Source organism: Hordeum vulgare, chromosome 5H (assembly GCF_904849725.1).
Source record: "Hordeum vulgare subsp. vulgare chromosome 5H, MorexV3_pseudomolecules_assembly, whole genome shotgun sequence".
NCBI lineage: Eukaryota > Viridiplantae > Streptophyta > Magnoliopsida > Poales > Poaceae > Hordeum > Hordeum vulgare.
The window spans coordinates 11,093,373-11,165,461 of record NC_058522.1 but is presented as its reverse complement, the minus strand read 5'-3'; the positions used below and the strand labels follow the sequence as shown (position 1 = coordinate 11,165,461).

General features: G+C 45.9%; 2 protein-coding genes across 2 annotated transcripts; one reads left to right on the top strand and one right to left on the bottom strand.

Annotated features, from left to right (window-relative positions):
* Nucleotides 1–13,157: 13,157 nt before the first annotated feature.
* On the bottom strand, nucleotides 13,158–14,042 carry LOC123396175 (putative peroxisomal acyl-coenzyme A oxidase 1.2). The gene is made up of 4 exons (XM_045091216.1): nucleotides 13,932–14,042; nucleotides 13,704–13,791; nucleotides 13,459–13,621; nucleotides 13,158–13,352 (listed from the first exon to the last, which is right to left on the bottom strand). The coding sequence occupies exons 1-4, from the start codon at nucleotides 14,040–14,042 to the stop codon at nucleotides 13,199–13,201; spliced, it is 516 nt and encodes a 171-aa protein (XP_044947151.1). The 3' UTR covers nucleotides 13,158–13,198.
* A 30,734-nt stretch (nucleotides 14,043–44,776) lies between these two features.
* LOC123395743 (disease resistance protein RGA5-like) lies at nucleotides 44,777–48,393 on the top strand. Its single transcript, XM_045090773.1, has 3 exons — nucleotides 44,777–45,740; nucleotides 46,195–47,949; nucleotides 48,129–48,393. Exons 1-2 carry the CDS (start codon nucleotides 44,935–44,937, stop codon nucleotides 47,921–47,923), a joined length of 2,535 nt encoding a protein of 844 aa, XP_044946708.1. The 5' UTR covers nucleotides 44,777–44,934; the 3' UTR covers nucleotides 47,924–47,949; nucleotides 48,129–48,393.
* Nucleotides 48,394–72,089: the final 23,696 nt, after the last annotated feature.

Here is a 72,089-nt window from a genome sequence, read left to right as displayed (position 1 = left end):
TTGCTGGATCAAGAAGGCCGAGATCATCGTCGAGCTATACGTGTGCTGAACGCGGAGGTGCCGTCGGTACTAGATCGTGGGACTGATCGCGGGATTGTTCGCGGGGCGGATCGAGGGACGTGAGGACGTTCCACTACATCAACCGCGTTCTCTAAACGCTTCTGTTGTACGATCTACAAGGGTACGTAGATCACTCATCCCCTCTCGTAGATGGACATCACCATGATAGGTCTTCGTGTGCGTAGGAAATTTTTTGTTTCCCATGCGACGTTCCCCAACAGTGGCATCATGAGCTAGGTTCATGCGTAGATGTCTTCTCGAGTAGAACACAAAAGGTTTTGTGGGCGGTGATGTGCGTTTTGCTGCCCTCCTTAGTCTTTTCTTGATTCCGCGGTATTGTTGGATTGAAGCGGCTTGGACCGACATTACTCGTACGCTTACGAGAGACTGGTTTCATCGTTACGAGTAACCCCCTTTGCTCAAAGATGACTGGCAAGTGACGGTTTCTCCAACTTTAGTTGAATCGGATTTGACCGAGGAGGTCCTTGGATGAGGTTAAATAGCAACTCATATATCTCCGTTGTGGTGTTTGCGTAAGTAAGATGCGATCCTACGAGATACCCTTGGTCACCACGTAAAACATGCAACAACAAAATTAGAGGACGTCTAACTTGTTTTTGCAGGGTATGATTGTGATGTGATATGGCCAAACGATGTGATGTGATATATTGGATGTATGAGATGATCATGTTGTAATAGAAATATCGACTTGCATGTCGATGGTACGGCAACCGGCAGGAGCCATAGGGTTGTCTTTATACTAACATATGTGCTTGCAGATGCGTTTACTATTTTGCTATGATGTAGCTTTAGTAGTGATAGCATAAGTAGCACGACAACCCCGATGGCGACACGTTGATGGAGATCATGATGATGGAGATCATGGTGTGGCGCCGGTGACAAGAAGATCGTGCCGGTGCTTTGGTGATGGAGATCAAGAAGCACGTGATGATGGCCATATCATGTCACTTATGAATTGCATGTGATGTTAATCCTTTTATGCACCTTATTTTGCTTAGAAGGACGGTAGCATTATGAGGTGATCTCTCACTAAAATTTCAAGACGAAATTGTGTTCTCCCCGACTGTGCACCGTTGCTACAGTTCGTCGTTTCGAGACACCACGTGATGATCGGGTGTGATAGACTCAACGTTCACATACAACGGGTGCAAAACAGTTGCGCATGCGGAACACTCGGGTTAAGCTTGACGAGCCTAGCATGTGCAGACATGGCCTCGGAACACATGAGACCGAAAGGTCGATCATGAATCATATAGTTGATATGATTAGCATAGGGATGCTTACCACTGAAACTACTCTCGACTCACGTGATGATCAGACTTGGGATAGTGTAAGTGGATCATGAACCACTCAAATGACTAGAGAGATGTACTTTTTGAGTGGGAGTTTAGCATATAATTTGATTAAGTTGAACTCTAATTATCTTGAACATAGTCTAAAGTCCACTTTGAATATATTTGTGTTGTAGATCATGGCTCACGCAAGTGTCATCCTCAATTTTAATACGTTCCTAGAGAAAGCTAAGTTGAAAGATGATGGAAGCAACTTTGTAGACTGGGCTCGTAATCTTAAGCTAATCTTACAAGCTGGAAAGAAGGATTATGTCCTTAATGCTGCGCTAGGAGATGAACCACCCGCTACGGCTGATCAGGATGTTAAGAACGCTTGGTTAGCACGTAAGGAGGACTACTCAATAGTTCAATGTGCAGTCTTGTATGGCTTAGAACCGGGACTTCAACGTCGCTTTGAGCGTCATGGAGCATTTGAGATGTTCCAGGAGTTGAAGTTTATCTTTTAGAAGAACGCCTGGATCGAGAGGTATGAGACCTCCGATAAATTCTATGCTTGCAAGATGGAGGAAAACTCGTCTGTCAGTGAACATGTGCTCAAAATGTCTGGGTACTCAAACCGTCTGGCTGAACTGGGGATTGAACTCCCGCAAGAAGCTATCACTGACAGAATTCTTCAATCACTGCCGCCAAGCTACAAAGGCTTTGTGTTGAACTACAACATGCAAGGGATGAACAAGTCTCCCGGCGAGTTGTTTGCGATGCTGAAAGTCGCAGAGTCTGAACTCCGTAAAGAGCATCAAGTGTTGATGGTGAGCAAGACCACTAGTTTCAAGAGAAACGGCAAAGGCAAGAAGGGCAATTCGAAGAAGAGCGGCAAGCCTGTTGCCAATCCGCCGAAGAAACCCAAGGCTGGACCTAAGCCTGAAACAGAGTGCTTCTATTGCAAGGGTATGGGTCACTGGAAGCGCAATTGCCCCAAGTATCTGGCAGATAAGAAGGCGGGCAAAGAAAAATTAGGTATATTTGATATACATGTTATTGATGTGTACTTAACCAGCTCTCGTAGTAGTGCCTGGGTATTCGATACCGGTTCTGTTGCTCACATTTGCAACTCGAAGCAGGAACTGCGGAATAGACGAAGGCTGGCGAAAGACGAAGTGACGATGCGCGTAGGAAACGGTTCCAAGGTTGATGTAATCGCCGTCGGCACAGTGTCACTTCAACTACCATCGGGATTAGTGATGAACTTAAATCATTGTTATTTAGTGCCTGCGTTGAGCATGAACATTATATCTGGATCTTGTTTATTGCGAGACGGTTACTCTTTTAAGTCTGAGAATAATGGTTGTTCTATTTCTATGAGTAACATCTTTTATGGTCATGCACCGAATGTGAGAGGATTGTTCATATTGAATCTTGATAGAGATACGCATATACATAACATTGAGACCAAAAGAGTTAGAGTAAACAATGATAGCGCCATATTTTTATGGCACTGCCGCTTGGGTCATATTGGTGTAAAGCGCATGAAGAAACTCCATGCTGATGGACTTTTGGAGTCACTTGACTTTGATTCACTTGACACGTGCGAACCATGCCTCATGGGCAAGATGACTAAGACTCCGTTCTCCGGAACAATGGAGCGTGCAAGTGACTTGTTGGAAATCATACATACCGATGTGTGTGGTCCAATGAGTGTGGAGGCACGCGGCGGGTATCGTTACTTTCTCACCTTCACTGACGATTTAAGTAGATATGGTTATGTCTACTTGATGAAACACAAGTCTGAAACATTTGAAAAGTTCAAGCAATTTCAGAGTGAAGTGGAAAATCATCGTAACAAGAAGATCAAGTTCCTACGGTCTGATCGTGGGGGTGAATATCTGAGTTTCGAGTTTGGTACTCACTTAAAACAATGTGGAATTGTTTCGCAGTTAACACCGCCTGGAACACCACAGCGTAATGGTGTGTCCGAACGTCGTAATCGTACTTTGTTAGAAATGGTGCGATCTATGATGTCTCTTACTGATTTGCCGTTATCATTTTGGGGTTATGCATTAGAAACAGCTGCATTCACTTTAAATAGGGCACCATCGAAATCCGTTGAGACGACACCATATGAACTGTGGTATGGCAAAAGGCCAAAGTTGTCGTCTCTTAAAGTTTGGGGATGTGATGCTTATGTCAAAAAGCTTCAGCCTGAAAAGCTGGAACCCAAAGCGGAAAAGTGCGTCTTCATAGGTTACCCAAAAGAGACAGTTGGGTACACCTTCTATCTCAAATCCGAGGGCAAAGTGTTTGTTGCTAAGAACGGAACTTTTCTCGAGAAGGAGTTTCTCTCGAGAGAATTGAGTGGGAGGAAGATAGAACTTGACGAGGTTGTCGAACCTCTCATCCCTCTGGATGGTGGCGCAGGGCAAGGGGAAACCTCTGTCATTGCGACGCCGGTTGAGGAGGAAGTTAATGATGATGATCATGAAACTCCAATTCAAGTTTCTGTTGAACCACGCAGGTCGACGAGATCACGTGCTGCTCCAGAGTGGTACGGTAATCCCGTCTTATCAATCATGTTGTTAGACAACAATGAACCTGCAAATTATGAAGTAGCAATGGTGGGCCCAGATTCCAACAAATGGCCAGAAGCCATGAAATCCGAGATAGGATCCATGTATGAGAACAAAGTGTGGACTTTGGAGATGCTGCCTGAGGGCCGCAAGGCTATTCAGAACAAGTGGATCTTTAAGAAGAAGACGGACGCTGACGGTAATGTGACCGTTTATAAAGCTCGACTTGTGGCAAAGGGTTTTTCACAAGTTCCAGGAATTGACTACGATGAGACTTTCTCTCCCGTAGCGATGCTTAAGTCTGTCAGAATCATGTTAGCAATAGCTGCATTTTTCGATTATGAAATTTGGCAGATGGATGTCAAAACGGCGTTCCTTAACGGTTTCCTTAAGGAAGAGTTGTATATGATGCAACCCGAAGGTTTTGTCGATCCTAAAAATGCTGACAAGGTGTGCAAGCTCCAGCGATCCATTTATGGACTGGTGCAAGCATCTCGGAGTTGGAACAAACGCTTTGATGAGGTGATCAAAGCATTTGGGTTTATACAAGTGGTTGGAGAATCTTGTATTTACAAGAAAGTGAGTGGGAGCTCTGTGGCGTTTCTAATATTATATGTGGATGACATATTACTGATTGGAAACAACGTAGAGTTTTTGGAGAGCATAAAAGGTTACTTGAATAAAAGTTTCTCTATGAAGGACCTAGGAGAAGCTGCTTACATTCTAGGCATTAAGATCTATAGGGATAGATCAAAACGCCTGATAAGACTTTCACAAAGCACATACCTTGATAAAGTTTTGAAGAGGTTCAAAATGGAACAGTCCAAGAAAGGGTTCTTGCCAGTGTTACAAGGTACGAGATTGAGTAAGACTCAGTGCCCAGCAACTGATGAGGATAGAGAGCATATGCGCTCCGTCCCCTATGCTTCAGCCATAGGCTCTATCATGTATGCGATGTTGTGCACTAGACCGGATGTTAGCCTGGCCATAAGTATGGCAGATAGGTTCCAGAGTAATCCAGGAGTGGATCACTGGACGGCGGTCAAGAATATCCTGAAGTACCTGAAAAGGACTAAGGAGATGTTTCTCGTGTATGGAGGTGACGAAGAGCTCGCCGTAAAAGGTTACGTCGATGCAAGCTTTCACACAGATCCGGACGACTCTAAGTCGCAAACCGGATACGTATTTATTCTTAATGGGGGTGCAGTAAGCTGGTGCAGTTCCAAGCAAAGCGTCGTAGCAGATTCTACATGTGAAGCAGAGTACATGGCTGCCTCGGAGGCGGCTAAGGAGGGTGTCTGGATGAAGCAGTTCATGACGGATCTTGGAGTGGTGCCAAGTGCACTGGATCCAATAACCTTGTTCTGTGACAACACTGGTGCCATTGCCTTAGCAAAGGAACCAAGGTTTCACAAGAAGACCAGACACATCAAACGACGCTTCAACCTCATCCGCGACTACGTCGAGGAGGAGGACGTAAATATATGCAAAGTGCACACGGATCTGAATGTAGCAGACCCGCTGACTAAACCTCTTCCACGGCCAAAACATGATCGACACCAGAACTGTATGGGTGTTAGATTTATTACAATGTAATTCACATGGTGATGTGAGGGCTAGATTATTGACTCTAGTGCAAGTGGGAGACTGTTGGAATTATGCCCTAGAGGCAATAATAAATGTATAGTTATTATTATAATTCCTGTATCAAGATAATAGTTTATTATACATGCTATAATTGTATTGAATGAAGACTCATTTACATGTGTGGATACATAGACGAAACACCGTCCCTAGCATGCCTCTAGTTGGCTAGCCAGTTGATCGATGATAGTCAGTGTCTTCTGATTATGAACAAGGTGTTGTTGCTTGATAACTGGATCACGTCATTGGGAGAATCACGTGATGGACTAGACCCAAACTAATAGACGTAGCATGTTGATCGTGTCATTTTATTGCTACTGTTTTCTGCGTGTCAAGTATTTATTCCTATGGCCATGAGATCATATAACTCACTGACACCGGAGGAATGCTTTGTGTGTATCAAACGTCGCAACGTAACTGGGTGACTATAAAGATGCTCTACAGGTATCTCCGAAGGTGTTAGTTGAGTTAGTATGGATCAAGACTGGGATTTGTCACTCCGTGTGACGGAGAGGTATCTCGGGGCCCACTCGGTAATACAACATCACACACAAGCCTTGCAAGCAATGTAACTTAGTGTAAGTTGCGGGATCTTGTATTACGGAACGAGTAAAGAGACTTGCCGGTAAACGAGATTGAAATAGGTATGCGGATACTGACGATCGAATCTCGGGCAAGTAACATACCGAAGGACAAAGGGAATGACATACGGGATTATACGAATCCTTGGCACTGAGGTTCAAACGATAAGATCTTCGTAGAATATGTAGGATCCAATATGGGCATCCAGGTCCCGCTATTGGATATTGACCGAGGAGTCTCTCGGGTCATGTCTATATAGTTCTCGAACCCGCAGGGTCTGCACACTTAAGGTTCGACGTTGTTTTATGCGTATTTGAGTTATATGGTTGGTTACCGAATGTTGTTCGGAGTCCCAGATGAGATCATGGACGTCACGAGGGTTTCCGGAATGGTCCGGAAACGAAGATTGATATATAGGATGACCTCATTTGATTACCGGAAGGTTTTCGGAGTTACCGGGAATGTACCGGGAATGACGAATGGGTTCCGGGGGTTCACCGGAGGGGGGCAACCCACTCCGGGGAAGCCCATAGGTATTTGTGGGGGTCACACCAGCCCTTAGTGGGCTGGTGGGACAGCCCACCAAATCCTATGCGCCAAGGAAGAAAAATCAAAGGAAGAAAAAAAAAGGAGGAAGAAGTGGGAAGGGGGAAGGACTCCCTCCCACCAAACCAAGTAGGACTCGGTTTGGGGGGGGAGAGTCCTCCCCCCTGGCTCGGCCGCCCCTTGGGGTTCCCTTGGACCCCAAGGCAAGATCCCCCTCCCTCCTCCTATATATATGGGGCTTTTAGGGTAGATTTGAGACGACTTTCTCACGGCTGCCCGACCACATACCTCCATAGTTTTTCCTCTAGATCGTGTTTCTGCGGAGCTCGGGCGGAGCCCTGCTGAGACAAGATCATCACCAACCTCCGGAGCGCCGTCACGCTGCCGGAGAACTCTTCTACCTCTCCGTCTCTCTTGCTGGATCAAGAAGGACGAGATCATCGTCGAGCTGTACGTGTGCTGAACGCGGAGGTGCCGTCCGTTCGGTACTAGATCGTGGGACTGATCGCGGGATTGTTCGCGGGGCGGATCGAGGGATGTGAGGACGTTCCACTACATCAACCGCGTTCTCTAAACGCTTCTGCTGTACGATCTACAAGGGTACGTAGATCACTCATCCCCTCTCGTAGATGGACATCACCATGATAGGTCTTCGTGTGCGTAGGAAAATTTTTGTTTCCCATGCGACGTTCCCCAACACAAATAGCAGATGCAAAATACTTCACGACCCTTCCATCACAGTATGACTTACACCATAAGCCTCATGACTATACACGCACATTGCAGAAGGAAGTGAAAAAGAGCAGATCGCGTGCAAGTGCAAGTGGGAGCAAATCAAGTTCAACTACAAGCAAAAAAAGATCAGACGTTCCTCAGCTTGGACAACAGGCCAAACAGTCGATCCCACCCCTCAGGGTGTTACCAGAGAATGTCCCCCCTCTGGTGCAGGGGCAAGATTTGGAATTAGCAAAGAAGTGGGCGAATGAATGGGGTATCCCGATTGAAGACATTCTGGCTTCCCAAGACGACAAGTTACCCAAGGCTGTGGTAGCCCCTAAGCCACAGTTTGTCATGGGAGCGCCTTTGGTCAGCAAAGGTGATCTTCCAACAAATATGTGTTACTTGCATACATGGTACTTAAGTGAATCAAAGAATGGGAGAACGATGATCGTGGTGAGTGTCCCACGGGAGTACTACGGCCGGCCCGAAGAAATCCATATCGACTTTGATGAACTCTTCGAGATGTACAATGTCGACGCCCTCGACAAATCGCTTATGAGTCGCTATTGTCTGTAAGTTTTTAAATTCGTTGTCTACATATAACTTGTTTAGTTATTTCAATTCATTGTCTATATATAACTTGTACTCTATTATGCAGAATGAAGATTCTGGACTGTAAAAATAGGAACATCCTAAATATTGGGTTTATTGACCCAGATAAAATACATATAGCGACCCTAACTGATAAACCCAAGGAGACGGAGGAAAACCTTCTAAGGTTTCTAACAGATCAAAATTTCTGTGACCACATACAGTTTCCATACAACTTCAGGTGAGGGTCTTTACTCTGTTGTGTCCATTCACTTATAAGTGTAATTGATAAGTTACTGACATATATATATATATATATATATACACACACACACATGTGCAGCTTCCATTGGATTCTGTTGGACATTCAAATTGATAAGGGAAGAGTTGATGCCTTCGACCCATTATCGAGACCCTTGGAACAGTTCCAAAGCCTGCAGGACATGCTCCAAGGGTAATTTCAATCATTCTTGCGCTCTATCGGTCTCTTTCGATGATTTTTTGATATATCAATTAATGAAAAACTTAGCAAATCATTATCCTTGTCGGGCAGGGTTTGGAAGCGGCTCAAGTGCGTGACTCCCGTTATCGAGCCTGAGAAGCTGACCGTTAGAGCGGCTCAGGTAAGTAGTAGTATGATATACTTCTATTTTCAATACATTTATGATGCTAGATTATTATTTTGATTATATATATTCTATTCTCGTAAAGTGCGACCAGCAGCCACAGGGGACGCATCTATGCGGATACTATGTTTGCGAGACCATTCGCACGTTTACCTCTGAGCACAAGGATCACAGATTCGACGTAAGCAATGAACATTCACACCTCTATTTTTACCCGTCATTCTTTGTTATCATGATTGATATTCATATTCATCTCCTCTTCTTATATAGTACACGGCCATGAGGGAGAAGGTCCTACCAGAGAAACGCACAATTGCTGTTGCAGAGGAGCTTGCGACCTTTCTGAGGACGGAAGCTATAGATGACAAAGGACGATTTAGTGTAGCTAGGGGCCATTACTGATGTTGGTCCATGTAATCGAATAGACGGGCTCTAGTCCCGATAATTCAGATCTCCATATAATTGTATATATATGCTCGCTTGTAAGATAAGTTAATCTTATATATATATGCATAATTATTTCTATTTAGAATTATATCAAAACTAATTCCCGAACACCAAACGAGGCATCACGTTAATCTCCCGAACACCTAAACCCTAAAACTCTAAAACCCAAAAATAAACAAAAACTGAAACTCTTTAGTCCCGGCCCGTGTTAAGAACCGGGACTAAAGGGCCTGCCCCTGAGGACGCTCTGAGGCGCCCACGTGGAGCACCTTTGGTCCCGGCTTGGAACAGGGTCGGGACTAAAGGTTAGGCCTTTAGTCCCGCCCCTTTAGTCCCGGTTGGTGAACCGAGACTAAAGCCCCTTACGGGTCGGGGCTATAGGCCCTGTCCCCACCAGTGAACGTGCCTTTGGTCTCCGATTTCATCGAAATTTTGCGTGGCATCATTGCATGTGCATTCTTAGGTGCCGGCAAAAGTTGGGTGAATTTCACGAACGCATCCATGTACTTCATGTGCAACTCATGGGTGTCGGTATGGACGGAAGGGGTGCTATAACGCCATCTTGCAACTCCCTTCATGAACATATTTCTTTTTTTTCATGCTTCACAATGAACTTTACAAGGCGGCACGTCAAATTTTAGAATTTTCCACCAATCTGTGCTTTTTTATGAATTTCCATTCAAAAACCGGCAAAAACAGATGTCGGACGTGACGCAACGTGCGTTTGGTCTCCGATTTCGTCGAAATTTTGCGTGGCATCATTGCATGTGCATTCTCAGATGCCGGCAAAAGTTGGGTGAGTTTCATGAATGAATCCATGTACTTCATGTGCAACCCATGGGTGTCGGTATGGATGGAAGGGGTGCTACAACGCCATCTTGCAACTCCCCTTCATGAATTTTTTTTATTTTTTTCCACGCTTCACGATGAACTTCACAAGGCGGCACGTCAAATTTTAGAATTTTCTGACAATCCGTGCTTTTTTATGAATTTCCATTCAAAAACCGGCAAAAACACATGCCGGACGTGACGCAACGTGCGTTTGGTCTCCGATTTCGTCGAAATTTTGCGTGGCATCATTGCATGTGCATTCTCACGTGACGGCAAAAGTTAGGTGAATTTCATGAATGCATCCATGTACTTCATATGCAACCCATGAGTGTCGGTATGGACGGAAGGGGTGCTACAACGTCATCTTGCAAATCCCCTTCATGAAAAAATTTCAAATTTTTTTCACGCTTCATGATAAACTTCAGAAGGCGGCACGTCAAATTTTAGAATTTTCTGACAATCCATGCCTTTTTTATGAATTTCCATTCAAACCAAGCAAAAACAGATGCCGGACATGACGCAACGTACGTTTGTTCTCCGATTTCTTCAAAATTTTGCATGGCATCATTGCATGTGCATTCTCAGGTGCTGGCAAAAGTTGGGTGAATTTCATGAATGCATCCATGTACTTCATGTGCAAACCATGGGTGTCGGTGTCGACGGAAGGGATGCTACAACGCCATCTTGCAACTACCCTTCATAAAAAAAATTCATTTTTTTCCACGCTTCACGATGAACTTTGCAAGACAGCACGTCAATTTTTAGAATTTTCTAATAATTCGTGCTTTGTTTATGAATTTTCATTCAAAAACCGGCAAAAACAGATGCCGGACATGACGCAATGTGCGTTTGGTCTCCGATTTCGTCGAAATTTTGCGTGGAATCATTGCATGTCCATTCTCCGGTGCCGGCAAAAGTTGGGCAAATATTTTACGTTTTTATATCGTTTAAGAAAAATTATAAGTTATTCATATATTATTTAAGAAAAATTATTTAATATAATTTCATGAATGTTTATATCGTTTAAGAAAATTTTTACGTCTTAATATAATTTCATGAATGTTTATATCGTTTAAGAAAAATTATAAGTTATTTAATTTAAGTTCTTTTTCATTTTTCTAAAATTTATATATTAGATAAAATTTAAATATTTAGTTAACTAATGTAAAAAAAAAATATTTCAAATAAATAATAATAATAATAACAATGTAAACACTGAATTTAGATTCATAATAAACTTAGATAAAATTTCATTGTTCCCGATTACATTCAAACATAATTAAAAAACTACAAATAAAATTTAATTAAACATTATTAAATTCTAATAAATCCTAATCTAATCGGAGTCTAGGTAGATGACGGCGGCCCCGTCCACCGCGCCGTCGCCATCTTCGCCGTCGTCGTCGGAGCTCTTGGCGAGGGCGTCCCAGTCGACGTCGTCGTCATCGCCGACGGGTGGCGGGTTTGCCCCACTGCCGCCGTCGCCTGGATCGCCGCCGCGATCTCTGCCTCTTCCCTCGCCGCCGCGGCCGCCGCCGTCGCTTGAGACGCCCGCATGGCGACGAGTAGCCCCGGCGAGTCGTCGGGGTCGCCGTCCTCGCGGAGGACGAACTGTTCCGGCGGCACTTCATACTCCGTCGGGACAGCCGGGGCCACCACCGGGGCCGCCGGAGGTGGGTGGGGGATCGCCCCCCGACGGCGACGCGGGATGCCGCCGGCGCCGCCTGCCTGCCGCCTCCTGCCGGTAACGCCTGATGACGTCGTTGTAGTTCTTTCCGTCTCAATAGTCGTGCCGGCCGCGGGTGTTGTAGCGGCCGCCGGGATGGACCCGGAGTTGCTCCGGCGTCGAGGGGTTGTCCAGCGTCGGATAGCCGTCCTTGCAAATCCTCCACGGTATTGCAAGGCGGCACCCCGGCGGGACGAGGAGGCCGAAGTCGTAGAGCTCCTGCTCAGAGGCTTGTCGAGGCTCTGAGGCCAGTTGCTCTCCGACGCACCGCCGCCGCCGGAGCTGCTGCCGCCGGCGTGATCCATCGTCGGGACGACGGAGAACGGGGGAGGGAGAAGAGAACGTCGGGACCAGCGGCGGGACGACGAAGAGCGAGGGAGAGAAGGAGAGCAGGGGAGCGACGGGTGTGCCGACGAGCCGCGGGACAACGGGTATATATAGCGCAGCGACGGGAGGGGAGGCGACGGGGCAGCTGGCCGGCGTAACTCCCCCGGAGTGAATGCGCGTCGCCTCGGGAGTCGTCGAACCAGCGGGCCAGCGGCGACGGCGTCAGAAACCGACGCGACTGGGCTCTGACGACGCGCCGCCATTAATGGCGTCGCCTCGGGAGCCGGCGAACCAACGGGCTAACGGTGGCATCGGATGACGGGGCGTTGACGCGGCGATTAATGGCGTCTTCGGGAACTGACGAGACGAGCTGGCGACGGGGGCGCTGATGCGGTGGTTAATGGCGGCGGCTTCGGGAACCGGCACGAACTGGCGACGCAGCGCAGGATTAATGGCGGCGGCGTCGGGAACCGACGCGAACTGACGACGCAGCGCGGGATTAATGGCGCGGTCTCGGGAACCGACGGATTGACCGCGATAAGACCGACATGAAGACACCACGTCGCAACGGGTGGACGTGTGTACGACGCGTATTCCGGGGCTCCTGTACCTGGCAGAACAATACAAACTATGTAGAATATTCCAGTTAAAGAAACACTTACTGAGAATAAAGATATTAGACTGGAATGTTGGTTGCAAGCATCTTGTAATCATGGTATAAAGTGCATATCTTCAGAAAGAATAGCAAAATTGCATATATATTTACCTCTGGCTTGGATTACGTGCACCATGCCTCCAGTTCTTCCAGCCCTTGTTTCACATATTCTTCATTGCTGAAAGAACAGCACTCTCGCCGTACAAGAAGACTGACATAGTAACATCAGAAAAGGGAGAATTAGAAACTGGAGAAGTCGAAGGCACGCAAGGCAAGTCCAGACACGATAGAAGTTACCTATTGAAGAGTTGAGCATTGATGAATGCAAAAATCTGTGTAAATATCTTTCGAGAAAAAATTGTTGGGACCTGAAATTTCAGCATTATGGCCAGAAGTCAGAACAGAAAACGATGCAGCCAAATGCAATGCTGGTTTGAAGGTTTAAACTTACACAATTTTCTTGCAAGATTTTCAAGAGATCGTTCCGAATGACAATCAGAAAGGCTGACTGTAGTACCTGAGTCTCAGGGCCACCAGCCTGGGAACCAAACTGCTTCCGGATAGCACTATACCTTACAGCAATGCAAACGGTACGAGACAGAGCCTTGGAAGCATCTGCGACAATTGTCTGACGGACATAAACCATTGTCCCGTATAGCAGCTGCTTTGGTACATCTGAATGCACATACTTTCCCTCCCTTGTAACTAGCTTGGGAAAGCCTAGAAGAAATAACCATGGCATATTTTAGGAGGATTACAGCAAACTAACAAGATACATTGGTACACACATAAAGTGGCAGAACAAAAAACATGCCAACGGACCAACCTCATCAACATTTGATCCCTTGGGATGCGCACATGGTCGAAGCGCAGAACACCATTATCCATGCTGTTATACGCCCCACTGCCAAACTTTCCACCAATATCACCGAGAGTAATGCCAGGAAGAGGAGAGTGGTCATCTAAGCTTCGCAACTGCACAATGAAACCTGAAATATGGATGTGCATGAGTTACAGTTCACAAAGGGAAAGCCCACTTAAGTGTCAACCATAAAATGCAGAATGCTTTACCATGTATGCCATAGTCTTTTCCTTCCGTAATGAGACGAGCATAGACAAATGCATGAGTGGAAGCTTTGCCCAAGCCGCCAGGCCACCACTGCACATTGGAGAGGGGAAATCATTAACCATGCAAAAGGAGGCCCTTGAGAAATTTCGGATTGCTGAGAAAATATAACTAAGAAAGCAAAATCCTAAAATAAATAAGCAAACTATATAAGCAGGTTTACAAAACGTTACCTTGCTAGAGGTCAGAGTTGGGCTGTGCATAACAAACTCATCGGTACTTGGATCAAATGTGGCAGTTATCTCAAGACCCTGAACATTTGAACCATGGCCAAGTTCAGTCATTATAGAGTCTACTTAGACTGAAGGAATGTCCCATAGGGATGTTGTTGTATAGTACTGCTTGCTTCCAGCAAAAATAATGTCTAGTTTGCCATTCTGATTAATTTCACATTCATTTGTAAATAAAAACTACGGCTCCACTCAACAGTTCAAATCTACTCCAACATAACGGACCACAGAGGACAAATGCATAATGTCTACAGTTATTACATGACCATAACGAGAATTCCCCGTAAATTAATTCAATCAGCTGCTTGGTTGTACAAATAGTGTGGAACATTCAAGATAATGGCATCATCAAACCACCAAACCATGAAACTGAACGTAATTCTTCAGAAACTGTATAACATGCAGGTGCATTCTCATTGGATACATGGTTTCATAGATGGACAAAGATTCAGAAAAGAACATGTTAATAGAATGTCACCTTGAACATTGTCTGGTGGATGAGCTCGAACACCAGGCAGTCACCATCGACCAGCTCGTGGTTGACGGCGAACGCTTTCCACTGAGCGCTGAGGCCCCACTTACGCGCAAGGTAGTACGAATCGGACTTGGTACCCTTGTCATCCACCAAATGCTTTGGTAGATGCTTGGTGCAGAACTCCTTGGGGAGGCCCTGCAATGCAAGTAATCCAAATCCCATCGTCAGTTTCAATCATGGACTGAACTGAATGCAAGCATGCAGCAGTGAAAGCATTTTTGCTTACTAGCCAGAAGCCTCCTGTGACATGTGACTGGGTCATGGGCTTGACGAAGCTGTGGTGGCCGGCGTCCAGCTTGCCCTGCAGCTGTTCTGCGAGGTCAATGGCATGGGCTCTGGCCTCGTCGGTCGCGTAGACTCGATCAATCAGGTCACTCCGTGTGCTGTGCGTCCTGCTCCCCCTGCTCCATCGAAAACAACCAAGAAACAGAGTTACTCCTATGTACGGATCAAATCCTCTGTCTGAAGAGAAAGAATGGGGCGACCCAATAAAATTATGGAAAGTCTTACCTTTCACCGACGGATCTGTACGTTCCATCCGCCGGCTCCTCATCCGTCGATTTTCTTTTCCATCCCGCGTCCAACGTTTTTCTGCAACTCGACAGTTGTTTCAGAAACTGCCCAGTCCGTTGTCAGCCTACCGCAGCCCCGGCGCGCACGCCGTCACCGGCCTGCCGCGGGCCCGCCGGCCCTGCTCCGCCGCCCTCCGCCCGTCGGCTTGTGCGCTGCCCCGCCGCCCTCTACCGCCGGCTAGCCCGTCGCCAGATCCCCACCTTGCCAGATCGCCGGATCCCCACCTCGCGCGGCGTACGAGGAGGTGTGGGGCGCGGATGCAGGCGAGCTCCCGTCGCTGGGGAGCTTAATCTCTTGAACCAACCGCTCCAGATCCATGCACGAGCTCCCACCTTCCATCACCGCGGCCGCCGCTTCCACCGCCAGCTCCTTAGCACGTGCGCTGTGACAGCCCGATGTCGACGTTCCAGAAGATTCCCTTTCCTTTCCGTTTTCGTCGTGTGTCTATTTAATTCTGTCGCATCATGATCGCATCATACGCATCATCAGCATTGCATCGGCATCCCGTTGCCGCACGTTTTCAAAACTTACATCCGTTGTTAGTTGTCGGTTATCGTCGTTGTCCGTTCTGAGCCCGACCTCACACGCACGCGCTCGCGGCATCGTCAAGACCCTGTTTTAAAAGTGTGCGTGAAACTTTCTCTGATCGGGCTGAGATCGGACGTGCGGTGTTATTTTAATATAGCTAGGCCGCCTGTCGAATTTCGTCGCGATCGGAGTCCGTCTGGTACCCGAACGGTCGACCGTAGCGGCACCGTATTCGGTCTATCGTCGGATGTTTTTCGGTGTTTTGAAATCGCGTTGCCGCGCCGCACCGTTTCCCTCTCTTCCCCGGTTAGCCTACTCTACAGGTTCACTTAGCCGACCCCGCGTTCGAGTTCGTACAATTCCGATCGCGTGGGCGAAAACGGGACCGAATTCGCATAACCCTAGCCCCCCGTTTGTCTATATATAGACCGCATGGCATTAATTAGACAGCCACTCCCTCTTCACCTCATTTTCCGTGCCCCTCCTAACCCTAACCGCGCAGCCACCCACCTCCAGCCTCCTCTCTCCTCCCGCGGGCCCGCCCAGGCCCATCTGGAGCCCTCCGGGCCCATCCGGCCGCCGCCGCCCACAGCGCCCCAGCGCGCCTCCGCCTCCAGCGAGCCGTGCCCGAGGGAGAGCTCCCGCTCCCGAGGACGCTGCCTCCTCCCGCCAACCCACCGCGCCTCCACCTCCGGCGGCCAGATCCGCCGTCGCCCGCAGCTCCTGGCCGTAGCCCCGCCATGGTGGACTTCTCGTCGCCCAGTCCCCTCCTACCGACGCCGGACTGCCGTCGCCAGATCCGGGCCGGCCAGCCCCGGATCCGGACCCCACCTGCGAGCGCCGCCCCCTGCCGTGCTTCCTCGCGAGTACTGCGAGTTGTTCCCGCACCGCCATGGCCGCTCGAGAGGAGCTCGAGGCCACAACCCCGCTCGCTCGCCCGCGGCTTCAGGAACGCTCCGCCTGGGCCGCCAGCCTCCAGCGCACCTGGGCCCTGTGCCAACCGGCCCAGCTGGCCGCCGCAACCAGCCCGATTCCAGAGCCACTTCGCCTCGGCCTCGGTCGAGCACCAGGTCGCCCCGCCTGGGCCGCCTCCCGTGCTGCTAGGGCCCATCTCAAGCCAGCCCAAGAGACCCCATGGTGAGCTGAGATCTTTTCCTTCCCCTGTGCACATTTTTATTATGTTGCGCATGTTGTAGGCCCGTTAGTAATATAGATGATTTTCGGAATTATTTATATTCCAGAAAAATAGACGATTTTAAAACGTTCGTAAGTTTTTAACCGTAAGTCGGATCGAGGTGTGTTGTATATGGTTTTGGCGTAGAATTTCACGTAGAATTTGTTTCCACAACATGCATATTTGTTTGACGTCGTTTAGCGTGCTGTTTGCCTAGATAAGCGTGCTGTCCTAATAGGTTTCGACCCGTATTTTTTTTTCGTGCAAGACCGGGTTGCCCGTATGCCTTAGATTAAATGCCCGTGTTTTAGGAACCATAATTCCATATATTTTAGAGCGGTCGTATATATTTCTGCATGTATGGATTGCCGGTAGTTTATTTTCCCGTATATAGGTTATTTTCCCGCATTTATGTGTGTCCTTAATTTGTGTTACAACCCCACATGTTTTTATATGTTTCTGGGGTAGAAAAATCCCATGGATTTTTCTGTGCAATTAGTTTTAGCATTAGAGCAAGTTAGTTCGCGAGATATTTTGCTAAGTTGTCCTTTTGTTTAATTCGTAGGATTTATTCTGTGCCTCGTGTGAATTAGTTGTCAACTAGGGAGTTCTTCTTAGATGTTTTGTTTAGCCCCTGGTATTTTTGGTTGCAATAGAAATGCATGTTTAGGTGTTGTTTGCTTGCTCTCAAGTTGCTAGAAATAGTGCTGATTTGGAGGAGCTGAAATATTTCTCAGTCTGGGATCTGTTATATTTTGTTGCTGTCTTGTCTTGATTGCATCTTGTGATCTGTAGCTCTTTTGAGGTTGGTCCAATGGAGTTAGTTGTACCCCTTGTGTTTCTCTAGCATGCTATTAATTTTCATGCCATTTGGAGTCCCGTAGCTATAGGTTTTGCTGCTGTCAATATTGCTTCAGATCGAAAACTGCACTTTCATGAGGTGTAATTTTCACTAAGTCTGAAATAGTGTGTGAGATGCCATTTTGTGTCTTCTTGTCCTAGAGCTCCTTGCTGCCATGCTAGTTGTTGTTAGTTGTTTGTAGTAGAGCGTCTTGCCTTCTTTCGTGCCATGCCTTGCTTGAGTTTATCGGAGTTGTGTAGCCGTAGTTGTGGGGCGTAGAAAGTGCTATGTGGCTGATTTTGGCAGCTTTTAGTGAGTTCTTGATTTGCTCGTATCTTTTGGACCGTAGCTCCGTTTTGATCGTACCCTACATGAAACTTGCTTAGAATCTCGTGAAGTTTTATTTTCTCTTGCTCGTTGTATGATTTGAAGTGGTCGTAGCCGTTGTTGCACACATATTGCCTTCATGCCATCATATCTTGCGGTGCTTGTAACTTTTGATCCGTAGCTCCGTTGGAGATGATCTATATGTGTAGATTGCTTGAAATGACGCGTAGAACCACGAGAACCTATTTGTTTTGCTGTTTAACAACTAATTAAATGTGTTAACTCAGATCTGGACAGAATTATAAATTAACATGTGAGGTCGTCTCGGAGATGCTATATGTCATTTCCGACCTCACTTAAAATGTCTAGATAGGTAGTTTAATTTCTGCTTCACCTCTTGCATGTTTGACAACATTAATATTGTCGCGTAGATAACCGGGAGTGAACTAAATAATTCATATGTGGAGTTTCGTCAATATGCAACTCGTTGCATATTGAACTTCACTTAATGTGTAGTGTTTGATTGTGTGAATTGTCATGTCGTGACTTGCATGTATTCAACTGCTCATGCATCATATGTGTTGTGCATCGTGTGGTAAATTCCGTGTGTTGATTTGTGTTTCCAGTTTGCTTCGTCTCGATAGAGTTCCGCAGCGTGCCGGATTGTGAGGACCTGTTCGACTACGTCGGTTCGTCTGCCTCACGGAGTCATTCTTCTTCCAAGCGGGATCTCAGGCAAGATGATCATTTCCCTAGATACCATTACTATCATTGCCATGCTAGTGTTACCGCTTCTATCGATTATGTCTCGTTGCCTACCACCTGTTAAATATCAGCCTCTCAACAATGCCATGAAAACCTTCAACCTGTTCAACCTAGCAAACCACTGATTGGCTATGTTACTGCTTGCTTAACCCTGTTGTTAGCGTTGCTAGTTGCAGGTGCAGATGCTTCCATGTGAAAGCATGGGTTCCTTGTTATATCACCATATTAAATGCTATTTAATTTAATGCACCTATATACTTGGTAAAAGGTGGAAGGCTCGGCCTTTCTAGCCTGGTGTTTTGTTCCACCTTTGCCCCCTTAGTTTCGGCTACCGGTGTTATGTTCCATAAATGAGCGCTCCTAACACGATCGGGGTTGTTATGGGGACCCCCTTGATAATTCGTTTTAGATTAAAGCTGGTCTGGCAAGGCCCAACTTTGGTACAAAATTTGCCTAAACACCTAATAAAATTGCATAGGGACTTCCCGGGCCCCGAGGATAATTTAATCAACCCCCGGGCCAGTGCTCCTCATGAGTGTTGGCCCCACCTGAGCGATGTCCGGCGCCCCTCTGGTCACCCGGAGGTTTAGCGATCCCGACGTCTAGCTCATCCGCCGTGTCCTGAGAACGGGGTACGCGACTCCTATCGGGATCGTCGACACGTCGGGCGGCCTTGCTGGATTAGTTTTACCTTTGACGGAATATCTTGTGCATCGGGATTCCGGTGATGCTTTGGGTAATCTCAGAGTTGAGGTTTTCTACTAGGGAATCCGACGAGATCACGAGCTTCGTGATTGATGATTTCGATGCGGCTTGTGGTAATTTGTGATGGACTAGTTGGAGCACCCCTGCAGGGTTAAATCTTTCGGAAAGCCGTGCCCGCGGTTATGTGGCAACGTGGAAACTTTGTTTAACACTGGTTCTAGATAACTTGAATTTAACTTAATTAAAACTTGCCAACTGTGTGCGTAACCGTGACTGTCTCTTTCGTGAGTTCCTTCTCCTATCGAGGACACGGTGGGGTTATGTCTGACGTAGATAGGTGTTCAGGATCATTCATTTGATCATCAGTAGTTCACGTTCGTTATGCGTAGATCTTCCCCCTCTTATTTCTGGTATTCGTAAGTTAGCCACCAAATATATGCTTAGTCGCTGCTGCAACCTCACCACTTAACCACGCCTCACCCATTAAGCTTTGCTAGTCTTGATACCTTTGGAAATGAGATTGCTGAGTCCCCTGTGGCTCACAGATTACTACAACTCCAGTTGCAGGTACAGGTAGAGGTTACTTGACGCGAGCGCGTTGATTGTTCATTTGGAGTTGCTTCTTCTTCTTCTTCTTCATCGATCTAGGATGGGTTCCAGGCCGGCAGCCTGGGATAGCAAGGATGGACGTCGTTCTTATTTTTCTCGTTTGTTTTCGTCCGTAGTCGGACCCTGCTCTTACTCTTGGTGATTATGTAATGTACTGATGTGACTCTGATGTAGCTTGTGGCGAGTGTAAGCCAACTCTATATATATCTCTTCCTTTCAGTACATGTACTTGTGACGATATCCATTCTTGCGACACGACGAGATGCGCTTCTATCCCTGACGAGGCCCTCGTGCCAAATTGAGGATAGGGTCGCATCTTGGGCGTGACAAATTGGTATCAGAGCAGTACCGACCTAGGAGCCCCCTTGATTGATCGAACTTGGCCGAGTCGAGTCTAGTAAAAAACTGCTTTGAGTCTAGTTATATATCGGAGAGGAGGATTCTTTTTTCTCCTCTTCTATGCTCTGGTGAGGAATCTTGACTTAATATTTTAATTTTACTCCTCTTCTCACTCAAAAAAAAATTAGGATCACGCGGATATTTTTGGAATCTATATGATGCCGATGTGACGGAGTTTTGTCTTGGTGCCTCATATCTGCTCTAAGTCTCAGGGGAGTTGAGCTCCGGGGGATTCTTGAGCACATCGTTATCATTCAGATTTCTTAGTATCTCAGAACGAAGGATCTTCGTAATTGCTTCAATACTAGTAGTGGCGAGATAACCCCGATGTCCCCAGTACTGGTGCAGATTGTTCGGGAGTACTGCCATACTTTGTATCGTTGTGATCACCAGGGTCTGTTGTAGATGAAGGTCCGAGATTCTGGTTGTGTGTTGACGGATGTGATACAGGTGACGGGTTAGTTTAGGAGTTGTGTGAAATACTCCTTGTATCCGTGTACCAGATTGCATGACTAGATATTTCGGGAATTCATAGGTGGGAATTCAAGTAGTTTCTTATAGGACAATCTTCCAACAAATACATGATGTTAGGTTGGGGTTCGACATCTAGTGGATTCGTTTGTTCACGGTCGACTTACAGCGGTACACGTTGTGTCTTAAAGAGTCCTTGTAGCTTGCTACGACTCGGGGACACTTCGTATGTCGGGTGCACTACCTTGCACTTGATGGCTACTATAAAATCGAGCCCGTACGATCGTGTCCACAAAAATATCGGACGAGATCTTCCTCATGAGTTTGTTCTGGCTTGTGTCATAAGCCGCACCCTTTGTGTTGTTGGAATATGGTAATTCGTGTTGCTTCGATGTCAAGTGGTGATTTCAGATCTTTTCTTAGATGTGTTCTCATATTTTTATGAAAGTGCTAATCCTTTGCTCAATCAATTGTCTTATCAATTCTGTCAACCGGAGTTGTCATGTTAATTCTTTTCAACCGGTGTGCTCCTCTTCAGTAATTCCACCCTCTCCAATTTCTTTTGCAAGATCATTCTCTCATTCTATTTCGGAGTTCATCTAATCTATCCCATGTTGTCTTTGTTTTTCCCCGCCCTCCCACCCTTTTCTTCAGTGATTGGATGTCATCCAAGTGCATTTCATTTCATTGTTGCTTCCGCTATCTCTTCTTCCTTTCGTAACCGGTGATTCATGGTGAACATTCTCAGGGGCTTCATGTTCATCTTTATTCATTCTTGTCATCTTTTCCGGTGATTTTAATTTAGTTGTCTGTGTCATCTTATCCATTCACCCGTGTAATTCTTTCCTATGTTGGGAATTCTTATGAGCCTATCTTGTTATTTATTCCTCTCTTTTCGATCCGGAGCGTTGAAGCTATCTTAGAAGTTTTTGTTCCCAATCTTTTCAATTATTTCGAGGTGCTAACCTCATCTAGTTCTCTTCATACCGGTGCATTATCTCTCTTCTAAGCAATCTTTTCTAACGGTGGTTTCTTTGAGTGGGCCCATAACCCACAGGTTTTTCCCAGGATCTTTCCTGACTCTTTTAATCTTTTTCCGGAGATCCTTAATTCTTTTCTACTATGACGTAAGTATGAATTTCATCAGTCATATCCCTTCTCCAAGACCTATTTGAATTAATTCTCATATTTGGCTCAACCTTGCATTCTTCTTTATTCCGGAGTGTCTCAATTACTCTTGGTGAGGTTCTTCTCGTCATTTTCTCCATTGAAGATTCGAAGGAGTGTTTCTCTCAATCTTGGTTCATTCTCTTGGAGATTCATCATTTCAGCTTCGTGTTATCATCTTGAATTTGTTCCGAATGATGAGTATCCCTTTCTTGCTATTCGGTGCATTTCTGAGTTGTTTTCATTCTCGTTCCTCCGAAGGCTATCATTTTAGAAGATTCTTCGTTCTCAGCTTTTAGCTTCATCCTCAATTCTTCTCAATTGTTCCCTCTTCGTTCGACTCTCGATTATTCCGGTGCCTTAGTCAAGTTTTCTGTTAGGTGGATCATGATCTATTCATTCTCTTGTGTTTCCATGCATTCTTGGAATTCCCATTCAGTTGTGAATTCTTACCGGTGCGCCCTTCAATCATGCCTCAAGTGGTGCTTATCTCTCTGTCTCTTCAAGATCATTTCAAGAAGAATAAGTGTTTTGCTAAATCCGTTGCTGGTCATCAATTATACTTGATGAAGGATAAACATAACATAATTCTTATTCTTGTTCATAGTAATCTGAATTCTTCTTCCGGAGTAGCTCATGGTATCAATTCTTTTCTCAAGCGCTTATCTTTCTTTTCTGGAGTTCCAAGTTCTTTTAGTATCTCTTTGTGAGCTTCATCTAAATCTTCGCAAGGCTTCAAGCTTATTCTTTCATCCTTCATATCGTTGCATCATTCTTTTATATACGGAGGTCCTTCTTGGTGGTTCATCAAGGATGTGATTCATTCTCATGTGTTCTTCAAGATTCCTGCTGGAATACCTCAAGTATTCTTTCTCTTCCATTTTCGGTGCATTTGTTCTTCCGTTATCCTTTGAGGTGGTATTATAGCATTCTTGTTAGTGTAGGAGTCTCGAAGAGATTTCAAGTATAAGATAATTAAAACCACCAATTCTATGATCATGAGATTTTTCAACCCATGATTTCTTAATTGAGCTATCTTGGTGTGGATTTCACCTAAAGCTTTTCCAATGGACTATGCTATCATGGTGCTTGTCATTAATCCAAGTTCTCAATGTATCCTCTTGGTGTAAGAATTGTTCATATCTTGTTTATCCCAATCTTTCCATGTTTCTTTTAGTGGTTGGTTGTCACCTCATATTTGTTGAGATGATTTTCATAAGCCCACTACTATCTTCTTCTTCGTTGTTTCTTTCCAACTACTACGTCAATTCTCTGTCTGGAGGGTCTTCAATTCTGTTGTGATGATAGTTGTCATTCTTTTCTTCATTCTCTTCTTCCGTATGAGCTAGTTCCTATTCTATTGTTCTGGAGGCATTGTGATATTTCTCTTTTGGGTCTATCTTGTTGTTCTATCAAGATCATGGTGTTCCCTTGCTCTATTTACTTGTTTGTTGTGAATATTGTCTAATTCTCCTACCTTTTCGAATTTTTTGTCCCATTTTCCTACCGAAGTGCTGCCGAAATTTTTCGTGAATTCTTGCTTGTTTCTCATATCATTCCTCATCTCTTTGCAACCTTCAAGGATTGTTGGTGTCACTCGTTTGTCCAAGAAGCAACTAAGTTTTACCTTTTGCTTTTCTGATCCTCTCCCCCTATCATTCTTGGATCTCGGGGCGAGATCCTCTTGTAGTGTAGGAGAGTTGTGACAGCCCGATGCCGACGTTCCAGAAGATTCCCTTTCCTTTCCGTTTTCGTCGTGTGTCTATTTTATTCTGTCGCATCATCATCGCATCATGTGCATCATCAGCATTGCATTGGCATCCCGTTGCCGCACGTTTTCAAAACTTGCATCCGTTGTTAGTTGCCGGTTATCGTCGTTGTCCGTTCTGAGCCCGACCTCACACGCACGCGCCCGCGGCATCGTCAAGACCCTGTTTTAAAAGTGTGCGTGAAACTTTCTCTGATTGGGTTGAGATCTGACGCGCGGTGTTATTTTAATATAGCTAGGCCGCCTGTCGAATTTCGTCGCGATCGGAGTCCGTCTGGTACCCGAACGGTCAACCGTAGCTGCACCGTATTCGGTCTATCGTCGCACTTTTTCGGTGTTTTAAAATCGCGTTGCCGCGCCGCACCGTTTCCCTCTCTTCCCCGGTTAGCCTACTCTACACGTTCACTTAGCCGACCCCCGCGTTCGAGTTCATACGATTCCGATCGCGTGGGCGAAAACGGGACCGAATTCGGATAACCCTAGCTCCCCCCCGTTTGTCTATATATAGACCCCATGGCATTAATTAGATAGCCACTCCCTCTTCACCTCGTTTTCCGTGCCCCTCCGAACCCTAACCGCGTAGCCACCCACCTCCAGCCTCCTCTCTCCTCTTGCGGGCCCGCCCAGGCCCATCTGGAGCCCTCCGGGCCCATCCGGCCGCCGCCGCCCGCAGCGCCCCAGCGCGCCTCCGCCTCCAGCGAGCCGTGCCCGAGGGAGAGCTCCCGCTCCCGAGGACGCTGCCTCCTCCCGCCAACCCACCGCGCCTCCACCTCCGGCGGCCAGATCCGCCGTCGCCCGCAGCTCCTGGCCGCAGCCCCACCATGGTGGACTTCCCGTCGCCCGGTCCCCTCCTGCCGCCGCCGGACTGCCGTCGCGAGATCCGGGCCGGCCAGCCCCGGATCCGGACCCCACCTGCGAGCGCCGCCCCCTGCCGTGCTTCCTCGCGAGTACTGCGAGTTGTTCCCGCACCGCCATGGCCGCTCGAGAGGAGCTCGAGGCCACAACCCCGCTCGCTCGCCCGCGGCTTCAAGAACGCTCCGCCTGGGCCGCCAGCCTCCAGCGCATCTGGGCCCTGCGCCAGCCGGCCCAGCTGGCCGCCGCAACCGGCCCGATTCCAGAGCCACTTCGCATCGGCCTCGGTCCAGCACCAGGTCGCCCCGCCTGGGCCGCCTCCCGTGCTGCTAGGGCCCATCTCGAGCCAGCCCAAGAGACCCGATGGTGAGCTGAGATCTTTTCCTTCCCCTGTGCACATTTTTATTATGTTGCGCATGCTGTAGGCCCGTTAGTAATATAGATGATTTTTGGAATTATTTATATTCCAGAAAAATAGACGATTTTAAAACGTTCGTAAGTTTTTAACCGTGAGTCGAATCGAGGTTTGTTGTATATGGTTTTGGCGTAGAATTTCGCGTAGAATTTGTTTCCAAAACTTGCACATTTATTTGACATCGTTTAGCATGCTGTTTGCCTAGATAAGCGTGCTGTCCTAATAGGTTTCGACCCGTATTTTTTTTCGTGCAAGACCGGGTTGCCCTTATGCCTTAGATTAAATGTCCGTGTTTTAGGAATAATAATTCCATGTATTTTAGAGTGGTCGTAGGTATTTTTGCATGTATGAATTGCCGGTAGTTTATTTTCCCGTATATAGGTTATTTTCCCGCATTTATGTGTGGCCTTAATGTGTGTTACAACCCCACATGTTTTTATATGTTTCCGGGGTAGAAAAATCCCATGGATTTTTCTGTGCAATTAGTTTTAGCATTAGAGCAAGTTAGTTTGCGAGATATTTTGCTAAGTTGCCATTTTGTTTAATTCGTAGGATTTATTCCGTGCCTCGTGTGAATTAGTTGTCAACAAGGTATTTTTGGTTGCAATAGAAATGCATGTTTAGGTGTTGTTTGCTTGCTCTCAAGTTGCTAGAAATAGTGCTGATTTGGAGGAGCTGAAATATTTCTAAGTCTGGGATCTGTTATATTTTGTTGCTGTCTTGTCTTGATTGCATCTTGTGATCTGTAGCTATTTTGAGGTTGGTCCAATGGAGTTAGTTGTACCCCTTGTGTTTCTCTAGCATGTTATAAATTTTCATGGCATTTGGAGTCCTGTAGCTATAGGTTTTGCTGCTGTCAATATTGCTTCAGATCGAAAACTGCACTTTCATGAGGTGTAATTTTCACAAAGTCTGAAATAGTGTGTGAGATGTCATTTTGTGTCTTCTTGTCCTAGAGCTCCTTGCTGCCATGCTAGTTGTTGTTAGTTGTTCATAGTAGAGCGTCTTCCCCTCTTTCGTGCCATGCCTTGCTTGAGTTTATCGGAGTTGTGTAGCCGTAGTTGTGGGGCGTAGAAAGTGCTATGTGGCTGATTTTGGCAGCTTTTAGTGAGTTCTTGATTTGCTCGTATCTTTTGAACCGTAACTCCATTTTGATCGTGCCCTACATGAAACTTGCTTAGAATCTCGTGTAGTTTCATTTTCTCTTGCTGGTTGTATGATTTGAAGTGCTCGTAGCCGTCGTTGCACACATATTGCCTTCATGCCATCATATCTTGCGGTGCTTGTAACTTTTGATCCGTAGCTCCGTTGGAGATGATCTATATGTGTAGATTGCTTGAAATGACGCGTAGAACCACGAGAACCTATTTGTTTTGCTGTTTAACAACTAATTAAATGTGTTAGCTCAGATCTGGACAGAATTATAAATTAACATGTGAGGTCGTCTCGGAGATGCTATATGTCATTTCCGACCTCACTTAAAATGTCTAGATAGGTAGTTTAATTTCTGCTTCACCTCTTGCATGTTTGACAACATTAATATTGTCGCGTAGATAACCGGGAGTGAACTAAATAATTCATATGTGGAGTTTCGTCAATATGCAACTCGTTGCATATTGAACTTCACTTAATGTGTAGTGTTTGATTGTGTGAATTGTCATGTCGTGACTTGCATGTATTCAACTGCTCATGCATCATATGTGTTGTGCATCGTGTGGTAAATTCCGTGTGTTGATTTGTGTTTCCAGTTTGCTTCATCTCGATAGAGTTCCGCAGCGTGCCGGATTGTGAGGACCTGTTCGACTACGTCGGTTCGTCTGCCTCACGGAGTCATTCTTCTTCCAAGCGGGATCTCAGGCAAGATGATCATTTCCCCAGATACCATTACTATCATTGCCATGCTAGTGTTATCGCTTCTATCGATTATGTCTCGTTGCCTACCACCTGTTAAATATCAGCCTCTCAACAATGCCATGAAAACCTTCAACCTGTTCAACCTAGCAAACCACTGATTGGCTATGTTACTGCTTGCTTAACCCTGTTGTTAGCGTTGCTAGTTGCAGGTGCAGATGCTTCCATGTGAAAGCATGGGTTCCTTGTTATATCACCATATTAAATGCTATTTAATTTAATGCACCTATATACTTGGTAAAAGGTGGAAGGCTCGGCCTTTCTAGCCTGGTGTTTTGTTCCACCTTTGCCCCCTTAGTTTTGGCTACCGGTGTTATGTTCCATAAATGAGCGCTCCTAACACGATCGGGGTTGTTATGGGGACCCCCTTGATAATTCGTTTTAGATTAAAGCTGGTCTGGCAAGGCCCAACTTTGGTACTACATTTTCCTAAACACCTAATAAAATTGCATAGGGACTTCCCGGGCCCCGAGGATAATTTAATCAACCCCCGGGCCAGTGCTCCTCATGAGTGTTGGCCCCACCTGAGCGATGTCCGGCGCCCCTCTGGTCACCCGGAGGTTTAGCGATCCCGACGTCTAGCTCATCCACCGTGTCCTGAGAACGGGGTACGCGACTCCTATTGGGATCGTCGACACGTCGGGCGGCCTTGCTGGATTAGTTTTACCTTTGACGGAATATCTTGTGCATCGGGATTCCGGTGATGCTTTGGGTAATCTCAGAGTTGAGGTTTTCTACTAGGGAATCCGACGAGATCACGAGCTTCGTGATTGATGATTTCTATGCGGCTTGTGGTAATTTGTGATGGACTAGTTGGAGCACCCCTGCAGGGTTAAATCTTTCGGAAAGCCGTGCCCGTGGTTATGTGGCAACGTGGAAACTTTGTTTAACACTGGTTCTAGATAACTTGAATTTAACTTAATTAAAACTTGCCAACTGTGTGCGTAACCGTGACTGTCTCTTTCGTGAGTTCCTTTTCCTATCGAGGACACGGTGGGGTTATGTCTGACGTAGATAGGTGTTCAGGATCATTCATTTGATCATCAGTAGTTCACGTTCGTTATGCGTAGATCTTCCCCCCTTATTTCTGGTATTCGTAAGTTAGCCACCAAATATATGCTTAGTCGCTGCTGCAACCTCACCACTTAACCACGCCTCACCCATTAAGCTTTGCTAGTCTTGATACCTTTGGAAATGAGATTGCTGAGTCCCCTGTGGCTCACAGATTACTACAACTCCAGTTGCAGGTACAGGTAGAGGTTACTTGACGCGAGCGCGTTGATTGTTCATTTGAAGTTGCTTCTTCTTCTTCTTCTTCATCGATCTAGGATGGGTTCCAGGCCGGCAGACTGGGATAGCAAGGATGGACATTGTTCTTATTTTTCTCGTTTGTTTTCGTCCGTAGTCGGACCCTGCTCTTACTCTTGGTGATTATGTAATGTACTGATGTGACTCTGATGTAGCTTGTGGCGAGTGTAAGCCAACTCTATATATATCTCTTCCTTTCAGTACATGTACTTGTGACGATATCCATTCTTGCGACACGACGAGATGCGCTTCTATCCCTGACGAGGCCCTCGTGCCAAATTGAGGATAGGGTTGCATCTTGGACGTGACATGCGCGCACTCCGCGACCTCCCTTTCCGTCAGCGTCGGCCAGCACGGCCGCGAGCTCGCCCGCGTCCGGGCAGACGCCGATCCCGCCCGCGCACGGCGACGCCCGCTGGCCAGCCCCGCCGCCGCCCTCCACCGCCGGCCTGCCCGCGGCCCGCGCACCGGCCTGCTCCGCAACTAAGTTCTGCAACTCGACCTCTGTTGCAAAAAAATTCTGCAACACGATATTGGTGGCAAAAAATTCTTCCGTAAAAATACCTATGTTAGAGGAAGATGAAGAAAAAAAATTACAACAAGAAAATTTTTTCTGAAACTCGACCGTTGTTTCAGGAATTAATGGATTCAAAGTTTATTTTTTGTAATAAAGCGAAAGTTTCTGCAACTCGAACGTCGTTTCAGGAATTAAGTCCAGAGCGGATCGGACGGATCGGATCGGACGGCTACACGCGCGAGATCGAACGGTTGTCGAGGTGGTGGATGTTTAATAAATATCCACCGGTAGATGCGTAGCAGTCCCCATAAAATTACGCGCACACGCATTTAATCGAAATTACGCGCAGACGCTTTTAATCGAATCGAACCGAATCGAAACGAATCTAATCTGGAGAAGGTAGATCTTTGGCGGTCGTCCGTCCATGGGGAGGGGAGTAGGGAACCGAGGGAGGGGAATCGGGCGGAATTGGGGGTAGGGGTGCTTACTGGGTCTGACGCGATGAGCCTGGCCATGCGGTCGGCGACCTCGACGGCATGGCGGGAGCCGGCCCATGCGACCTTCATGGCGTCAACGTCGAAGTGGGCGGTGGCCTTCTCCCCGGCCAGGTGGTCGGGCTCCCCTCCGGCGTCCGCCATCTTAGTTAGCGGTAGCTGCTGCCGGCGCGTGGGTGGGGTGGGGTGGTTGGAGTGGGAGGAGGCGAGGCGAGAAGCACGAGGTTGGGGAGGGGAGGGAGTCGCGGCAGCGCACGAGCATGTGGGAACGGCGTCGGCACGATGGGGAGCTCTGCACCTAACCCTAGGTCGCCAGCCCCCCCTTGGGCCATGGGGACGAGCGGGAGAGGGAGCGGGAGAGGGGCCGCGCCGGGACTGGCATGGGAATTTTAGCGGGGGTGATAGCAATGGCGCATCCCCACGGGGTGCGCCATTAGTAATCTTTTTTTATAGCAATGGTGCATCCCCAGGTGGTGCGCCATTAGTAGTTTTGCAAAAAAAATATAGTAGTGGCGCACTAGGTGAGTGGTGGATGACGCACTCTGCCCCGGTGCGCCATTAGTATTTTTGCAAAAAAAAATAAAAAAAATTATAGTAGTGACGCACCGAGTGTGTGGTGCGCCATTAGTGTCCATCACACTAATGGCACACCTGCACATGGTGCGCCACTGCTATATAGTAGTGGCGCACTGCTTGTCTGGTGCGCCATTAGTGTCTATATCATCTATAGCCCTTTTCCTAGTAGTGTGGAGGCCTAACAACGTCTACAAGAAGAAGGTTGCGTAGTAGACATCAAGCTATTTTCTGGCGCCGTTGCCGGGGAGGCTAGGTAAGCGGCACTAACACCCCGTCAACGAAGCTATTTTCTGGCGCCGTTGCCGGGGAGGCTAGGTAAGCGGCACTAACACCCCGTCAACGAAGCTATTTTCTGGCGCCGTTGCCGGGGAGGTTAGCGCTTGAAGGTATATCTTTAGATCTTGCAATTAAATCTTTTTGTTTCTTGTTCTTTCTCTAGAAAACTACAAAAAAATGAATTGAGGATGCCTCATATGCTCCATCTTTTCAATGTCTTTCGTGAGCATGATGGGAAGAAAAATTGTGCTCAAGTGCTAAAAGAAGAATTACATAGAATGCTTGGCGTAGAATATGTGAATGATGAGCATGATTGCAATGTTGTTAGCATGAATTCTTTGAATACCCATGATGCTAACGATATGCAAAGCCACAAGCTTGGGGATGCTATATTTGATGAAGATGATCTTTTTAGTTCTTCCACTTTGAATGATCAAAATCATTTTGATGAAATCATGCCCCCTATCTATGATGATTATTGTGAGGATACTTACGCTATAAAGAAGAGGGGTGATAAAACTTGTCATACTCTCGAGAAACCCTTTGCTAAACCTTGCTTTTTCATTGTGGACACAATATGTAGTGCTCAAGTCTTTTACGATACTCCCACTACTATTCTTGAGAATAGATTTCCTTATGTGGAGAGTAGTAAAATTCCTATGCTTGTAGATCATGAAAAGAAAGCCTTAGGTGATGGTTATATTGTTGAATTCATTCATGATGCTACTAAAAATTACTATGAGAGAGGATCATATGCTTCTACTTATTGCAATAGTATCAAGGTTCCTCTCCATGTGTTGAAATTTTTGAAGCTATGCTTGTTTTGCCTTCCTATGCTAGTTGATTCTTGCTCCAACAAGTTGTTTGTTCACAAAATAGCTATGCATAGGAAGTGGGTTAGACTTAAATGTGCTAGCCATATGCTCCATGATGCTCTCGTTTTGCTTCAATCCTTATCTTTTATGTGAGCATCATTGAAATCATCATGCCTAGCTAAGGGCGTTAAACAATAGCGCTTGTTGGGAGGCAACCCAATGAATTTATCTTGTTCTTTTCTGTTTTGTTGCGTCCACACCATCATAATTCTGTTCTGATTGTGTCTTTTGTGTTTCTTTTTGTGTTTGAGCCAAGCAAAATCTTTATGACTAGTCTTGGTGATGGTTGTTTGATCTTGCTCGAAAAAGACAGAAACTTTTTGCTCACGATATTATTTTTCATTTTTATGCAGAAAGAGATTTTGAGTTGATTCTTTTTTATGCTGGTTGATATGCCTTTTTCCCAGGCAGTCGTAATTTTTCAGAAATTTTGAGGTAACAGAAGTTTACGAAGTATACAGATTGCTACAGACTGGTATGTTTTTTTTACAGATTCTGTTTTTGTTGAGTTGGTTGCTTGTTTTGATGAAACTATGGATAGTATCGGGGGGTAATATCCATGGAAAAGTGAGAATACAGTAATCTAAGACCAATATAAATAAAAATCAAGATTTCTACAGTACCTGAAGAGGTGGTAGTTTTTTTCTTGTGCTAATGTTATCACGAGTTTCTGTTTAAGTTTTATGTTGTGAAGTTTTCAAGTTTTGGGTGATGTTCTAATGGACAAAGAGATAAGGAGTGGAAAGAGATCAAGCTTGGGGATGCCCAAGGCATCCCAAGCCAAATTCAAGGACACCAAAAAGCCTAAGCTTGGGGATGCCCCGGGAAGGCATCCCCTCTTTCGTCTTCAATCCATCGGTAACATTACTTGGAGGTATATTTTTATTCACCACATGATATGTGTTTTGCTTGGAGCGTCATTTTATTTTTTTATAATAAGGTACTTAGGATCTGAAATTCTTAGATGGGAGAGTCTTCACATAGCCAAATAGTTGTTCAACTACTCATTGAGCTTCACTTATATCTTTTGGAGTAGTTTGTCTTTTGCTCTAGTGCTTCACTTATATCTTTGTAGAGCATTGCAATGGTTCTATTTTATAGAACTAGTTGAACTCTCGTGCTTCACTTAGATCATTTTGAGAGTCTTAAACAGCATGGTACCTTGCTTAGGTTATGAATCTAGTCCTAATATGATAGGCATCCAAAGAGGATAAAAACCTTCATATTCATGTGCATTGATTAGTAAGAGAAGTTTGATTCCTCTCAATTGGTTTTGAGATATGGATATGGTAATATTAGAGTTATGCTAGTAGGGTGTTGTGAATCTATAAATACTTGTGTTGAACTTAGTAATTCCCGTAGCATGCACGTATGGTGAACCGCTATCTTAGGAAGTCGGAGCATACTTCATTTATTGAGTGTCATCCTTTGTGTGGTGGTCGGGATCGCGCGATGGTTAACACCTACCAACCCTTCCCCTAGGAGTATGCGTTTAGCACTTTATTTCGATTACTAATAGAAACTTTTGCCGGTGCACTTTCACCTTCCACCATTGCTATCCTCTCTAGTGTCGCGCAACTTTCGCTGGTGCACAAACCCACCATATACCTTCCTCAAAACAGCCACCATACCTACCTATTTTGGCATTTTCATAGCCTTTCCGAGATATATTGCCATGCAACTCCCACCGTTCTGTCTCATGACTTGTGCCGTCACTCTCATATTGCCATTGCATGATCGTAAGATAGCTAGCGAGATGTTTCAACGTCATACGCCAAGCTAGATCGTTGCACATTCCGGTACACTGCCGGAGGCATTTCCTATAGAGTCATCATCATTCTGAGCTTTGAGCTATGAGTAAATAAAAGTGTGATGATCATCATTATTAGAGCATTGTCCCATGTGAGGAAAACAAAAAGAGGCCCAAGAGCCCCAAAAAAGAGAGAGAAAAAGAGAGAAGGGACAATGCTACTATCTTTTTCCACACTTGTGCTTCATAATAGCACCATGTTTTTCATGATTGAGAGCCTCTCGTTTCGTCACCACCATATGCTAGTGGGAATCTTCATTATATAACTTGGCTTGTATATTCCAATGATGGGCTTCCTCAAAATTGCCCTAGGTCTTCGTGAGCAAGCAAGTTGGATGCACACCCACTAGTTCTCCTTTTGAGCTTTCACATACTTATAGCTCTAGTGCATCCTTTGTATGGCAATCCCTACTCATTCACATTGATATCTATTAATGGGCATCTCCATAGCCCTTTGATACGCCGAGTCAATGTGACCATCTCCTCCCTTTTTGTCTCACAACCACCAGCACACTCTATTCCATTTATAGTGCTATATCCATGGCTCACGCTCATGTATTGCGTGGTAGTTACAAAAGGTTTGAGAAAGTAAGAATGCGAAAACAATTACTTGGCCAATACTGGGGTTGTGCATGATTTAAATTCGTTGTGTGGGGATGATAGAGCATAGCCAGACTATATGATTTTGTAGGGATAAATTTCTTTGGCCTTGTTATTTCAAAAGTTCATGATTACTTTGCTAGTTTGCTTGAAGTATTATTGTTTCCATGTCAATAGTAAACTATTGTTTTGAATCTTACGGATCTGAACATTCATGTCACACGAAAGAAGTTAAAAAGGACAACTATGCTAGGTAGCATTCCACATCAAAAATTCAGTCTTTATCACTTCCCTACTCGAGGACGAGCAGGAGTTAAGCTTGGGGATGCTTGATACGTCTCCAACGTATCTATAATTTTTTATGGTTCCATGCTATTATCTTGTCAACTTTGGACGTTTCATATGCATGAATATGCTATTTTATATCTTTTTTGGGACTAACCTATTAACTCAGTGCCAAGTGCCAGTTTCTGTTTTTTCGTGTTTTTGACCCTTTTTCAGACGGAGTCCAAATGGAATAAAACTTTGTGATGGTTTTTTTATCAAAAGAGACCCGCGAAGGTTTGGAAGAAGGCCAGAAGAGCCACGAGGGAGTCACAAGCCCGGGAGGCGCGACCCCCCCTCCCCTAGGCCGCACCTACCAGGCTTGTGACCTCCTCGTGGGCCCAACCGACGTAATTCCACCGCCAAAAATTCATATAAATACAGAAATCCCCAAAAAGAAACCTACATCGGGAGTTCCACCGCCTCAAGCCTCTGTAGCCACCAAAAACCAATCTGGAGCCCGTTCCGGCACCCTGCCGGAGGGGGAATCCATCTCCGGTGGCCATCTTCATCATCCCGGCGATCTCCATGACGAGGAGAGAGTAGTTCTCCCTCGGGGCTGAGGGTATGTACCGGTAGCTATGTGTTTGATCTCTCTCTCTCGTGTTCTTGAGATGTCTTGATCTCGATGTACCATGGGCTTTGCTACTATAGTTGGATCTTAGGTTGTTCTTCCCCCTCTCCCTTCTTGTAATGAATTGAGTTTCCCCTTTGAAGTTATCTTATCAGATCGAGTCTTTGAGAACACTTGATGTATGTCTTGCACATGTCTATCTGCGGTGATCAACTTGCGGGTTTGTGACATTGGGAACCTATGCATATGGGTTGGCACACGTTTGATTCATGTGAGTACTCGATGTATGTTTTGGTGATCAACTTGCGGGTTCGTGACATTGGGAACCTATGCATAGGGGTTGGCACACGTTTTGACTCTCCATTAGAAACTTTGGGGCACTCTTTGAAGTTCTATGTGTTGGTTGAATAGATGATTCTGAGATTATGTGATGCATATCGTATAATCATGCCCACGGATACTTGAGGTGACAATGGAGTATCTAGGTGACATTAGGGTCTTGGTTGATATGTATCTTAAGGTGTTATTCTAGTACGAACTCTATGAAAGATTGAACGGAAAGAATAGTTTCGTGCTATTTTACTACGGACTCTTGAATAGATCGATCAGAAAGAATAACTTTGTGGTGGTTTCGTAGCCGACAATAATCTCTTCGTTTGTTCTCCGCTATTTTTGACTTTGGAGTGACTCTTTGTTTCATGTTGAGGGCTAGTTATATGATCCAATTATGTTATCATTGTTGAGAGAACTTCACTAGTGAAAATATGAACCCTAGGCCTTGTTTCCACGCATTGCAATACCATTCGTGCTCGCTTTTACTACTAGTTACCTTGTTGTTTTTGTAATTTCAGATTACAAAAACCTATATCTACCATCCATATTGCAATTGAATCACCATCTCTTCTCCGAACTAGTGCACCTATACAACTTACCATTGTATTGGGTGTGTTGGGGACACAAGAGACTCTTTGTTATTTGGTTGCAGGGTTGCTTGAGAGAGACCATCTTCATCCTACGCCTCCCGCGGATTGATAAATCTTAGGTCACCCACTTGAGGGAAAAATGCTACTGTCCTACAAACCTCTGCACTTGGAGCCCAACAACGTCTACAAGAAGAAGGTTGCATAGTAGACATCAGAGCTTCTTCATGCATTTTACACCAACATGACTCAAGTGGAAGTGCCACAAGTAAGTGGTACTATCATTATTACTTTGTATCTTTTGGCATCAATATTATGAACATGTGTAGCACTACGATCGAGATTCAATAAACCATTGCAGGTAATTATTCAAGTAAATAGAATAACCATTATTCTCTTTAAATGAATAATCGTATTACAATAAAAATGATCCAATCATGTTCATGCTCAACGCAAACACCAAATAACAATTATTTAGATTTAACTCCAATCCCGATGGTAGAGGGAGCGTGCGATGTTTTGATCACATCAACCCTGGAAACACTTCCAACACGTATCGTCACCTCTCCTTTAGCTAGACTCCGTTTATTCCGTAGCTTTTATTTTGAGTTACTAATCACTTAGCAACTGAACCGGTATCTAATACCCTCGTGCTACTAGGAGTACTAGTAAAGTACACATCAATATCATGTATATCAAATATACTTCCATCGACTTTGCCAGCCTTCTCATCTACCAAGTATCTAGGGTAGTTCCACCTCACTGTCCGTTTTCCTCATAACATAAACACTTAGTCTCGGGTTTGGGTTCAACCCTGGGTTTCTTCACTAGAGCAGCAACTGGTTTGCCGTTTCATAAAGTATCCCCTCTAGCCCTTGCCCTTCTTGAAACTAGTGGTTTTACTAACCATCAACAATTGATGCTCCTTCTCGATTTCTACTTTCGCACTGTCAAACATTGCGAATCACTCAAGGATCATCATATCTATCCTTGATATGTTATAGTTCATCACGAAGCTCTAGCAGCTTGGTGGCAGTGACTTTGGAGAACCATCACTATCTCATCTGGAAGATTAACTCCCACTTGATTCAAGTGATTGTTGTATTCAGACAATCTGAGCATATGCTCAACGATTGAGATTTTCTCCTTTACTCTGTAGACAAAGAATCTTGTTGGAGGTCTCATACCCCTCAACAAGGGCATGAGCATGAAATCTCAATTTCGTCTCTTAGAACATCTCTTATGTTCTGTGACGTTTCACAACGTCTTTTGCACCTTGCTTCTAAGTCATTAAGTATTACACACTGAACTATCAGGTAGTCATAAAAAACGTGTATGTCAGATGTTCGCAACATCCACACATGATGCTCGAGGACATAAGCCTTCTGCGCAGCAATGAGGACAATCCTCACTTTTACGAACTCAGTCCGCAAAGTTGCTACTATAATCTTTCAACTAAATTTTATCTAGGAACATAAATAATAGTAGAGCTATAACGCAAGCTACATCATAATTCGTAAAGACCTTTTGACTATGTTCATGATAATGAGTTGAATTAATCATATGACTTAAGAAATCCCACTCAAAAAATACATCCCTCTAGTCATTTGAGTGGTGGATGATCCAAATCCACTAACTCAAGTCCGATCATCACGTGAGTTGAGTATAGTTTCAGTGGTAAACATCTCTATGCTAACCATATCAACTATACGATTCATGCTCGACCTTTCGGTCTCTTGTGTTCCGAGGCCATGTCTGCACATGCTAGGCTCATCAAGTTTAACCTGAGTGTTCTGCATGTGCAACTGTTTTGCACCCGTTGTATGTGAACGTTGAGTCTATCACACCCGATCATCACGTGGTGTCTCGAAATGACGAACTATCGCAACGGTGCACAGTCGGGGAGAACACAATTTTATCTTGAAATTTTAGTGAGGGGTCACCTTATAATGCTACCATCGTTCTAAGCAAGATAAGATGCATAAAAGGATTAACATCACATGCAATTCATAAGTGACATGATATGGCCATGATCTTGTGCTTCTTAATCTCCATCACCAAAGCACCGACATGATTTTCTTGTCAACGGCGCCACACCATGATCTCCATCATCGTGTCGCCATCGAGGTTGTCGTGCTATCTATGCTATTACTACTAAAGCTACAACCTAGCAATATAGTAAACGCATCTGCAAACACAAACGTTAGTTTAAAGACAACCCTATGGCTCCTGTCGGTTGCCGTAGCATCGACGTGCAAGTCGATATTAACTATTACAACATGATCATATCATACATCCAATATATCACATCACACCATTGGCCATATCATAACACAAGCATACCCTGCAACAACAAGTTAGACGTCCTCTAATTTGTTGTTGCATGTTTTACGTGGCTGCTATGGGTATCTAGTATGATCACATCTTACTTACGCAAAAACCACAACGGAGATGTGCAAATTGCTATTTAACCTCTCTCCAAGGACCGCCTCGGTCAAATTCAATTCAACTAAAGTTGAAGAAACCGACACTCGCCAGTCCTCTTTAACCAACGAGTTGCATGCCAGTCGATAAAACTAGTCTCTCATAAGCGTACGAGTAATGTCGGTCCGGGCCGCTTCAATCCAACAATACCGCCGAATCGAGAAAAGACTAAGGATGGCACCAAATCGAACATCAACGCCCACAAAACCTTTTGTGTACTACTCCAGATAACATCTACGCATGAACCTAGCTCGTGATGCCACTGTTGGGGAACGTTGCATGGGAAACAAAAAATTTCCTACGCACATGAAGACCTATCATGGTGATGTCCATCTACGATAGGAGATTAGATCCACATACCCTTGTAGATCACGAAGCGGGAAGCGTTAAGAAACGCGGTTGATGTAGTGGTACAGCTTCGTGATTCAAATCACCGTCGTCCCACGATCCGTTTCGATCTAGTGCCGAACGGACGGCACCTCCGCGTTCAGCACACCTACAGCTCGATGACGATCTCGGCATTCTTGATCCAGCAAGAGGGACGGAGAAGTAGATGAGTTCTCTGACATAGTGACAGCACGCCGGTGGTGGTGATGATCTACTCCTGCAGGGCTCCGCCCGAGCTCCGCATAAATCCGATCTAGAGGTAGAACTATGAGGTATATGTTTGAGTTGCACGTGGCAAAGTTGTGTCTCAAACATGCCTAAACCTCAAGTATATATAGGAGGAGCCAAGAGGTGGGGCGAGCCCTCAGGGCGCCGGCCAAGAAGGCCTCCTTGGGTCGGCCGACTTGGGGAAGAGAGGAGTCCTTCTCCAATCCCACTTGGATTAGGACTCCTTCCTTATTTTCCCACCTCTTTTGGATTTTCCACTTTTTCCTCATGGGCTTTCCTTGGATGACTTTGTAATCCCATTATACCTTATTGTGCATCCAATAAACCCACATGGACCCCTTGGGGCGTGGTGGGCCCACCCAGTGGGCCCCCAAAACCCATTCGTCACCCCCGGTACACTGCCGGCAATGCCCGAAAACTTTCTGGAATCCAAACACCAACTTCCTATATATCAATCTTCGTTTGTGGACCATTCCGAAAACCCTCGTGACGTCTGTGATCTCATCAGAGACTCCGAACAACCTTCGGTCACCAACACATGTAACTCAGCTATACTAAAACATCATCGAATCTTAAGTGGGCAGACCCTGCGGGTTCGAGAACTATGTAGACATGACCCAAGACACTTCTCGGTCAATATCCAATAGCGGGACGTGGATGTCCATATTGGATCCTACATATTCTACGAAGATCTTATCGGTTGAACCTCTGTGCCAAGGATTCATATAATCACGTATAACATTCCCTTTGTCCTCCGGTATTTTACTTGCCCGAGATTTGATCGTCGGTATCCCTATACCTATTTCAATCTCGTTACCGGTAAGTCTATTTATTCCTTCCGTAATACAAGATCCCGTGACTCACACTTGAGTCACATTGCTTGCAAGGCTTATATGTGATGTTGTATTACCGAGTGGGCCCCGAGATACCTCTCCGCCACACGGAGTGACAAATCCCAGTCTTGATCCATGCTAACTCAACGGACACCTTCAGAGATACCTATAGAGCACCTTTATAGCCACCAAGTAATGTTGTGACGTTTGATACACACAAGGTATTCCTCCGGTGTCAGTGAGTTACATGATCTCATGGTCATAGGAATGAATACTTGACATGTAGAAAACAATAGCAACAAAATGACACGATCACATGCTACGTTTATAATTTGGGTCTTGTCCATCACATGATTCTCCTAATGATGTGATCCCGTTATCAAGTGACAACACTTGCCTATGGCCAGGAAACCTTGACCATCTTTGATCAACGAACTAGTCAACTAGAGGCTCACTGGGGACAGTGTGTTGTCTACGTATCCACACATGTATTTGAGTTTCCAATCAATACAATTCTAGCATGGATAATAAATGATTATTATGAACAAGGAAATATAATAATAACTAATTTATTATTGCCTCTAGGGCATATTTCCAACAAAACACTCGCGTCCCTCTGCGCCGAATCTATTCTCCATCGTTGAATGTGGACGGATGGCTTCGATTGGTTTGAGAGGTGACTGATCCGCGGGATGATCACCTCGACCAATCACAAACCAACTGCGTAGTCCCTGACTCATTGAAAATTCAACGCTGAGCCGATCCCTCTTTGATGCCAAAAATTTTGGCGTACATCTCAGTCCCGAAAAGTTTGCCGCTTGGTTGGACGCTGCGCGCACTTAGCGAGAATCGAAAGTTTGGGGGTTCAAACCAAATTGAAAACAATGGCATCCCCACCCCACCCACCAGACAAACCCAATCCAAACCCTTGAAGCCCACCAAACTTCCTCGCTTTTGTGTCTCTTTCTCCTCTCCCCACGATCCCCGCAACCAACTCTGCCGCCACCACCGCCGACAACCTCCTCTCCCCCAACTCCGCCGCCAGCGCCCCCTCCACCTCACCAGCAAATGTTGCCATGGACAGCGGAGCTGCCTCTCTTGGATCCCGAAACTCTTTGAATGCGGCCGGATTTTGGTCAAAAAGTTCAATAGGATCACCCATGTTCTCAAACACAAGACATGCGGGAGCATCCTCCCCCTCATTCTTCATGATCATGGTGTGCATGATCACATATGTCATAAACTCTCACACGGTCTTCGGATCCCATTGTTTAGCATGTCAACAGACAACTGCAAACGTGCGTGAAGAACTCCAAATGACCTCTTAACATCCTTTCTAGTCGTTTCTTGTGTTACTGGGTTAGAGATGGTGTTGACAAAGATAGTCCATGGATGATAGGTATTGTCAACTAGATAGTAGCTCATGTTGTACTCATGCCCATACAGTCTAGTCGTAAGGAGGACCTTTTCCTTCAGTGAGCGTTGCGAACAGTAATGATCGCTGCAGTACATTGATATTATTGTGAGACCAAGACATACCAAAGGAAGCTTATCAAATGCAAAGATCATGCAATGCAACTTCTTCAAGAATGATGGTAGGTTTCTTAACATGATCTTGATATTGCTTTTGTAAAGCCTTCGAGCAGTTCTTTCATTTCCAATGCAATTATGGGCAAGCATGTTTCATTGTGCAATTATGGGCCTCGTGCCATGGGGATGATGAAGGTGTGTGGTCCTGGAGGGATCTTGGGTGGACGGGGGGTGTCGGATTCGTACGTGACTGATGTCTGAACTCCTATAACCACCCTCCCCCCCGCGCTAACACCCCACCAAGGTTGTCCCACGTTCGTCGACAAAAGTACGTTCGGACTGTTTGGGAGACCTATAGACCAATGCTGAAACGATAAACACGTTCGAACAGTTTAAGGGTCCGCTTTAAAGATGCCCTAATCAATCAAAACGGTTGACTTGTTAGCATACACTTTTCTTAGCATATCTCTTGTTATTCACCATATGATCAAGTCAATGGTTACAGCCAACTGTACAAGGATCACACATGATCCGAGTGATTGATTTCTTGTGATCGTATTGTATCTTATCTTAATCCTTAAGCTGTGATTAATTTTCTATATCTAAATAGCTAGGCCATAGCAATATATTTCTCTCACGAAGCAAGCATGTCACCTCAACATGCAATATACATAAAAAAGGCTCACCTCCAAATGTAGCCAAGCATCAACATGCAACATGAATGAGAATTTCAATTCTATTATGTTATTATATTTAACCCAGTTTGATTTACCCAAAATTGGCCGCTTGCGATGCATGTAACAATTCTAATCCTACTTGTTGCTTTGTCTTCAAAGGATAGTAAAATCCGTGTTCATGTCTCACTAAGAGCAACTCTAACATATCATTTATATCGCGGACCCTTATTGCACGTTAACAGTTCGGGCAAAACGCGTTTCATGGGATGGCGTGGGCTGTGGTCAAAGAGACCCCGCATCGAATATTCTGTTTTACAGCTTTGTGATGCGGGGTCTATCCGGCCGCAACCCGCGCGAGCCTGCAAAATGTGTGGTATTTTCTGAATTTGACTCATATGTCACATATTACACAAAATTATAAATTAAGCATAAGATAAAATATTAATATTATAATATAACAATCATTAAATTACAATAATTATTAAAAATATTGAATTAAAGTAATAATTCAATACAAGAATTGTCCCGAATACAACAGTGATACAAATCACACATGAATTAAATGAAATGAATGGAAAAATGGCAGGTTTTCTTGCCCATGCCTTTGCCAATGCTGCTCAATGAGATCTTCCTGAAGCTGATAGTGAGTGTTTGCGTCTTCAATCTCTCGATATGTCTGAAGGAATGCTTGTATACGGTTTGGGTCTCTAGCTGGCTTCACACGGCTACCGACATTGTCATAGAAGAACTCCAAGTTTATGTCCCTCTCATATTCGATGATCATGTTGTGAAGAATCGCACAACATGTCATGATGTTTTTCAGGGTTTGCTTGTCCCAAAAACGAGTAGTACCACCAACAATGGCAAACCTTGACGGCGGTTGCGAGGGATGCAAAGACGGCCAATGGACCTCTCCGTCTCTTTCGGTTCATGTCCTCATGCTCCTTCACAACGAGCACCACCACCACCATATGCTGCTGATGGCTCTTGAGCAGCGACTCTATGTCTGAGTCGTCGGACGAGGACGAATCATCAAGCAAATCGCAAGGGCTCAAATCCATCTACAAATGGAACCCGAGCTCACATGAATAGAAATTCATCTTCAAATCTGTTGCTATGTCGAACTAGAAGGGGGGCGCAAAAGGACTCATCGAAGGTCGGAGCAGGGTCTGGAGCGGACCGACAGCGTGATTCCGTCGGCGGATATGGCCAAAATCAAAGACGGCAACTGTCCCGGATGGCTGCGGGATGGGGAGGGGAACACGCACGGGATGAAATGCCTCCCGTCAACCACTTCCTCAAGATATAGGGCACCGACAGGGGAGGGGGAACTGTGTATTCGTGGGTCGGAAGGGACAATCTACCGCCCCCCTTATATAATTTCAAGGATCGAACATGTTTATGGATCTGTTTGGATATTGTTTCCGCATAAAATCGTAAACTGACGGTCATTTTATGGGTCAGAACGATGTAAAGGGTTTGATAAAGTTGCTCTAAGATGCGGCCCTCCATAAACCCGGATCCTAACCTGAAATGACAGCAGAACCGGCAACACATGAGGCCGGGAGGTGCTCCTCCATTATCTAAGAAACACAAAAATGAGAGCTGGCTTTGCTTCGGTGGCAGATAATATTTTTGTCTTTAGGCTGATAATGTTACTAATGGGAGAAGTGTAGAATGGAACCCGTATCCTTTTAACTGATAACATGCAAATTACACATGGATTAGTTTAATTGACATGCAGATCACACATGAATTAATTAGTTTAACTGGATCGGTATACACATGGATTAATTAGTCTAGCAGCTGATCGTTTTATTTTAAGCCACGTTCATCGATCGTCCAGCGTGCGACGAGGTGGACGACGTGCACGCTCCTCCGACGAGAACCGGCAACACATGAGGCCGGGAGGTGCTCCTCCATTATCTCAGAAACACAAAAAGGAGAGCTGGCTTTGCTTCGGTGGCAGATAATATTTTTATCTTTAGACTGATATTGTTACTAATGGAAGAAGTGTAGACTGGAACCCGTATCTTTTAAAACTGATAACATGCATATTACACATGGATTAGTTTAATTGACATGCAGATCACACATGAATTAATTAGTTTAACTGGACTAGCAAAAGGGCCCGTGCGTTGCAACGGAAGAAAAAAATACCACACGTTTTTAATCTTTTTATAATCATTTTGATTTATTAAAATAATAAGCTAACTAACTAATGTAGTCAGTCCTATCCTATTTTGTTGAGAAATCAACCCGTCCATTGTTAATTCCATCATGATGAGAAATTGAGTGGGACAAGCAAAGCAAAACAAAGAGGCTACGTGAATTGATCAATGGACTATTTTCTTATTTTACTCATGGAATAGAGAATGTGAGATCAAATGACAAATTGAAGGTGGTGTTCCATTCTCTATCTGTACAACAATAATATCTTACATTCAATACATTCATTCATCAGCAAACAAATCTCCATAAAACAATTTTTCTTGCCGGTGCTTGGCACACGATTGGAGGCATGGGGAGGGGATCTCACCATATGATGAGTTCCTACCGGATGAGGGGATACGATGAGGGAAGCAAGGGTTGGGCGCCTCTATCTGGCCATAAGGAGTCGCCGTTGTCGCGTCATAACCTCGGAGTTCTTCGTGTGAGCCATGGAGGCCCGCCTCGACCTGCAAGTACTTCGCTCCGCCGCACCTTATCCGCGCATCGTCGCCGTTCTGCATCGAGCAGACGCATCATCCCCACTCACAGTAGCTGACGTGTTGATTTGATCCAGAAGCTATGCTCGAGCGCCGAAACGGGGGCAGCAAGCGGGCATAGGTACAGTCGCGGAGGCGGGTGGGTTGAGATCGACAACAGTGGTGGTTGAGGTCGGCTGCGGCGGTGAGTGGTGTGGCAGCGGCCTGGGCACAGGCCAGGGTGGACCAGGGTCGACGCGATGCGCTCGAGCGCCGCAATGGGGGCAGTGAGCGGGGAGAGGTACGGCCGCGGAGGCGGGTGGGTTGAGATCGGCAGCGGTGGCGGTTGAGGTCGGCCGCGGTGGCGAGTGGTGTGGCGGCGCCTGGGCACAGGACAGGGTGGCCCAGGGTCGACGGAAGGAGGCGATGCGTACGGGTATAATTTTTGCTGCAAATCGTTTTTTTTTTTTTGCGTTGCAGATAAATGATGAAGCGCGGGTTGAATAACAAAAATTATACGGGTTTTTTTATAAAAATGTTGTGATGGGTTTTCCGACGGAAGCAATAGCCGCTTTATTGTTAGGTATAGATTGGTATACACATGGATTAATTAGTCTAGCAGGTGATCGTTTTATTTTACGCCACGTTCATCGATCGTCCAGCGTGCGACGAGGTGGACGACGTGCACGCTCCTCCGACGAGGTGGTCTGGTGGGCGCAGCAGAGCATGTACCATTACCATCACCCACAATTCCCACATAGAAAAAAGAGAGACGGATCCAGATCCGACTACTGAGCTGAGCAACAATGGAGGAGGAGGGTCTGGTGAGCGCAGCGACGGGGGCGCTGCAGCCCGCCGTGGCAAAGCTGGCTGCTCTCCTCGGCGACGACGAGTGCAAGGGGGTGCGCGGCGAGGTCGAGCTCCTCACCCGCGAGCTCGCGGCCATGAACGCCTTCCTCCTCACCAAGTCGTCGTCGTCGGATCCCATTCCCAGCGCGCAGGACAAGGCCTGCATGCACGAGATCCGGGAGCTGTCCTACGACATCGACGACAACCTCGGCGGCTTCATCATGGCTAGCATCACCGACAAGTCCGCTGAGCTGGCCGGACTGTTGGACAAGATGCAGGCCATGCTTGGCCGGACCAAGGCTCGTCACCAGATGATCGCCACGGCCGTCGATGATCTCAAGCAACAGGTCGTCCAGGTCGCCGAGAGGCACAGCCACCACAAGAGGGCCAAGGTCGACCGCAGAGCTCTCGGCGGCGCGTCGTCCAAGCTCGTCGGCGTTGATGGGCCCAAGGAAGAGCTCATCCAACTACTACTCGCCGGTTCTGATTCAGAGTCAACGCAGCAGCAACCAAACCCAAGCTTGGTGGCCATTGTTGGGTCCGGAGGAATGGGCAAGACCACTCTCGCAAAACAAGTGTACCAAGACCTCAAGCAAAGCCAATTCAATTGTCATGATGCGTTCTGTTCCGTGCCACGGAGTCCAGACAAGGTCCAGGTTATCCGCGCCATTTACAAGCAACTCAACCGTTGGTATTCTCCTTCTCCTGACGAGGATTTACCACAACTTGTCACCATGATTTCAGACTTCCTCGAAGACAGACAGTATGGCTTTAAAACTTGAACTATCTTTTCATATATATTTTTGGAGCACTATTCGCTAGTACATATAGTATGCGTTCAAGTATATATCTAGGTGTAGGCGTACGGTTTTGATATTTTTCATGTATAAGCCAAAATTTTGATAACAATAATTGTACATTATCCTAAATTCAAATCAAAACTCTGAAATAATACTATGCGGAATTATAGATTTTATTTATAGTGTTTATGAGCTGAAATCTCCACTTATCTAAAAAAGCCCCAGGGTTACCTATTTCACCACACAGCGTTTTGCTCTTCCCTTCGTCCAACATCTTTACACCCCTTCCCTTCGTCCAAGTTCTGCCGAAACTCCCCTCTTCGTGTGACCGAACAAATATATTTTTATGGACATTCGAACTCCTCTACTGCATCTTTTTTCTCAGTAACCACAACTTTTATTTATATATTTTTGCAGGTACTTTATTGTACTTGATGATATACGGGATGTGGAAATATGGAAGTTTATTGAGTGTGCATTTGCCACAACCATTTCTGGTAGTAAAATAATTATCACTACCCGCATACATGCCGTGGCTCAATCATGTTGCTCAACTTTCAAAGGACATGTATACAATATAAGGCCTCTTAGTATGGTGCATTCGAAGCAATTATTCTACGCAAGACTATTCAACTCTGAAGAAAAATGTCCATCATACCTTCAAGGGATTTCTGGTCAGATCTTGGATAAATGTGCCGGCTTACCTTCGGCAATCATAGCTATATCTGGTGTGTTGGCTCATAAGGCAAGTGAAAATGGAATATGGGAGCAAGTAAAGGATTCAATTGGTCGGGCACTAAAAAACTCTAGCGTCGAAGACATGGTAAACATAATATCCCTTAGTTACTTGGATCTTCCTCCTCATCTTAAAACATGTCTATTGTACCTGAGCATATTTCCAGAGAGACACATTATTGAGAAGGATAATCTCATAAGGCGGTGGATTGGCGAGGGATTCATTAAGAAAAGAGTCGGTTATACAGTATATGAGTCGGGGGAGATGAGTTTCAATGAGCTCATCAATAGGAGCTTGATCCAGGCTGCAAAGATGGACGAGACATTTGGGGACGAGGTGAAGAGTTGCCGTGTTCGTGAAACTGTTCATGATTTCATTGTATCTAAGGCTGTTGAAGAGAACTTTGTTACTATAGTAGGTGTACATGATGTTATAAATCCTGATACCAAGGCCAAGATCCGTCGAGTGTCTTTACAGAATGATGGCAAGATTCCATCGGGTCTTGATGTATCTAGTGCTCGATCACTCCATGTGTTTGGTCATAATATGAAGATCCCATCTTTGGCAGAGTTTCCACTCTTGCGTGTTCTGGACTTTGAGGATTGTTCACAGTTAGAAGATGATCACCTTGCAGGTATTGGAAATTTGTTGCACCTCAAGTACCTGAGGTTCAAACATGCGAATGCCGTCAAGAAGCTTCCAGAGCAGGTGGCAAGGCTGCAACATTTGGAGATTGACGTGAAAGGATACAGCAAACTAATGGAAATCCCTATGATCATCCAAGAACGGTTGGACTGTTATGTAACTCTACAAGTCGATGGTTATGAAACAGTACGGGATGAAATTGCAGCCATTGAGGAATTGCGAGTGTTGGAAGGTCTTAATATTTATACTCAGTCAACGGAATTTCTAAAGAGGCTTGGCCAACTCAAAAAACTGAGGAAGCTGGGCATAATATGGAACATGTATGATATGGGTAATTGTGATGTTAATTTCGAAAAAGAGGAGGAGGAGATCGAGGAGGATGAGGAGGAGTTTCTCTCTTCCATTTGTGAGCTCGGCAAAGCAGGCCTTCAGTCTCTGCACATCTATGTAAAGGAAGCAGCGGATGAGTATTTCAAGCGTTCATGGTTTCCCGATCCACAGTGCGGCCTTCGTGAGCTTATCATCGCGGGGGACTACGTGTCGGAGGTTCCGACATGGGTGGCCTCACTCGTCAACCTTGAAAAACTATGCATCACAATGAAAGTGATCAATGCGAGAGACGTGGAGATACTCAGAAGCTTGCCCAGGTTGCGCCATCTTCGCCTTAGTGTGGATGATGATGAAGTATCTGTGCCGCAGGCTGTTGTGGAGAAAGCGATGGAGGAACATCCTAACCGTCCCACCTTGGTTTGGTTTGTGGATTAGCTCTGGGATTTTTGGCTACTTTTCAGGTATCATTTTCTTCATTTTCCTGCTAATAAATTAACACTTATTAACTGATGTCTTCTTTGTCACAAAAAAATGTTTTCTTATTTTTTTGGAATGTAATCCTTCTTCTTTTTTCCTCTATCATGTTGCATAATAGATTTATATATTTTTAACGTGCTAAGCTGTTTTCATACACTTGTAGGTGTTGATAAAAGATGAGAGGAGCCAGCGAAACCAAAGTTCGTGCTACATCCTCCAGTTGGTACCATTGCGTTTACACTTTTGCTTTGGTACATCCCCCAATCAAATGTAAAAGGAGAAACATATATCCACCTCATATTGTACACTATTGTATACTACAGACAACCATACGTATACCCACCTCGTATTGCATATGTACAGTAGCCTGTAGTGTACAATACAAGGTGAGTATACGTTCTCCTTTGTATGTTTTGTGTGTGTGTGGGGGGGGGGGGGGGGGGGGGAGGGTGGAGGTTACCGAAGCACACCTCTTGCGTTTAAACTTTCATTTACATTTAATAAACATAAATAATGGATCGTTCGTATTCCATCTTGTATCTTGAAATGTCGTGTCTGCTACTTGGAATAGCATTTCTGTAAGATCATATTTATTTGAATTAGCTATACTGTCAAAACTGTTGTGATGAGAGAAGTCATCTAGGGAAAACTGTTGTTTGGCTACTTATTGGCTCGCCGTGTGGCTATAAGTTGTTGGAATGTTTAAAATACGTAAGCTTCGTTGTTTTTTTGGTTTAAGTGTAAATTCATATGTATTAACATGAATTCACATGTATATTCACACTATTTATTATTAAATATTGGTACGTTACTTATTGTTTTATATAATATTTCCTATTTATAATGTTGGTAGTTGGTGGTGAATGCACGACCTTGTGATTCTGGGACATGGCCCCCGTATTGAAGTAGCGACGCCGAAGCCGAGAGGTCGCGTCCGCCTGCACCGTCTTTCCGTTCGAGAAAACCCGTGTTAATTTGGTGTGGAATTTCTCTAAACCAAATCTTGATGAATGATTCTCAGTTATAAAGCGAAAACATAGTTTTATTAGTCTCAAGTTTAACTCATTGGCTGCATGTTGTTTGTTTTTTTAATCAAACCGGTTCAATGGTTCCTCCTTTTTCTTCTCCCTTTTCTACTAGTCATCACCGTGTTGGTTGGAATGACAAATAGAAGCACTTTGTCAATGCAATGGTGCTAGCTACTCAACTGCAACTCAAAGAAAAGGAGGTTCTGCTTGTTTTTATTTCCATATATGAAAGAGCAAGGGTGATAAACAAGCACTTCAGAAATCGCAATAAAAATAATACAAGTCGGATGTTTCAACGCGGGTTTTCTCTTCAACTCCTGCTTCTCTTCTTCAGACTTGAGAAACAGGCCACTGCATAAAGAGAACGACGACGACAGAATTTCTCTCGTCTGATGAGCAGGTCACGTGGTGGATCCACCCCAAGGCGGGTTTTCTCTTCAATGTGATGCCTCTTCCCGCTCGAGCCAAATCAAGAGTTGGAAAGAATTAATTTGTTTGCTTGCTATCAGCGGGACAAGAATTTTATCACTTAAAACGTACCTGGAAAATGCAGAAGCGAAGAGGACTTGAAACGCACCTTGAAATCTTCTCTTTCTCTTTTCCAGAGAGGGATGGCCTTGAAATCTTTTCTGAAAGGTTAACCTTGAAATCCTAAGAACATCTTCAATAGATGATCCAAATGTAAAAATAACTAACTTTTGAACCGTCTGGGGCAAAAAACGGTGCTTCAACACATGGTCCATATGTAAAAAAATTGGACCGCGGCCTCCTGGTGATGTAAAATCCAACACCTCGCGATACAAATTTACATCACGAGGTGCATCTGGTCCAAAACCAGCCGCCGCCCGCGAACGCCCAACCGCCACTTCCTTTCCGTTCCCGCCCGCGCCCGTCCGCCCGCCCGAAGACCAGTCGGCCGGAATCCGCCGCCGCGACCGCCGAAAACCACGCCGTCGGCGCCGCCACCACCCCAAATCCCTGCCGCCGCCCTCCGCCGCCGTCGCCTCCCTCGCCGGTAGCCGGCTCGCAGCCGCCCGGACGCCGCCGAATCGGGAGGCAGCTGGCGTGGGATTAGGCGCCTCCGGCGGTCCGGCTGCCGCGGTAGGCCTCCGTCGGGTCTAAGGCTGCCGCCGACCTCGTCCCCGTCGGTCGTGAGCGTGTTCACGGCCGTTGTGCCGGCCGCACGACCGTCGCACGAAGCCCTCCGCCCGGCTGCCGAAGTACTGTTCGCCGCCCGCCGAGCTCCTCTTGGCCGGCCTCGAAGCTCTTTTCTTATCACCGCCGCCATCCGTCCGCAGCCGTCAGCAGCAGCCAATCCAACCGTCCGGAGGAAACTATGTTGTATTTGTGTTGCATTTTATCTCCTGGATCTGAAAAACTATGTAATAATTTGATATTGTGGACATGAATTTTTTTATGTTGTTTCAAAACATGTTTTTATGCAATATGTGCGGCTGTACAGTGGCTGGACAGCGGCTGAACAGCACACGCGCGGCTGCTGGCCGGGTTTGGACCATGAATTTGGACCATCTATTGGAGTTGGTCTTTTGGACCATGAGAATTTGAACCATCTGTTGGAGTTGGCCTTTTTTCAAAGCTCCAAAACGTACTTTTTGGCGGTCCAAATTTTACATCTTCGATTTTAGACCGCTAAATTTTGAACCATCTATTAGAGATGCTCTAAGTATTTAGCTAAAAACTACCATAATACGACCAACCATAACAGAAACGTACCACTTTGAGAACAAATGTCCAGAAATATCATTTTCGGACTAATATTTAGCATATCATGCTAGAAAAGTGTCCGGTTAGATGTTCTTAACCCCGTTTATGATATGTTGGACCCACTCGTCAGCGCTGACGTGGCACAGTAATCAACTATTTTTATTTAACCATTATGTTAACTTTTATGACAGGTGGGACACATGTCTTAGTTGTCTTCTTCATCTTTCTTCCCCGGGGCGTGCTAGGCCGCATCCGACTGCAACGAACTAAAACAGCATCCGCCTCCTCAGCCATCAGATAACGAGATCTCCGCGCGCCCCGCAACGCCTCTCCCCTCCATGGTCCGTTCATCCCTGCTACAGAACTACTCCCACCAAGCAAGGCATCTGTGCAACCAACTCGAGTGATGGCCTGCTCGCCTAGCGGCGCAATGGCAGGTGACCAACTCGCCCACTATTGGCCCCGACGACGTCCACAGGTATGAACTTCTTGAAGAAATGTCCAGAGAAAAATGCTTGGAGAAGGAAGAAGAGAATTGATCCTTACATGTGGGTCCCACCTATCATAACACTCAACATAACAATCAATCTAGTGGAGTTGACTACTCTGCCATGTCAGAACTAACGGGTTGGCAGAAACATATCATAAACAGGTTTAAAAAGTTCTTGTAGGGTTTAGGGTTTTAGGACAGAGCACGCGGGGGGAGGAGTTGGCATGGGTGAGCACGTCGGAGAGGGAGCCGCACAACACCGAGATCGACGTGTCCATGCCCCGTTGCATTGTGGCAGCGGCGGCGGCGACGGGTCACGGAGTTGGGGCGGGAGGAGGGGAGTTGGGGAATGATTCCTCTCTTTCTATGGCGGGTTCGAATTTTCAGTGCAGGCGGCAGGGAAATGAAATGGGTTGGTCGTTTCCTTTTCCTTTTTCGCCTGTTTGTTAAGCTCCATCCAGCCCAGCGATTTAAATTGGTGTGTTTGGTTGCATGGACTGTCGTCGATTCTTGGTCCGTACGAACCTCAGAGCCGGTACATATTTCTCTCCCCCTTAAGCTATGGTTCCATAGGCTTAAGGGAGAGAGCAATATGTACCGGATCTAAGGTTCATACGGACCAAGAATCGAAGGCAGTCCACGCAACCAAACATACTAAATTCACATCACCAGGCCTCGTTGGAATGGATGCAACATAGAGCATCTTGAGCTACGCCCCCAACATTCCCCCCAGGGCGCCTTTTTTACCGCCAGCGCCGAAAAAAAGTCCCACCCGCACCCCAGATCCTCGTTTTGCCAGTTCGGGCTGAAATTACAACCGGCAAACCCAGGTTGAACCCGGTGAGCGGCGTCTTAGGCGACTTGATCGACGGGTTAGGCGATCTAGCACACTGAGATGAGCGAGTTGGTTGGGCTGCTCCGGCGAATTTGGGAGTGAGTAGTGTTTTTAGGCAACTTGGTCGACGAATGAGGCGACCTAGCACACCACGATACGCGAGTTGGTTGGGCTACTCCGGCGATTTTGGATATGAGTGGTGTCTTAGGCGACTTGATCATCGGGTTAGGCGACCTAGCACAACGGGATAGGCGAGTTGTTTGGGCTACTCCGGCGATTTTGGATGTGAGTGGTGTCCTAGGCGACTTGATCGACGGGCTAGGCGAGCTAACACACCGGGATAGGCGAGTTGGTTGAGTTGCACCAGTGATTTTGGAAGTGAACGTGTTTTTAGGCGTCTTGATCGACGGGTGAGGCGACCTAGTAGACCAGGATAGGCGAGTTAGTTGGGGTGCTCCAGCGATTTGGGGGGCTTGTAGTATTTTTAGGCGACATGATCGGCGGGTGAGGCGACCTAGCACGCCAGGATAGGCGAGTTGGTTGGGCTGCTCCGACGATTTTGGGGTTTTTAGTGTTTTTAGGCGACTTGCTCGACGGGTGAGGCGACCTAGCACACCGGGATAGGCGAGTTGGTTGGGCTGCTCCGGCGATTTTGGCCGTTGTAGTGTTTATAGACGGCTTTATCGGTCGGTGAGGCGACCTAGCACACCGGGATAGACGAGTTGGTTGAGCTGCTACATATTCTGAAAAAAAATGATTCTAAAGATGTACGAGGTTGCCTGATTCTGGAAAAATAAATAAATTCCCTACATAATAAATAGTTTGCGAGGTTTTTGACTAATTCTGACACGAGACCAAAAAAAATGTGTGGTCTTTACCTCGCCATTGTATTGATTTGGAAAGTCTTCCATCTTAACCCACTGTAAAACTTGCCTACAAAAAAGATTCACTGACAGATGTCAATCAAAAAATTTACCCTCGATTGCTGCTGGAGAAACTACTACTAATCTAAATGGTAAAAGCTTGCCCTCCAGTACTAGTGTACCCTGAAAAGGATTCAGTTAATGTAATCTGCTTCAGTTAGTGCTGTTAGAGAAACTACTACTACAAGTCAAGTAACAAGGTCCAGAAAGATTCAGTCAATGTACCCTGAAAAAGCAATGTAATGTGCATGCAGAAAACTGATTAATTTATGTCTAGTGTTTGTGGGATACAACCTGAAAAATGTCTACAATCTTATACAAACCAGTATCTTCTATCTTTCTTGTGACGCTGAAATGACTGAATTGATTTGGGTTTTCAAGTTCCCAAAAATCGGAAATATGTAAAAAACCAACTAAGCTTCATACTACACACGAAGATTAGTCCAAAACAGCCACAAAATGAATAACTACAGCTCTAACTGAAGCAGATTAGCAGCACTATCAGGGAAACTTGCCTATTCACGATGGACAGTGTTTGTAAAACTTGCCTGCTTACTGGAGAAACTATTGTGCATAAACGGGCCTAACCCGCTGAACAAAAAATGCCTACATTTCAGTGTTGTAAATCAAAAATTTGCCCTCTAATGCTGTGAGAAATGCTTGTCTTCCTGATCGACGAGTATTGTAAAAAAGTTGCCTGCTACTGGAGACAGTAATACTGCATATGTGACTAATACATTGAATAAATTTGCTTACATCCCCTGTGCACTAACAAATTACCGCTAAAAACCTGCACACCACCACCCCACGATGCTAACATGTGCTATGAAAACCCACTAAAATTACCTCCCCCTGAATTGTGATGCGCTACAAACAAATTCGATAGAGATTCCGCTCTCTATTCCATAGTGTGCTACCAACAAACAACGAGACGAAAAGTGGAGGGATTAAACGCGGGATCTTAACTCATCGACTACCATCTCGAGCGACACACCTGACCCCCCCCCCCCCCCCCCCTCCCCTCCCGCTGTAGTAATTAACCTAGTTGTAGTCTAAACGTACACGTGTGTCCTATTTTAATTAGTATTGCAAACCGAGTAGGATTAGTAGTATTGCAAACCGAGTAGGATTAGCAGTAGCCTATGCTTACCATTATATATGCGCCTACCCAGCTCTTGTAAGATCAGATCAAAGCAATACAAAGTATTTCATCTATCTAGCTTAAGTCGCTGAGTTAAGTTCCGAGCCGTCGAGACGATCGATCAATTGATCACAAGCTGTGTATACGTGCGTGTATTGCTATATCCATCAAGCTGCTTGCTTGGTTGGTTGGCTAGCTTTCCACGTTCGTGTATAGCTTTCGGGTGATTTGGTCTACGGGATCAAAAGCCAACAATTGGTATCTAGAGCCTCGACGATCTACGATCTACGATGACGGACAGCGACGCTGAGTCGGTCGAGTCCGGCAGCGGCGGTGCCAGGGCGAACAAGAACGGCGACAAGGTGAAGAAGGACGTCAAGTCAGCAACCAGTGGTGGAGGAACGAGCGGTGCCAACGTCCAGGCGCATCGCAACATCCCCATCCAGTACCCGATGCTCACCGACGCCAACTACGGCGTGTGGGCGGTGAAGATGAAGATTATTCTTCGATCCCTTCGAGTGTGGGAGGCCATCACGGACGACGACGTCGACGAGGAGCGCGACGAAGGTGCCATGGCCGCCATAGCCCAGTCTGTGCCGGATTCCGTGTTGATGACATTGGCGGAGTTCGAGATGGCAAGAAAGGTGTGGAACGCACTCAAGGAGATGAGGATCGGAGAAGATCGCGTCACCAAGGCAAGGGCACAAGTGCTGAAGCGCCAATTTCACAAGTTGCAGATGGAGGAAACTGAATCGGTGAATGACTACGCCATGCGTCTTACTACTTTGGTGGGAGAGATCCGCGCGCTTGGTGCAAAGCTCGATGAGACCGAGATCGTGGAGAAGTTTTTCAGTTCAGTCACTGATAAATTCACGTACATCATCGGCACACTCGAGCAGCTTTACGACATCGACGACATGACCATAACGGAGGCGATCGGACGATTACGGACATGGGAAGAGAATGCTCGTGGCTGTCGGAAAGGAAAAGGAGGAGGTAGTGACCAACTCATGTACTCGCGCGTAGATTGGGAGGCCCCAAGTAGCAAAGGAAGGCGTGACGGTGGCGAAGGCTCAAGCAACACGAAGGGCGATGGACAAACCGGAAAAGGCAAAGGAAAAGACAAACCACAAGGTCGTGGTAAGGCGGTCAAATCTAAAGAGCAGAAACCATGGAACTTGGACTTGTCCGAGGTCAAGTGCTATAACTGCAATAAGATGGGTCACTTTGCGAAGGATTGTCCAAATCCTAACAAGCGGGAGATCAAGGCAAATTTGGCAAAGCAGGAAGACGAAGGTCCAGGTCTTCTGATGGCCGAAGTTTATGATCTTGCTGAAACGGTGGTTGTGAAACCAAGCCGGAAGGTGCTACTTCATGAGGAAAAAGTGACACCAAAGTTATCCGGTGATCAGAACGTGTCGTGGTATCTCGACACGGGTGCCAGTAACCACATGACGGGGTGCAAGGAGAAATTCCTCGAGCTGGAATACGATGTTGAAGGCTCGGTCAAGTTCGCTGATGGTTCAGCTATGGAGATTTGCGGGCAAGGATCTATCCTCTTTGAGGGTCTCACAGGCGAACATCGCATACTCACCGGAGTGTACTACATCCCACGGCTGCGCAACAACATCATCTCTATTGGGAAGCTTGACGAGAATGGATGCAAGGTGAATATAGAGAGCGGAGTGATGACGATCTTCGACAACCTCCAAAACGTGCTAGCTCGTGTTAATCGCACACGGAATAGGCTCTATATCCTCGACCTTGATCAATCTCAACCGGAGTGTTGGCTTGCCAAGAGTGATGATGATTCGTGGTTATGGCATGCTAGATTTGGACACATTAACTTCTACGCCTTGAAGAAGATGTCAAAGATGGAGATGGTATCCGGGATGCCAGTTATCGACCATGTTGATCGAGTATGTGACGGGTGCTTGCTTGGAAAACAGCACCGCAGGCCATTCCCTACTCAGTCTACCTATCGTGCAAGTGATGCACTCGAGCTGCTCCATGGTGATCTATGTGGCCCTATCACCCCGGCAACTCACGCTGGAAAGAAGTATTTATTCCTTGTGGTAGACGACTACTCGAGATATATGTGGGTCATTCTCCTACGATCTAAATATGAGGCGTTTGAAGCGTTCAAGAAGTTGAAGGCTGCAACAGAGATGGAACACAAGCTGAAGGTTCGCGCTCTACGGACAGATCGCGGCGGAGAGTTTACGTCGAATGAGTTCAACGACTACTGCGAGAAGATTGGCATAAAGAGGTTCCTCATGGCACCTTACATGCCGCAGCAGAATGGGGTCGTTGAAAGGCGCAATCGAACCGTCATTGACATGGCAAGGAGTTTACTCAAGAGCAAGAACCTGCCGGGGACACTTTGGGGAGAAGTTGTCTCGACGGCGGTCTATCTTCTCAACCGGGCTCCAACGAAGGCGGTGGTCAGCAAGACTCCGTATGAAGCAATTTACGGACGTAAGCCGAATGTGTCTCATCTACGGACGTTCGGGTGTGTGGCACATGTGAAGACGGCGGAGCCGCATCTCTCAAAGCTTGCCGATCGTAGCACAAAGATGGTGTTCATCGGATACGAGAGGAGTTCCGGCACCAAGGCATACCGCTTCTATGATCCACAAACCAAGCGTCTACGGATTTCACGTGACGTCGTGTTTGAAGAAAACAAAGCGTGGAATTGGAGTGCAGCAGCCGACAATGCTCCAAACGGTAACATATTTGCAGTTGAATTTCCAACTAATGATGATACAGGGGAGGATGTCCAAGTGGTTGGCAAGACACCCAACCATGGTGACCACAATGGTAGTGATCATCATGGTGCCGACACCGACGACGACGCGCATAGGTCGCAAGGAGATAGCGACAACGCCGCGCACGACACATGCGGAGATCTCGACGACAACATCGACAACGAGGCGCATAGTGACGACGACAATCAAGATGATGATCACGGTCACGACGACTACGCCGATGACACGGATGTTGATGACACACCAGGGTCTCGGCCGTCTTCCTCAAGTGCATCAACACCGACATAATTTGTGTCGCCTCCTTCGCAAGCCACAACGGACTCCTCAGGGCCTCGTCGCTACAAGACCCTCAAGAAAGTCTACAAGTACACAAAGCCAGTTACGCTCGAGTACTCCGGACTATGTCTGTTCGGAGTTGAGGAGCCGGCGAACTTCGTAGAGGCGAGCAAAAGTCCTAGCTGGACGCACGCCATGGATGAGGAGATGATGGTGTTGGAAATATGCCCTAAATGCAATATAAATTATTTATTATTATATTTCTTAGTTCATGATAATCGTTTATTATCCATGCTATAATTGTATTGATTGGAAACACAATACTTGTGTGGATACATAGACAAAACACTGTCCCTAGTAAGCCTCTAGTTGACTAGCTCGTTGATCAAAGATGGTCAAGGTTTCCTGGCCATAGGCAAGTGTTGTCACTTGATAACGGGACCACATCATTAGGAGAATCATGTGATGGACTAGACCCAAACTAATAGACGTAGCATGTTGATCGTGTCATTTTGTTGCTACTGTTTTCTGCGTGTCAAGTATTTGTTCCTATGACCATGAGATCATATAACTCACGGACACGGGAGGAATGCTTTGTGTGTATCAAACATCGCAACGTAACTGGGTGACTATATAGATGCTCTACAGGTATCTCCGTAGGTGTTTGTTGAGTTAGTATGGATCGACACTGGGATTTGTCACTCCGTGTGACGGAGAGGTATCTTGGGGCCCACTCGGTAATACAACATCACACACAAGCCTTGCAAGCAATGTGACTTAGTGTAAGTCACGGGATCTTGTATTACGGAACGAGTAAAGATACTTGCCGGTAAACGAGATTGAAATAGGTATGCGGATACTGACGATCGAATCTCGGCAAGTAACATACCGAAGGACAAAGGGAATGACATACGGGATTATATGAATCCTTGACACTGAGGTTCAACCGATAAGATCTTCGGAGAATATGTAGGATCCAATATGGGCATCCAGGTCCCGCTATTGGATATTGACCGAGGAGTCACTCGGGTCATGTCTACATAGTTCTCGAACCCGCAGGGTCTGCACACTTAAGGTTCGACGTTGTTTTATGCGTATTTGAGTTATATGGTTGGTTACCGAATGTTGTTCGAAGTCCCGGATGAGATCACGGACATCACGAGGGTTTCCGGAATGGTCCGGAAACAAAGATTGATATATAGGATGACCTCATTTGATTACCGGAAGGTTTTCGGAGTTACCGGGAATGTACCGGGAATGACGAATGGGTTCCGGGAGTACACCAGGGGGGCAACCCACCCCGGGGAAGCCCATAGGCATTGAGGGTGGCGCACCAGCCCTTAGTGGGCTGGTGGGACAGCCCAAAAGAGCCCTATGCGCATTGGAAGAAAAATCAAAGAGAAAAAAAAGAAAAAAAAAAGGGGAGGTGGGAAAGGGAAGAAGGACTCCACCTTCCAAACCAAGTAGGACTCGGTTTGGGGGGAGACCTTCCCCCTTAGGTTCGGCCGACCCCCTTGGGAGTCCTTGGACCCCAAGGCAAGGCCCCCCCTCCTCCTCCTATATATAGTGGGATTTTAGGGTTGATTTGAGACAACTTTGCCACGGCAGCCCGACCACATATCTCCACGGTTTTACCTCTAGATCGCGTTCCTGCGGAGCTCGGGCGGAGCCCTGCTGAGATAAGATCACCACCAACCTCCGGAGCGCCGTCACACTGCCGGAGAACTTATCTACCTCTCCGTCTCTCTTGCTGGATCAAGAAGGCCGAGATCATCGTCGAGATGTACGTGTGCTGAACGCGGAGGTGCCATCCGTTCGGCACTAGATCGTGGGACTGATCGCGGGACGGTTCGCGGGGCGGATCGAGGGACGTGAGGACGTTCCACTACATCAACCGTGTTCACTAACGCTTCTGCTGTACGGTCTACAAGGGTACGTAGATCACACATCCCCTCTCGTAGATGGACATCACCATGATAGGTCTTCGTGCGCGTAGGAAATTTTTTGTTTCCCATGCGACGTTCCCCAACAGTGGCATCATGAGCTAGGTTCATGCGTAGATGTCTTCTCGAGTAGAACACAAAGGTTTTTGTGGGCGGTGTTGTGCGTTTTTCTGCCCTCCTTAGTCTTTTCTTGATTCCGCGGTATTGTTGGATCAAAGCGGCTCGGACCGACATTACTCGTACGCTTACAAGAGACTGGTTTCATCGCTACGAGTAACTCCGTTGCTCAAAGATGACTGGCGGGTGTCAGTTTCTCCAACTTTAGTTGAATCGGATTTGACCGAGGAGGTCCTTGGATGAGGTTAAATAGCAACTCATATATCTCCGTTGTGGTGTTTGCGTAAGTAAGATGCGATCCTACTAGATACCCATGGTCACCACGTAAAACATGCAACAACAAAATTAGAGGACGTCTAACTTGTTTTTGCAGGGTATGCTTGAGATGTGATATGGCCAACGATGTGATGTGATATATTTGATGTATGAGATGATCATGTTGTAATAGTTAATATCGACTTGCACGTCGATGGTACGGCAACCGGCAGGAGCCATAGGGTTGTCTTTAAACTAACGTTTGTGCTTGCAGATGCGTTTACTATTTTCCTAGGATGTAGCTTTAGTAGTAAAAGCATGAGTAGCACGACAACACCAATGGCGACACGTTGATGGGGATCATGATGATGGATATCATGGTGTGATGCCGGTGACAAGAAGATCGTGCCGATGCTTTGGTTATGGAGATCAAGAAGCACATGGTGATGGCCATATCATGTCACTTATGAATTGCATGTGATGTTAATCCTTTTATGCACCTTATTTTGCTTAGAACGACGGTAGCATTATGAGGTGATCTCTCACTAAAATTTCAAGACGAAATTGTGTTCTCCCCGACTGTGCACCATTGCTACAGTTCGTCATTTCGAGACACCACGTGATGATCGGGTGTGATAGACTCAACGTTCACATACAATGGGTGCAAAACAGTTGCGCACGCAGAACACTCGGGTTAAGCTTGACGAGCCTAGCATGTGCAGACATGGCCTCGGAACACATGAGACCGAAAGGTCGAACATGAATCGTATAGTTGATATAATTAGCATAGAGATGCTTACCACTGAAACTATTCTCGACTCACGTGATGATCGGACTTGAGATAGTGGATTTGGATCATGTACCACTCAAATGACTAGAGAGATGTACTTTTTGAGTGGGAGTTCTTAAGTAATATGATTAATTGAACTAATTGTCATGAACATAGTATAATGGTCTTTACGAATTACGATGTAGCTTGCGCTATAGCTCTACTGTTTTTATATGTTCCTAGAGAAAATTTAGTTGAAAGTTGATAGTAGCAAACTTTGCAGACTGAGTCTGTAAAACCGAGGATTGTCCTCCTTGCTGCGCAGAAGGCTTATGTCCTTAATGCACCACTCGGTGTGCTGCACCTCGGGCGTTGTCTATGGATGCTGTGAACATCCGACATACACGTTTCTGATGACTACACGATAGTTCAGTGCAAAATACTTAATGGCTTAGAAGCAAGGCGCCGAAAACGTTTTGAAACGTCACGGAACATGAGTGATGTTCTAAAGAGATGAAATTGTGATTTCATGCTTGTGCCCTTGTTAAGAGGTACGATACCTCCAACAAGATTCTTTGCCCATAAAGTAAAGGAGAAAAGCTCAATCGTTGAGCGTGTGCTCAGATTGTCTGAGTACGACAATCACTTGAATCAAGTAGGAGTTAATCTTCCAGATGAGATAGTGATGGTTCTCCAAAGTCACTGTCACCAAGCTGTGAGAGCTTCGTGATGAAATATAACATATCAAGGATAGATACAATGATCCTTGAGCGATTCGCGATGTTTTGACACTGCGAAAGTAGAAATCAAGAAGGAGCATCAATAGTTGATGGTTTGTAAAACCACTAAGTTTGATGAAAGGCAAGGGCTAGAAGGGATACTTCGTGAAACGGGAAAACAGTTGCTGCACTAATGAAGAGACCCAAGATTAAACCCAAACCCGAGACTAAGTGCTTCTGTAATGAGGGGAACAGTCACTGAGACGGAGCAACTCTAGATACTTGGTAGATAAGAAGGCTGGCAAAAGTCGAAAGAAGTATATTTGATATACATGATGTTGATGTGTACTTTACTAGTACTCCTAATAGCATGAGGGTATTGGATACCGGTTCGGTTGCTAAGTAATTAGTAACACGAAATGATAGCTACGGCGTAAACAGAGACTAGCTAAAAGCGAGGTGACTATACGTGTTGGAAGTGTTTCCAAAGTTGATATGATCAAACGTCGCACGCTCCCTCTACCATCGGGACTGGTGTTAAACCTAAATAACTGTTATTTGGTACTTGCGTTAAGCATGAACATGATTGGATCGTGTTTATTGCAATACGATTATTCATTTAAAGAGAATAATGGTTACTCTATCTGCTTGAATAATCACCTTCAATGGTTTATTGAATCTCGATCGTAGTGTTACACATGTTCATGATATTGGTGCCAAAAGATACGAGGTAATGATGATAGTACCACTTACTTGTGGCACTGCCGCTTGAGTCATGTTGGTATGGATTGCATGAAGAGGCTCCATGCTGATGGATCTTTATACTCACTTGATTTTGAATCACTAGTGACATGCAAATCATACCACATGAGCAAGGCCTGGTTTTCATTGAGATGAAACAAGATAGTAACTTGTTGGAAGTGATACATTTTGATTTATGCAGTCCAATGGGTGCTGAGGCATGCAGTGGATATCATTATGTTCTTACTTCACTGACGATTTGAGTAGATACAGGAGTATTTACTTAATGAAACACAAGTCTGAAATATTGAAAAGTTCAATTCCGTTTCAGAGTGAAGTTCGTCGTAACAAGAGGATAAACTGTCTACGATATGATCATAGAAATGAATATCTGAGTTACGAGTTTTGGTACGCAGTTGAGACAATGTGGAAATTGTTTCGCAGTTCATGCCACCTGGAACATCATAGTGTGATGATGTGTCTGGACGTCATAGCCACACACTATTTGGTATGGTGCATACTATGATGTCTCTTATCGAATTACCATTATTGTTTATGGGTTATGCATTAAAGACAACCGCATTCACTTTAATAGGGCACCGCGTATTTCCGTTGAGATGACACAGTATAGACCGAGGTTTAGAGAAATCTAAACTGTCGTTTCTTGAAAGTTTGGGGCTTTGACACTTATGTGAAAAAAATTCAGTCTGATAAGCTCGAACCCAAAGCGGATAAATGCATCTTCATAGGATATCCAAAACAGTTGGGTACATCTCCTATCTCAGATCCGAAAGCAAAGTGTTTGTTTCTAGAAACGGATCCTTTCTCGAGAGAAGGTTTCTCTCGAAAGAATTGAGTGGGAGGGTAGTAGGACTTGATGAGGTTATTGAACCATCACTTCAACCAGTGTGTAGCAGAGCGCAAGAAGTTGTTCCTGTGGCGCCTACACCAATTGAAGTGGAAGCTGATGATGGTGATCATCAAGCATCGGATCAAGTTACTACAAGCCTCGTAGGTTGACAAGGTCGCGTACTACTACAGAGTGGTACGGTAACCCTGTCTTGGAGGACATGTTGTTGAGCAACAGTGAACCTACGAGTTATGGAGAAAGCGATGGTGGGCCCGAATTCCGACAAATGGCTGGAAGCCATGAAATCCGAGAGAGGATCCATGTATGAAAACAAAGTGTAGACTTTGGAAGAACTACTTGATGGTCATAGGACTATTGAGTAAAAATGGATCTTTAAAAGAAGACAGACGATGATGGTGATAAGTCACTATTAAGAAAAGCTCGACTTGTCGCAAAGATGTTTTCAACAAGATCAAACAGTTGACTATGATGAGACTTTCTCACTCGTAGCGATGCTAAAGGTCTGTTAGAATTATGTTAGTTGTTGATGCATTATTTATGAAATATTGCACGTAGGATGTCAAAACATTGTTTTCTCGATGGTTTCCTTGAGCAAACATTGTATGAGATACAACCAGAAGGTTTTGTCGATCCTAAAGATACTAGCAAGTATGCAAGCTCCAGTGATCCTTCAATGGACTTGTGCAAGCATCTCGGAGTTGGAATATACACTTTGATGAGATGATCAAAGATTTTGGGTTTGTACAAGGTTTATGAGAAACTTGTATTTCCAAAGAAGTGAGTGGGAGCACTATAGAATTTTTGATAAGTATATGTGGTAGACATATTGTTGATCAGAAATAATGTAGAATTTCTGTAAAGCATATAAAGTTGTTTAAAAGGAGTTTTCAAAGGAATACCTGGATTGCGCTACTTGAACGTTGGGCATCAAAGATCTATGGAGATAGATCAAAAGCGCTTAATGAAAGTTTCAATAAGATGCATGCCTTGACAAGTTTTTGAAAGAGTTTAAAATAGATCAGCAAAGAAGGAGTTCTTGGTTGCGTTGTAAGGTGTGAATTTGAGTAAGACTCAAAACCCGACCACGGCAGAATAAAGAGAATAGACGAAGGTCGTCTTCTATGCCTTAGCCGTAGAATCTAAAGTCTGCCATGCTGTGTGCCGCACCTAATGTGTGCCTTGAATCAAAGTCTGTTGAGAGGTACGGAGAGTGATCCATGATTGAATCACTAGCAGCGGTCAAAATTTATCCTTAGTAACTAATGGACTAAGGAATTTTTCTTGATTATGGAGGTGGTTAAAGAGTTCATCGTAAAGGGTTACGTCGATGCAAGCTTTGACACTAATCCGAATAACTATGAGTAGTGAAAAGGATTCGTATAGTAGAGTAGATATTTGGAGCATTTCCGAATAGCACGTAGTAGCAGCATCTATAAGATGAAATAAAGATTTTTAAAGAACGCACGGATCTCAAAGTTTCAGAACCGTTGACTAAAACCTCTCTCACGAGCAAGACGTGATCAGACCCCATAACTATATGGGTGTTGGATTCGTTGGAATCACATGGTGATGTGAACTAGATTATTGACTCTAGTGCAAGTGGGAGACTGTTGGAAATATGCCCTAGAGGCAATAATAAATTAGTTATTATTATATTTCTTAGTTCATGATAATCATTTATTATCCATGCGATAATTGTATTGATTGGAAACACAATACTTGTGTGGATACATAGACAAAACACTGTCCCTAGTAAGCCTCTAGTTGACTAGCTCGTTGATCAAAGATGGTCAAGGTTTCCTGGCCATAGGCAAGTGTTGTCACTTGATAACGGGATCACATCATTAGGACAATCATGTGATGGACTAGACCCAAACTAATAGACGTAGCATGTTGATCGTGTCATTTTGTTGCTACTGTTTTCTGCGTCTCAAGTATTTGTTCCTATGACCATGAGATCATATAACTCACGGACACCGAAGGAATGCTTTGTGTGTATCAAACGTCGCAACATAACTGGGTGACTATAAAGATGCTCTACAGGTATCTCCGAAGGTGTTCGTTGAGTTAGTATGGATCGACACTGGGATTTGTCACTCCGTGTGAGGGAGAGGTATCTCGGGGCCCACTCGGTAATACAACATCACACACAAGCTTTGCAAGCAATGTGACTTAGTGTAAGTCACGGGATCTTGTATTACGGAACGAGTAAAGAGACTTGCCGGTAAACGAGATTGAAATAGGTATGCGGATACTGACGATCGAATCTTGGGCAAGTAACATACCGAAGGACAAAGGGAATGACATATGGGATTATATGAATCCTTGACACTGAGGTTCAACCGATAAGATCTTCGGAGAATATGTACGATCCAATATGGGCATCCAGGTCCCGCTATTGGATATTGACCGAGGAGTCACTCAGGTCATGTCTACATAGTTCTCGAACCCGCAGGGTCTGCACACTTAAGGTTCGACGTTGTTTTATGCGTATTTGAGTTATATGGTTGGTTACCGAATGTTGTTCAGAGTCCCGGATGAGATCACGGACACCACGAGGGTTTCCGGATTGGTCCGGAAACGAAGATTGATATATATGATGACCTCATTTGATTACCGGAAGGTTTTCGGAGTTACCGGGAATGTACCGGGAATGATGAATGGGTTCCGGAAGTTCACCGGGGGGCAACCTGTTGGAAATATGCCCTAGAGGCAATAATAAAATGATTATTATCATATTTCCTTGTTCATGATAATCGTCTATCGTTCATGCTATAATTGTATTAACAGGAAACAGTAATACATGTGTGAATGAATAGATTACAATGTGTCCCTAGCAAGCCTCTAGTTGGCTAGCTCGTTAGTCAATAGGTGATCATGGTTTCCTGATCATGGGCATTAGATGTCATTGATAATGGGATCACATCATTGGGAGAATGATGTGATGGACAAGACCCAATCCTAAGCCTAGCACTAGATCGTATTGTTCGTATGCTAATGCTTTTCTAATGTCAAGTATCTTTTCCTTCGACCGTCAGATTGTGCAACTCCCAGATACCGTAGGAGTGCTTTGGGTGTATCAAACGTCACAACGTAACTGGGTGACTATAAAGGTGCACTACGGGTACCTCCGAAAGTGTCTGTTGGGTTGGCACGAATCGAGATCGGGATTTGTCACTCCGTGTGACGGAGAGGTATCTCTGGGCCCACTCGGTAGAACATCATCATGAGCTCAATGTGACTAAGGAGTTAGTCACACGATGACGTGCTACGGAACGAGTAAAGAGACTTACCGGTAACGAGATTGAACAAGGTATAGGTATACCGACGATCGAATCTCGGGCAAGTTCTATACCGACAGACAAAGGGAATCGTATACGGGCTTGATTGAGTCCTTGACATCGTGGTTCATCCGATGAGATCATTGTGGAGTAAGTGGGAGCCACCATGGGTATCCAGACCCGCTGATGGTTATTGGCCAGAGAGGTGTCTCGGCCATGTCTGCCTGTCTCCCGAACCCGTAGGGTCTACACACTTAAGGTTCGATGACGCTAGGGTTATAGGGAATTATTGTACGAGGTTACCGAAAGTTGTTCGGAGTCCTGGATGAGATCCCGGACGTCACGAGGAGCTCCGGAATGGTCCGGAGGTAAAGATTGATATATAGGACGGATGGTTTTGGACACCGGAAGTGTTTCGGGCGTCACCGGTAACGTACCGGGACCACCGGGACCACCGGAGGTGGTCCCGGGGGACCACCGAAAGGGGGCAACGAGCCCGGGAGGCTAGATGGGCTAAGTAGGGAAGGGAACCAGCCCCTAGGTGGGCTGGTGCGCCCCCCACCCAGCCCATGCGCATCAGAGAAAGGGGGAAGGGGGGAACCCTAGCATAGGTGGGCCTAAGGCCCATCAGAGGGGTGCGCCACCCCTCCTCCCTGCCCTGGCCGCCGCCCCCTCTCCCATCTGGGGCTGCCGCACCCCTTGGGGGTGGGAACCCTAAGGGCTGCGCCCCCTCCCTCTTCCCCTATATATAGTTGAGGATTCGGGGCTGTTTGAGACACCGTTTTGTCTCTCTCTAGGCGCAGCCCTGCTCCTCTCCCTCCTCCTCTCTACCGGCGCTTGGCGAAGCCCTGCTGGGAGACCTCGTCTCTCCATCGACACCACGCCGTCGTGTTGCTGGACTTCTTCCCCAACCTCTCCCTCCTCCTTGCTGGATCAAGGTACGGGAGACGTCACCGGGCTGCACGTGTGTTGAACGCGAAGGTGTCGTTGTTCGGCACTAGATCGGAATCGCTGCGAGTACGACTCCATCAACCGCATTCTAGCAACGCTTCCGCTTAGCGATCTTCAAAGGTATGAAGATGCTCTTACCCCTCTCTCGTTGCTGGTCTCTCCATAGGAAGATCTGAATATGCGTAGGAAAATTTTGAATTTATGCTACGTTACCCAACACAACCCACCCCGGGGAAGCCCTTAGGCATTGAGGGTGACGCACCAGCCCTTAGTGGGCTGGTGGGAACAGCCCAAAAGAGCCCTGTGCGCATTGGAAGAAAAATCAAAGAGAAAATAAAGAAAAAAAGGGGAGGTGGGAAAGGGAAGAAGGACTCCACCTTCCTCCTCCTATATATAGTGGGATTTTAGGGCTGATTTGAGACAACTTTGCCACGGCAGCCCGACCACATATCTCCACGGTTTTACCTCTAGATCGCGTTTCTGCGGAGCTCGGGCGGAGCCCTGCTGAGATAAGATTGCCACCAACCTCCGGAGCGCCGTCACGCTGCCGGAGAACTCATACCTCTCCGTCTCTTTTGCTGGATCAAGAAGGCCGAGATCATCGTCGAGCAGTACGTGTGCTGAACGCGGAGGTGCCGTCCGTTCGGCACTAGATCGTGGGACTGATCGCGGGGTGGATCAAGGGACGTGAGGACGTTCCACTACATCAACCGCGTTCACTAACGCTTCTGCTGTACGGTCTACAAGGGTACGTAGATCACACATCCCCTCTTGTAGATGGACATCACCATGATAGGTCTTCGTGCGCGTAGGAAAATTTTTGTTTCCCATGCGACGTTCCCCAACAGAAGGCAATTGAGAGCAATGGCACGTGGACTTTGGTAACCCGACCTCCAAACCAAAAGACGATAGGTTTGAAGTGGGTTTACAAGTTAAAGAAGGACACAGAGGGTGCCATTGTGAAGTACAAGGCAAGACTCGTTGCAAAGGGCTACGTTCAACGTCAAGGAGTTGACTATGATGAGGTGTTTGCACCGGTTGCTCGAATCGAGACGGTGAGAGTGCTCCTAGCTTTGGCAGCACAAGAGGATTGGAAGGTTCATCATATGGATGTTAAATCCGCTTTCCTCAACAGCGATCTCACAGAAGAAGTGTACGTGGAACAACCCCTCGGATACGAGAAGAAAGGCGAAGAAGGGAAAGTTTACAAGCTCAAGAAGGCACTTTACGGGTTGAAGCAAGCGCCAAGAGCTTGGAACTCAAAGTTAGACCGAAGTCTAGTCTCGCTCGGGTTCAAGAGATGTCCTCTCGAGCATGCAGTCTATACAAAGAACTCCAAAGGCTCAAACCTGCTAGTTGGAGTTTATGTCGACGATCTGATTATCACCGGAGATAGCGTACAAGAAATTGAACGTTTCAAGGCACAAATGAAAAACAAGTTTAGCATGAGTGATCTGGGATTACTCAGCTATTACTTGGGCATCGAAGTGAAGCAAAGCTCCGGAGAGATTTCCCTATGTCAATCGGCCTACGCGGTCAAGTTATTGGAAAAGTCTGGCATGTCAGATTGCTACGAGACACAAGTTCCAATGGACCAACGTCACAAGTTGAGCAAGCGTAGCTCAAATCTGCCGGTGGACACCACAATGTATCGAAGCGTTGTGGGCAGCCTAAGACATTTGGTGCATACTCGACCTGACTTGGCGTATTCAGTCGGGATCGTGAGTCGTTTCATGGAGAATCCGACAACCGAACACATGAGCGCGGTCAATCAAATTCTACGCTATGTGAAAGGCACAATTAATCTTGGATGCACGTATAGAAAGGGAAAGGAAGGATTGATCCTTCGTGGATATTCAGATAGCGACATGGCAGGTGATGTTGATGACCGGAAGAGCACAACGGGCATGGTTTTCTACCTTGGCCCGAATCCGATTAGCTGGAATTCTCAGAAGCAAAAGGTGGTGGCACTGTCTTCATGCGAGGCAGAATACATAGTGGCAAGCACGGCAGCTTGTCAAGCAGTTTGGCTAAGAAGACTCCTAGCTATTCTTGCAAAGCGGGAGGTGCAGAAGGTGTCATTGAAGATCGACAACCAAGCTGCAATCTCATTGTGCAAAAATCCGGTTCATCACGAAAGGAGCAAGCACATAGATACCCGGTTCCACCACATCCGGGAGTGCATTGAGGAAGGGATGATAGAAGTTCTGCACGTGAATACGAAGGACCGGCTTGCCGATATTTTCACCAAGTCCCTCGGTCGACAGAAATTCATCGAGATGAGGAAGAAAGTCGGAGTCCAAGCAATGAAGACACATCAACAAGGTTAAGGAGGTGAATGTAGTAATTAACCTAGTTGTAGTCCAAACGTACACGTGTGTCCTATTTTGGTTAGTATTGCAAACCGAGTAGGATTAGTAGTATTGCAAACCGAGTAGGATTAGCAGTAGCCTATGCTTAGCATATATATATGCGCCTACCCAGCTCTTGTAAGATCAGATCAAAGCAATACAAAGTATTTCATCTATCTAGCTTAAATCATTGAGTTAAGTGTCGAGCCGTCGAGACGATCGATCAATTGATCGCAAGTTGTGTATACGTGCGTGTATTGCTACATCCATCAAGCTGCTTGCTTGGTTGGTTGGCTAGCTTTCCACGTTCGTGTATAGCTTTTGGGTGATTTGGTCTACGGGATCAAAAGCCAACACCCGCGCCCCCCGCGCCCGACAGCTCCCCCGCTCGTCGACACAGATAATGCCGCCGCGACGGCGACCCCTCCACCCCCCAGTCGAGACCAAAAAAATGGGAGAGGTTTAGGGCGTGTTGTTGGGGAACGTCGCATGGGAAACAAAAAATTTCCTACGCGCACGAAGACCTATCATGGTGATGTCCATCTACGATAGGGGATGAGTGATCTACGTACCCTTGTAGATCGTACAGCAGAAGCGTTAGTGAACGCGGTTGATGTAGTGGAACGTCCTCACGTCCCTCGATCCGCCCCGCGAACAATCCCGCGATCAGTCCCACGATCTAGTACCGAACGGACGGCACCTCCGCGTTCAGCACACGTACAGCTCGACGATGATCTTGGCCTTCTTGATCCAGCAAGAGAGACGGAGAGGTAGAAGAGTTCTCCGGCAGCGTGACGGCGCTCCGGAGGTTGGTGATGACCTTGTCTCAGCAGGGCTCCGCCCGAGCTCCGCAGAAACGCGATCTAGAGGAAAAACCGTGGAGGTATGTGGTCGGGCTGCCGTGGAAAAGTCGTCTCAAATCAGCCCTAAAACCTCCGTATATATAGGTGGGAGGGAGGGGAGGAGGCAGCCTCAAAACCTAAAGGTTTGGCCGAAATTGGAGGTGGAGGAGTCCTACTCCAATCCTACTTGGAGTAGGATTCCACCTTCCCACTTGGAAACTCTTTCCACCTTGTGTTTTTCCTTCTCAAACCTTATGGGCCTTAGTGGGAACTTATTCCAGCCCACTAGGGGCTGGTTTATCTCTTCCCATAGCCCATGAGACCCCTTGGGGCGTGACACCCCTCCCGATGGTCCCCGGCACCCCTCCCGGCACTCCCGGTACACTACCGATGAGCCCGAAACTTTTCCGGTAATGCACGAAAACCTTCCGGTAACCAAATGAGGTCATCCTATATATCAATCTTCGTTTCCGGACCATTCCGGAAACCCTCGTGACGTCCGTGATCTCATCCGGGACTCCGAACAACATTCGGTAACCAACCATATAACTCAAATACGCATAAAACAACGTCGAACCTTAAGTGTGCAGACCCTGCGGGTTCGAGAACTATGTAGACATGACCCGAGAGACTCCTCGGTCAATATCCAATAGCGGGACCTGGATGCCCATATTGGATCCTACATATTCTACGAAGATCTTATCGTTTGAACCTCAGTGCCAAGGATTCATATAATCCCGTATGTCATTCCCTTTGTCCTTCGGTATGTTACTTGCCCGAGATTCGATCGTTAGTATCCGCATACCTATTTCAATCTCGTTTACCGGCAAGTCTCTTTACTCGTTCCGTAATACAAGATCCCGCAACTTACATTAAGTTACATTGCTTGCAAGGCTTGTGTGTGATGTTGTATTACCGAGTGGGCCCCGAGATACCTCTCCGTCACACGGAGTGACAAATCCCAGTCTCGATCTATACTAACTCAACGAACACCTTCGGAGATACCTGTAGAGCATCTTTATAGTCACCCAGTTACGTTGCGACGTTTGATACATACAAAGCATTCCTCCGGTGTCCGTGAGTTATATGATCTCATGGTCATAGGAACAAATACTTGACACGCAGAAAACAGTAGCAACAAAATGACACGATCAACATGCTACGTCTATTAGTTTGGGTCTAGTCCATCACATGATTCTCCTAATGATGTGATCCCGTTATCAAGTGACAACACTTGCCTATGGCCAGGAAACCTTGACCATCTTTGATCAACGAGCTAGTCAACTAGAGGATTACTAGGGACAGTGTTTTGTCTATGTATCCACACAAGTATTGTGTTTCCAATCAATACAATTATAGCATGGATAATAAACGATTATCATGAACTAAGAAATATAATAATAACTAATTTATTATTGCCTCTAGGGCATATTTCCAACAGTCTCCCACTTGCACTAGAGTCAATAATCTAGTTCACATCACCATGTGATTCCAACGAATTCAACACCCATATAGTTATGGGGTCTGATCACGTCTTGCTCGTGAGAGAGGTTTTAGTCAACGGTTCTGAAACTTTCAGATTCGTGTGTTCTTTACAAATCTTTATGTCATCTTATAGATGCTGCTACTACATGCTATTCGGAAATGCTCCAAATATCTACTCTACTATACGAATCCATTTCACTACTCATAGTTATCCGGATTAGTGTCAAAGCTTGCATTGACATAACCCTTTACGACAAACTCTTTAACCACCTCCATAATCGAGAAAAATTCCTTAGTCCATTAGTTACTAAGGATAAATTTCGACCGCTGCTAGTGATTCAATCATGGATCACTCTCTGTACCTCTCAACATACTTTGAGTCAAGGCACACTTCAGGTGCGGTACACAGCATGGCATACTTTAGATTCTACGGCTAAGGCATAGAAGACGACCTTTGTCTATTCTCTTTATTCTGCCGTGGTCGGGTTTTGAGTCTTACTCAAATTCACACCTCACAACGCAACCAAGAACTCCTTCTTTGCTGGTCTATTTTGAACTCTTTCAAAAACTTGTCAAGGCATGCATCTTGCTGAAACTTCTATTAAGCGCTTTC

Coding starts and splice junctions, on each gene's coding strand:
- LOC123395743 (XM_045090773.1), top strand. CDS start 44,935: ATGGAGGAGGAGGGTCTGGTGAGCGCAGCGACGGGGGCGCTGCAGCCC. Junction 45,741..46,194: donor GACTTCCTCGAAGACAGACA/GTATGGCTTTAA, acceptor ATATTTTTGCAG/GTACTTTATTGTACTTGATG.
- LOC123396175 (XM_045091216.1), bottom strand. CDS start 14,042: ATGACTGAACTTGGCCATGGTTCAAATGTTCAGGGTCTTGAGATAACT. Junction 13,792..13,931: donor CAACTCTGACCTCTAGCAAG/GTAACGTTTTGT, acceptor TCCAATGTGCAG/TGGTGGCCTGGCGGCTTGGG. Junction 13,353..13,458: donor AGGGATCAAATGTTGATGAG/GTTGGTCCGTTG, acceptor TATTTCTTCTAG/GCTTTCCCAAGCTAGTTACA.